The 70360-nt window shown below is 52.4% G+C and overlaps 6 protein-coding genes; 4 read left to right on the plus strand and 2 right to left on the minus strand.

The window, feature by feature from the left end:
• Positions 1-19318: 19318 nt before the first annotated feature.
• CHC_T00003396001 (hypothetical protein) lies at positions 19319-19948 on the plus strand. The gene has a single exon (XM_005714437.1). The coding sequence runs from the start codon at positions 19319-19321 to the stop codon at positions 19946-19948; it is 630 nt and encodes a 209-aa protein (XP_005714494.1).
• Positions 19949-25497: 5549 nt separating this feature from the next.
• Positions 25498-28401, plus strand: CHC_T00008525001 (Sulfite reductase [ferredoxin] SIR). XM_005714438.1 is given in 4 exon segments: positions 25498-25641; positions 26066-27901; positions 28148-28345; positions 28346-28401. The coding sequence occupies 3 exon segments, from the start codon at positions 25498-25500 to the stop codon at positions 28343-28345; spliced, it is 2178 nt and encodes a 725-aa protein (XP_005714495.1). The 3' UTR covers positions 28346-28401.
• Positions 28402-31659: 3258 nt separating this feature from the next.
• On the minus strand, positions 31660-32567 carry CHC_T00003397001 (hypothetical protein). XM_005714439.1 is given in 4 exon segments: positions 31660-31845; positions 31846-31892; positions 32010-32133; positions 32265-32567. The coding sequence occupies 3 exon segments, from the start codon at positions 32565-32567 to the stop codon at positions 31846-31848; spliced, it is 474 nt and encodes a 157-aa protein (XP_005714496.1). The 3' UTR covers positions 31660-31845.
• Positions 32568-36267: 3700 nt separating this feature from the next.
• Positions 36268-37458, plus strand: CHC_T00003398001 (hypothetical protein). The gene has a single exon (XM_005714440.1). It carries the CDS (start codon positions 36268-36270, stop codon positions 37456-37458), a length of 1191 nt encoding a protein of 396 aa, XP_005714497.1.
• A 769-nt stretch (positions 37459-38227) lies between these two features.
• Positions 38228-39331, plus strand: CHC_T00003399001 (hypothetical protein). The gene has a single exon (XM_005714441.1). The coding sequence runs from the start codon at positions 38228-38230 to the stop codon at positions 39329-39331; it is 1104 nt and encodes a 367-aa protein (XP_005714498.1).
• A 46-nt stretch (positions 39332-39377) lies between these two features.
• On the minus strand, positions 39378-40552 carry CHC_T00008284001 (Serine/threonine protein kinase). Its single transcript, XM_005714442.1, has 3 exons — positions 40376-40552; positions 39586-40273; positions 39378-39391 (listed from the first exon to the last, which is right to left on the minus strand). Exons 1-3 carry the CDS (start codon positions 40550-40552, stop codon positions 39378-39380), a joined length of 879 nt encoding a protein of 292 aa, XP_005714499.1.
• Between the last annotated feature and the right edge of the window lie 29808 nt (positions 40553-70360).

The following is a 70360-nucleotide window of genomic DNA, read 5'->3' on the forward strand; positions in this document are numbered from 1 at the left end:
TTCGTTCAACCTGCACACTTCTCGATGACGGAATCGGACCTCGAATGCCTTGAACCATCTGCGCTACTGGCGCGACCTGAACGCATACACAACTTTTTACTTCAGGGGCGACACAGTGCAGCAGCTAGTTCGTATTGGCAAAACCCCCTGTGGGAGTCCTTCCCCAACCCTGGTGATCACAGTGCAGCCTTACTACAGAAACGAGTACGCTACAACTCCCTGCTTGCCCCAGGGGCCACCAGGTTTCTCACTGCACACCCGGCCGCCACCTCTCGGGTCCACAACGCAACTTAGTCTACGATGTTACGTCAGCAGCTTGACGCCCCTGTTATCAACGATTCCATATCGCCGTTGCGATGTGCTCATTGCTCCAAGCCTATGGATGCTGGCGGGGATCACACGACCATTGTCAGCCACGGATTTGGTACATTTCACCGGCATAGCACCGTCAGGAACGTCCTCGCTAGGCAATTATTCCGAGTCGCTGGCCTCGCCTACTCGCGTGAAGTACCCTTTCTGATTCCCTACACCGCCACCCGTCCCGCAGATATTCTCGTCTAACCACCTCCTCCAGTTCCTGGGCAACCTCCTGACAAACCCACAGCCTATGATGTCACGATTTGTAGCCCTTTTCGCCGCGGAATGTTATACCATGCCGCCCGTCATCGCGGCGGAGCCGCCGACGCCGCATCTGTAAAGATTAGCAAAGCCCCCGAACGCACTATCCGCCACGCTCTCCATATTGAGGACGACAATCGTCCGCCGCCTCTTGACTGGCACTTTTAACCGCTTTCCTTCGACGCACTGGGAGCCCCCTCTCAGTCTACTGTACACGTTATTGAAGATCACGCTAAGCTCATGGGACTCCACAACTCGTGCACAATTACAACTGCTAAATCGCGCATCCAACCACGTCTCAGCTTTGCTATATGGTCCAGTGTTGCCGCTACTATCCTTTCTCGCATACCGACACACGCCGCGGACATCTCCGACCCGATAGAAGTATAATTCATCCTCATATCCGCTAGTGTCTCTGTAAGCGCACCCCTCATGCAATGATAAAATTACCTCCCAAAAAAGAAATTTTATTTAAAAGATAATTTAAACGGCCCCCTTGATTAGTGAAAATTAAATTTTTTTAGGGCAGGGATGGAGGGCGGCGAGGGCAGTGCGTGTGGTTTTCCCTGTAGATCTGCTAGCGGCTCGGCGACGCCACTGCGCTGACCCCATCCGCCGCTGCATCAGCCGTGACATGCGCATGCCATCCGACGCCCAGTACAGCAGAGCGATGCGTTCCCTGATGGACAAGCCGCTAGCAGACCTACAGGATCAAACCACACGCACTGCCCTCGCCGCCCTCCATCCCTGCCCTCAGGCCCCCACACAAGCGCTCAACCTAACAGACTTTCTCCCAGCCCCTGAAATCACCGAGGGACAAGTCCTGCCCGCCGTCCGCTCCCTTAACCCATCGTCCGCAGCAGGACCAGACCGCCTTTCCCCCCGCCTACTGCACTTTCTCGCACGCACGACTGTCTCCCCCGAGGCGGGAATTACGGGACTCTCAGTCCTTACCCGCCTCGTCCAACGCCCTGCTCGGGGCGATGTCCCCGATTGCACCGACCCGCTCCTCGCAGCGTCAAACCTGATTCCCCTGCGGCCCCGTCCCGGAAAGATGCGGCCAATTGCCGTTGGTCAAGCCCTCTGCCGCCTTGTCACCGAAGTACTACTGCCCGCCGCGATTGACGACACTCGAGACCTTCTTGCCCCCGAACAGATGGCCAATGGAGTCCCCTCGGGAATGGACGCCATTGCCCACGACAGCCGCATGCTTCTCACGCGGCATGTTCGGGATCCCAAACATGTTCTCGTCTTGGTCGACGCCAAAAATGCGCTCAAAACCTTCAGTAGACAGTGCATGCTCGCTCGGATGAAGATGCAAACAACCAGCCTCGCTCATTTCCTCAACCTTGTGTACGGGCGCACTGTACCAGATCTTGTGTTGCCATCCTCTCCTCGGGTCCTCCTTAAAAGCCGCGAAGGAACACAACAGGGAGACCCTTCTGGAATGCTCCTGTTTTCCCTCGCGCTCCAGCCCTGCGTACGCCGCATCACCCAACAATGCAGTCTGTTCCTCAACCGGTGGTATGAAAACGAGGGGCCACTCATCGGGACAATACAAGAGGTTACCAAAGCCCTCAAAATCATCCAAATGTCCAGGCCCGGCCTGGGCTTCCATACGAACATTGCCAAGTGTCGGGCCTTCTGACCGACAACAAAGCCGCCTCTCATAGAATCTCTAGCCAAGTCCTTTCCCTTACAAGTTCATACGAGGGAGGAATTGCTCTTCCAGGCGCCCGCTGGGCACAGACGCATATGTCAAATCATACCTAGAGGCCAAAATCGACTCGGTGGCGGATTCTCTGAAATTGGTCAACAGTATCCCTGACGCACGAATACGCTTCCATTTTCATCGTGTGTCGGGCTCCGTGTGCCGCGTGGAACATGTGTTCCGCATAACACCGCCCCGCTTATCGCTCTCGACGGCCATTCGCTTTGATCAGGATCAACTAGCGGCATGTTCCCGCTTCAATAATGTTGCCCTTTCCCCCTCGAGATCTTCACAAATTGGTCTACCATTTCTCCTAGGCGGGCATGTACTTACGCCTCTGTCTCCATTTGTGCACGCATCTCACGCTTCTAGTGTAATAGAGGATGCCACAGTGCGCATTAACGGCCCGCCAAACCCCACTGTTGCCTTCTATCTACGCATGGCACGAAAGCATCTGGTGCACTAACTAAGATCTCTGAGCTCTGAGGTCCAACCTAGAGGTATTCTATCTACTGATGCCAACCTTGGCCCATTTGAATCGCAAGCCCTTCTGGACCGACCTGAGCGCGTACATTTTATTCTATTTCAGGCGCTCCATGGAGCCTTTGCCAGGATGTACTGGGAAAACAGAGAGTGGGACTGACAGCCCAACCCGACCGATCACCATGCAGCTTCCATCCGCCGCCGTGCCCGGTACAACTCCCTCCTCGCCCCCGCAGCAACTTCCTTCCTCTGCGCTCACCCTTCGCTAACCTCCAGAGTATCTAGCGCAGTATGGTCCGTTATGGTCGGCCAACACCTGGACGCTCCGGGTTACGACGATTCCGGCGTGCCCTTAAGATGCTCCCACTGTGACCGTGCGATGGACGCTCGTGGTGACCCCGCCGCCAACTGCAAACACGGATACGGTGCCGTGCAACGTCATAACATTGTCAGAAGCACGTTGGCTCGCCAAGCATTTCGAGCAGCAAGCCTCGCATGAGATTGTGAGGTCCCATGTCTCATAGCTGGCACAGCGCACCGCCCCGCTGACCTGCTAGTGCAACCAGCCCCGCCACCCGCCGGCGCACTCCCCGACCACCCGACCGCCTACGATGTCACGGTTTGCAACCTGTACACGGCTGCCAACCTACTGTCATCCGCTTGGTCCATCGCTGGTGCCGCTGAAGCGGCACATACGAGGAAATTTCGCGCCCACGACTGCATTCTACGCGCCGCTCTACATCTACAGTCCAATTCTCCGATACCACCGCTCGACTGGCATTTCGTGCCGCTTGCCTACGACACACTAGGTGCATGGAGCGCCCAAACCACCGCTTTCCTTGAGCATGTAGCCAAAAAGATTGCCATTCGATCTGGCTCCACCATCGGCATCGCGAAAACCCGACTGGCACAGCGCCTGAGCAATGCTATTTGGTCCAGTGTCGCCTCGGCGACTATTGCTCGTATGCCGTGTCATGAGTCGGCCCCATCCTGTCCACCACAAGAGTGATCCCTTGACGTCCTCCTTACAATACAGTATCAGTCCCTTAGAATTTAGTTAAATTCACCCCCAGCAAAAATTCATTTAAACGGCCCCCCTTGATTAGTGAAAGTAAAAAAATTATTTGAGCAATAAATGCACGCAAAAAACTTATATTTTATGACTTTCACATAGTACTGGCCCGGCACGGCAGAGACCCGAATTATATCTTAGTTTCAGTGTATGCCCGCAACCCGTTCAAAACGTTTTCTCGTCAGCAAATGCTTAACCGCATGACACTACAGACGCCAAGTTTGGCCCACTTCCTGAACCTGATTTATGGACGCATCATTCCAGACTTCGTTTTACCATCTACTGCTCCGCTCCTCATGCAAAGCCGTGAGGGCAGGCAACAAGGAGACCCAGCCAGTATGCTTCTATTTTCATTGGCTGTGCAGCCACTTATACGGCGCATAAGTAGCGAATGTAATCGTTCGCTTAACCGATGGTACTCCGATAATGGCACCCTGATAGGACCCATACCAGAAGTCGCAAAAGCGTTGAGAATCCTTACACAAAGAGGCCCTCACATCGAATTTTCAATTGATGTCGCAAAATGCCGCTCCATTTGGACCAGCACCTCCCGCGAAAATCTCATGCTCCCAAAGTCCTTTCCCATGAACTTTTCGCAAGGCGGCGGTATTGCCTTGCTGGGCGCTGCTTTAGGAATGGACGAGTTTATGAAGGCCTTCCTGGATATAAAAATTAAAGCATGTTCCGATTCACTGACCCTCCTTCATGATATACCAGATTCTTGCATCCGGATTCATCTACATCGAGTTACTGGATCTGTCTGCCGCGTTGAATATGTTTTCGACTCACTCCTCCTTGCGTTTCCATCGCTCCAGCTATCCGCTGCGACGAGATGCAGCGTGCTGCATATCCTCGATTTAATGTTTTGCTCTTTCTCCGTCGATTTCTACACAGATCGGCCTCCCATTCCCACTCGTTGGTCACGGCTTCACGCCTGTTTCCCATTCTTACATGCCTCCCATTCCGCTAATCAAATTGAGTCCGCTCCCATGCGTGTTACTGGTCCATTTAATCCGACATTATCATTCTATTGCCGTATGGCCCGCAGGCATTTGGTCCATGTTCTTGGCTCGCTCAACCCGGAGGTTTGCACGCGCGGCATTCTCACCATGGCTTCCTCTCTCGGACCGTTTGAGCCTAACGCCTTGCTGGAAAGACCTGAACGCGTACATGCAACCCTATCTCAGGCTATCCACGGCGCTGCATATCGTCGCTATTGGGAGACTACTTCTTGGACCCAAAATCCCCGCCCGCCGATCATTCTGCCGCATCTTCTCGTCGTCACGCCCGGTTTAACTCTTCCATGCTCCCGGCGCGGCCTCGTTTCTCTGCGCCCATCTCGCGCTAACCTCTCGCGGATCTAGCTCCGTTTGGTATTGCATGCTCCGCCGACACTTAGATACTCCCTTGTGTGATGATTCCATTGGCCCCTCTGTACGCACTCTCACCGACCCATGAACGCCTGAGGTGACCATGCCGCTGTCTGCTGCCACGGGTTTGGCGCTAATCATCGCCACAACATCGCCTGTCGCGCCGCTGGTCTCTATTGCGACTTGGAAGTTCCTTTCTGCTGCCGGACAAAGCTCGCCGCCCTGCTGACCTCCTCGTGCAACCCCCCGCTCTTCCCGCCGGCGCACCTCCTGATCGCCTTACTGCGTCTGATGTCACAATTCGCTCTCCCTACCGCTCTGGGGCTCTCTCTTCCGCTTCTCGCAACCTTGCCGGCGCAGCGGAAGCTGGAGATACTGAAAAGCTCCGCTCTCACGCTCGGCGCTGTGCGCGATGCCTACCACTCGCTATCGGACGCACCGCCGCGGTGCGAAGTAAGTACCATTCAAGCGGAGGGAGCCGCTCCCTCCGCTTGAATGGTACTTCGTTCCGCTCGCGTTTGACACGCTGGGTGCCCCTAACGAGCGCACCACCGGTGTGCTGGAGACCCTCGCCCACTACATAGCGCGCCGCACGCCGACTACATATGCGGCCCCCAAGTTCCGCCTCCAACAACGCCTCCGTTTCGCAATCTGGTGAATTGTCGCCTTCGCTACCCTCGCCCACCTGTCCTATCACAGCGCAGCCCTTTCTCATCCAGCCCAAGTGTGAGCCCTTGATGCCTGCCTTGTGATACAGCATCGGCTCTCTCCTAGAATTTGAATAAATTTGATGAGAGATGAAAAAATGTTTTAGAGAAATAAATGCACTCAAAAAAATCGTAACTAAGGTGCTCCTGCCTCCCGCAATAGAGGACACTCGCGATAGGCTCCTCCCGGAGCAGCTCGCCAACGCCGTCCCATCCGGCATGGATGCCATAGTGCATGATTGCGGAATGCTCGTGCACCGCCACGGTCGGAATTCCAATTATGTCATGCTCTCCGTCGACGGACGTAATGCTTTTAATTATTTTTCTCGGCAGTCCTTGGTCGATCGCCTTCAAATCCAGACATCCAGCCAGCTCGCTTGCTGTCAAAATTTCATATACTGTTGTACGGGACCAGACCTTGAAGGTCGACCTTGAAGGTCTGGCACCGTACGACCGTATAGGTAACCGGGGGAGGAGGGTAACACAACTTGTGTTGCCCTCCTCCCCCGATTTCTAATGCAGAGCCACGAGGGCACGCAACAGGGTGACTCTGCCAGCATTCTCCTAGTCTCGTTGACCCTACGGCAGCTTGTTCGCCGTATCAGCCGCCACTGCTGTCTCGCCCTGAATACATGGTATGCTGATGATGGCATACTGGTAGAACCCATCGACGAAGTGGTCAAGGCTTTAAAACTTCTTCGTGACGAGGAACCGGCGTCTGGATTTTACGTCAACATTGCCCACAACCACGCCTGCTCACTTCTCCCGTCTGCTCAACATTTTCCCCCTCACTGTGTGCAATGAAGGTGGCTTTGTTCTACTAGGCGCACCGCTCGGAACTGATCCATATATTCGCCACCACCTCCTCAAAAAGGCGCATCCGTTCCAAGAGTCGCTCAGCTTACTACATGAAATTCCCAATGCACACATTCGTTTCCATCTTCACCGTGTCACGGGCTCTGTCTGCAAAGTTGAACACGTTTTTGGCATTACACCGCCTTCACTATCCCTCCCAGCCGCCTTTCATTTTGATGAGCTGCAAATGGCTGCTTATTCTAGGCTTAATGATGTCCCTGTGTCATCATCTATGGCTACACAGATTCATCTCCCACTCAGCTCGGGCGGGCATGGATTCACTGCTCTGTCTCCGTTCGTCTACGCCGCCTAAGCTTCTAGTCTCATCGATTCTGCCCGTGTACGTGTAAAATGCCGCAACAACCCCTCCGAGACTTTTTACCGCCTGATGGCCCGGCGGTTTCCCCTCCACTTAGTTGGTGCGTTGAACCCTGAGGTTCGAACGCGCGGTGTTTTTGGAACGCAATCCTCCCTTGGTTCGTTTAAGCCCGACGCCCTGCTATCAAGGCCTGAACGTGTACACAAAACTATATTGCAGGCTGTGCATGGCGCCAAATCCCGCCTCGACTGGTAACAAAGCTCTTGGGACCGGAGCCCCGGACCTGGTGATCATACTGCCTTCTGTCCGCCGCCGTTCAAGATGCAACTCTCTAATGCTCCCTGGAGCGTCGTCATTTTTATGCACTCACCCTTCGCTCACGTCACGAGTGTCCAGCGCGATGTGTTCCTGTATGCTATGTAGACATCTGGACACTCCTGTCTACCCTGACTCCATCCGCCCGCTCAATTGCCCCCACTGTCGCAAGCCCATGGACGCTCGTGGAGACCATGCCGCCATATTCTGTAATGGATTTGGGGTCGTCCACCGCCAAAACACCGTCCGCAACCTACTATGTCGCTATACGATCCACGCTGCTGGCCTTGCCCAGACCTCGAAGTCCAATTTCTCTTACCCGGCACAGCGCACTGCCCTGCTGATATACTCGTGCAAACACCGCCGCCGCCCGCCGCCGCCCTCCCGAGCGCCCGATCGCGTACGATGTCCCCATCCGCTCTCCGTATCGCCGCGTTTCGCTCCCCCTCGGTGCGCGGGACCTCGCTGGCCTAACGGAGGCCGCTCACGGCGACAAGCTCCGCGACCATGCCCGCATCGTGCGGGATGCCTTTCACCTCCCATGTGATGCCTCGCTCCATCCCCTCCGACCGGCCTTCGCCCTCCTCGCCTTTAACAGCCCCGGTGTGGCCAGTGCTCGCATCATAGCTGTCATAGAGACCCTGTCGCACCACATTGCAACCCGAACCTGCCCTTTCTACGGCACAGCCAAGCTGCGTCTTCTACAGCGCATTAGTTTCGCCATCTGGTCAAGTGTAGCCTCTGCCACCCTTGCCCGTATGCCTTATAACGGCGTGGCCCTATCCAGACTCGCCCAAGTGTGATTCCTTGACGCCTGCCCCGTGATATTGCATCGGCCCCTCTCATTGTTAGAGAAATAAATGGACTCAAAAAAATTTAATCCCCGCCGGCCCTGACCGCATCTCTCCGCGACTCCTACAGATCCTGGCCTGCACCACCCTCAGCCCGGAGGCCGGTGTGACTGGTCTGTCTGCCATGACGCGCCTTGTTCAACGCCACGCTCTCTGGGACGTTCCGGATCAAACTGCGCCCCTTCCTGCCGCTTCCACACTAATCCCGCTCCAACCCCGCCCGGACAAGATGCAGCCAACCGCTGTGGGTCAAGCCCTCCGTCGCCTTGTCACCAAGGTCCACCTACCTTCCGCCATAGAGGACAACCGCGATAGGCCCCTCCCCGAGGAGCTGGCCAATGCAGTCCCTTCCGGCATGGATGCCATAGTGCACGACTGCCGAATGCTCATGATCCGCTACGGTCGGGAATCTAATTATGTCATGGTCTCGGTCGACGCGCGCAATGCCTTTAATTCCTTTTCTCGCCAGTCCCTGCTCGACCGCCTTCCACTCCGGACACCAAGTCTAACTCGCTTTCTCAACGTCATATACGGCAGCACAGTGCCTGACCTCATCTTACCCTCCAATCGGCGGTTTCTCATGCAGAGCAAAGAGGGCACCCAGCAGGGTGAACCTGCCTGCATGCTGCTCTTCTCTCGGGCCATCCATCCTCTTGTCCGTCGTCTCAGCCGCCACTGCTGTCTCGCCCTCAACAGATAGTATGCCGACGACGGTACTCTCGTCGGCCCAATCGACGAAGTTGTAAAGGCCCTCACAATTCTCCGCGACGAGGGACCAGCGTCTTGGTTTCACATAAATATTGCCAAGTGCCGCGCCCACTGGCGCACCACCACGCCTGCCAACCTCTCCCGCCTACTCAACACATTTCTTCTCAACGTCTCCCGCGATGATGGCCTGGTTCTGCTCGGTGCCTCGCTAGGCACCGATGCTTATATTCGCCAACGCCTCGTCAATAAGGTACATTCCTGCTAGGCGTCGCTGAGCCCACTAGATGACATTCCCGATGCACGCATCCGTTTCCATCTTCACCGGGTCACAGCCTCTGTCTGCAAAGTCTGACACGTTTTCCGCCTTACACCGCCTTCTCTTTCCCTTCCAGCCGCTTTTCCTTTCGACGGACTGCAAATGGCAGCCCATGCCAGGCTAAATGATGTCCCAGTGTCCTCCTCCATGGCTACACAGATTCACTTCCCGCTCAGCCTGGGTGGACACGGATTCACCGCTCTATCTCCGTTTGTCTACGCCGCCTATGCTTTCAGGCTCATAGAGTCTGCCCTTGTCCGTGTGAAAGGCCCCAACAACCCCTCCGAGATTTTCTACCGCAAGATGCCTCGTCGGTTTCTCGTCCACGTCATTGGTGACTTCCACCCTGAGGTCCGAACACACGGCGTGTTTGGAACGCTCTCCTCTCTCCGTCCCTTGGAACCAGACCCTGCTATCTAGACCTGAACTCGTACACGAAACTCTATTTCAGGCTATGCATGGCGCCACATCCCGACTGTACTGGGAAAACAGCTCATGGGACTGCAACTCCCGACCTCGCGACCATAATGTTTTTTCCGTGCGCTGCTGTGCAAGATAAAATTCCATCAGAGCCCCTGGAGCGTCTTCGTTTTTATGCGCTCGCCCCTCGCTTACCTCACGAGTTTCTAGTGCGATGTGGTCGTGCATGCTACGTAGACATCTGGGCACTGCTGTCTACCCTGACTCCATCTGCCCCCTCATTTGCCCACATTGTCGCAAGCCGTTGGACGCTCGCGCTGAGCATGCCGCCATATCCCTAGCGTTTGTATGGTTCCATATATGGAACCTAAGGCTTTTTCAGAAAATCGCCCAAATGCCCTATGGTTCCATATATGGACCCTGACGACCATATCGAGGGCTCCCTTTGGGTACAGATTGAGCATATAATGCCTTCTCAGATAGGGGTTTTCACAATTCGAGGTTGTTGCTGACAGTGAGCTGATTCAGATGAATCTTACACCTCTTAAATCGGACGCTTCCAACCCATGTTGAGACTCCCATCTCTCCCACCGTGCACAAAACTCAGGAAAACATGTCTACTGTCGTTCCAGAAATTCCGGAACCTGCTGATGGTAGCGGCGTGACCGTAGCACTATCCAGGAGACGCGGTAGAGGACGTGGGAGGGGTCGCGGCAGTGCTGGAAGAGGTCGAGGCCGCGCAAGGGAGCAGAGAACGGCAAGGGCAACCATTAACGGGCGAGATACAACGCAAGGTTGGCGCACTTCGCAGGTAATCGGACAACGTCTCATGCTTGAGGACGACTTTGTGTCTGAGGTGATTGGTGAGGGCGCAAGACTGTTTTGTTCGTCTGCCATGGACCGCTCGGAGATTGAAAGGGTGGTTCCGCAGCTGGAGCCGACAAGGGCAGGGAATATGGTGCTGTTTATGGATGAGTTACTGCACACATGTATGAATTGGCTCAATGAATACATTGATCTACAACGACGTAGTATGAAACCGCTAACAATTTACGACTTGTATCGTTATGTTGCAATATTGCTGATGTCGCACTGTACAGGACTCAATTTCGAGAAGACCATTGACATTATGCAACGAGAAGGGTGTAAAACTCCAAGTCCGGAGGAAATGAAGTTTATTAGTAACCACATCTTAGCTTTTTCACCGACGGCAAGGCGACAAGACAGCGGTCGGACTTGATTAGCTCAGAGAGACCAAACGCAAAGCCTCACACAGTTCGAGAACACCGCATTTCGCGTTTCGTGTAAAATGTTTTTCTCTCCCATTCACACACTGGCAACTCTTGACGACGACTTCTACGGAACGAGAGCCACCGATAACCAATTCAAGACGTTGAGTAACCGCAAGTCTGACCGAGAAGGCCATACTGTAGTGCAATGCGCCTGTCAGGCAGAGACTAAGGTCTGACGGTCCTACACAAACAACAACAACAAAAACAACAACTGCCAACGGCACAGCGCTATGGAGTGTTCGAAGCTCCCTGTCCTCTTGAAGCGGGTTTGCGGCCCGCAGTAGCTCGGATCCCTGATAGGGGGGCAAAGAGAAGGGCCCAGCCCGGGATCGGTAAATGGTGGTAGAGTTTTGTAAAGGCAACTGCTCGACGGGTTCGGAGGGGTGTCAAGGTAAACCTGGTCCAATGGGTCGTAAATCCAATGCTCGTAGATCGCCTTGTACACTTTATACCCTCGATAAGGGGTTTTCGACGGGGACGTCGCACCGTAGCCCGTCGGGAAGAAGAAAACGTAGCAGCGCTACACCGTCGTACTGCCCGATGGCAAAGTACCAACACCGGATCGGTCGCAACCAGATACCGATGGAACCAACTCTGAGAAAAGCACCCCTGGTGCACCAACACAGAAGCCCGATGGCTAATGACGTCATGTTGCGGATCGCAATCCTACAAGGTGGGACCAACTCAAGATTAAGGGAAGTTAGGATAGGGAAATAAAGGAAAATTGATAAGGAAAAAGGAGACCTCCGAGCGCAAAGGACACCGTAGGCTAGAGTAGAAGGGAATGTCTTGTAGAAGACGGACTTCGACCAAGGCAATATCAAACTCTGGCAACTCGGGTTACCTTTACTGACTTGGTGGTCAGCGGGCTAAGGTATATATCGCCCAGCCGGAGCCACTAAAGTAGCTCGCGGCGCTAGATCCTAGATCTAATCTAATGTCAGCAAAATTAATGCCAACTAATTAACTAAATAAATTAAATAATTAAAAATTAAAACTGTGCAATTATTCGCACGTGTGTCCTCCACCCCGCACTACTTGTCATATCCAATTATTTTCCTTTCACTTCACCCCCCTGTAGAGCCCTGTATTGCACTACAGGCCGCTAGGTCCGGGATAGGATCTCGTTGTCCCTCCATCGTCAGGGGATCGGGGAACGGGATCCCGGCGGCCGTGAGAGCCGATTTCGTGACGTCGGCGAACACTATATTTTCCTCCAACGGTTGTAACGCATGTAACTGCGGGTTAGATCTTGGCTTCGACGTGGTCGACTCGTCTTGTATACCGGGGGCGGGTCGTGTTTGCGCCGATTCCAAAGCGAGGTTACGCCGACGGAGGTCGTGGACTTCCTGCGTCAGGCGATCTACTTCCTCCCGTAGAGGAAGGAGCGTCTCGCCGACGGTGGACCCGATGTCCTTCTGCCACGCTCGAGTGCGAACGCGTTCTCGCGCGGCGAGGCGATCACGTCCCTGTTCGGACTGTACCTCCTGAGCGGCGATCTTACCAGCAACTAGGCTGGCCATCATCTCGCGTATCTTGGCCGTGTGCGAGTTGAGTTTCTCCTCGATTAAGTTGAGAGAGAACCTCTCGGCTTCACGGAGGCCTTCGCGGCGGTTCCGCGTGGTCCACGCCCGGACGGGCGCTGGGACGTCTCTCGGACGAGTGTCATGGGACGACTCGGAGCCGGTCACCATGGCGAATACACCTAACGGTCGGTGCGTGAGGGAAAGGCGCAGGGAGGAGAGATTGAAAGGGAAAGTAGGTCAGGGAAGAGGACACTCGGATGCACGAGAGTATCGACTGTTTCTAGGTCGGGAGACCAAAATGTCGTGCACTACAGCCACGTGTGGCGGCTGTAGGCAGAGCTACGCGCGTTCGGACGGGTAAGGCGATAACGGGAGACCACCCGGTGGATGACCGGAACCGGGATCCGGCCGTGGCTTGCGCGGTAGAGAAGTAGAACTAGAGTCAGCGAAAAAGAGGAAGAATTAAAGGAAAAACAGAGCTGATGGAGCGGACAGCACAGTAGTTAACGTAGGGCTCGCGCGGGTGGGTCGACGCGCGCGGGGAAGGCAGTGGGGATTCTAGGGGTGTAGATGGCTCGGTCGGTATGGGCGAGCCAGTACCGAGTCGAGGCTACAACCTAGAATCCAGAAATCAAGGTAAAAGACCCGAGGCTTCGTGCCTCTTTACTTTGATTATCGGGTTGACTATATAGTCCCCGTCGCCGAAATGGCGAAGCTAAATTACACTATAAATTAGAATAACTAGAATATACGGGTGTAGCCCCGGGGTGTCGCAGAGGGATTACACGTGTACACCGGTGGGGAGCCAGCCGAGGGACAGGGGGAGTCCACGTGTACCTGGGGTACACGTGGTGGCGGTGCAGCGTGATTTTGGCGGGTAGGGACAGCTGTCCCGCTATAGTGTACAGTGCACTACACATCGGGTGACACGTTGGTGGAGCGCTGCTACTTTGACTTAATTTCCGACGGAGACTGTTGCGACGACGTCTCTCTCGAAGGGCTTTACGTGTATACAAGTCAGTGTTGGTGCCATCGGCCCCGGTTGCGACCGAACCGGTGAAGGTGTTTCCAGCCATCGGGCGCCACATTGGTGTAGCGCTGCTACTTTCATTTCGTTCCGTCGGGCTGCGTTGTGACGCCCCCGTCGAAAGCCTTGTTGCGTTAAAAGGTGTCGAAGACGCTCAACGAGCATTGGCCTTACAACCCAGTGGAACCGGGGGTACTCTACGTACACGCCACTCCCCACCCTCGCCGAGCAATTCTCTTCGCAATTCTCTACCACACCGATCCCGGGCCGGGTATTTTCTCTGTGTCCCCCTTTCAGGGATCTGAGAAACTACGAGTCTCAAGCTCGTTTAAACAGGGAAGGAAGAGTCGGACGCTCCGTAGCGCTGTGCCGTCGGCAGCTGTTCTTTTTGTTGTTTTTGTTGTTGTTGGACCGTCGGACCTCAGTATCTGCCTGACAGGCGCATTGCACTACAGTACCCGTTTCGGGAGAGCATCGTTCGCGAATAGGCATTGCATATACGGGACAAAACGATGTCCCAGTTGACAGAATGAGCCGCTCAGGTTGACGACGCGGGAAACAGGGATCGAATTCTTGCTGATGCAAGGCAGTTGCAAACGTTTGGTGCAATCCGCGGTTGGTACACTAGCTACGCTCATCGCAATGGGTTTCTAATCCGCAAGGGAGCAGGAGAAGGGAACTCAGTGCACTTTGACCACGAATTTGCGGCGAAATCCCGTCATGAAATGAAAAGGAGGCAGCTCACTACCTTCTCTCATGCATTCTGAACATTGATGGGGTGGTGCTGTACAGATCTCTGCCAAGTCGGGCAATTTCGCAGGATGGGACTCCTTTTGAGCGGATAAAGGATCGCAGTACAGCAGTTCTTAATGTATTTGCTGATGGCTCGAAGGCCCCCTTACCATAATTGGAAAGCCACATCGCCCCAGAAGCTTTTCAAGACACTTCAACGGGCCCTGGGATCTGAACATCTACTACGTGTCCCAATCTAATGCTTGGAACACAAAAACAATTTGGAAGAATATCGTGCAGGGGTTCAAATTTGCCCAATTCCAAGGCAAAACATATATTGACATTGTCGATAACCGTTCAGCACACAACATAGACTGCGGTGGTTTTGCACATTTCAAATGTTCTCTTCTTCCTCCGAATATGACTTCCTATTTGCAGCCCATGGATGCTGCGGCTGGTCGTTCATTCAAGTGCTATTTTCGGCGGCTTCTCGTCCGTCATATATTGAACTCGATTGAAGGTCAATTGTCGATAGAACCTTCCGCTCGCGAATCTTTTAATATTCGCAAAAGTTGTTACCGTTTATGATGGCGTTGTTTTTAATGTCCAGAGCATGGGATCTGGTTCCTGAGAGTGTGGTGTTGAACTTCTGGATTAAGACGGACATACTTCCGCCGTTTTTAATAGAAAATATAATAAGGCCCAAGAAGATGGGCAAGGATACGTGAAAGCAACACTGCGAGCTCCTACAGCATCAGCGTCCAGACCATGTCGGGAGGAGTGAGAAGAAGAGGCTGAAATGGCTCGATATCGAGGCGAATTATTGTAGTATAACCCCCCCTGGGGCTTTTTTTAGTTAGATTAGATCAACAACGGGATCCCATACTGTAGAGCTCGACGCTCTACAGTACAACCGCGCGTGTCCACGTGTACACAACGGGGACAAGGGACACGCTTATACACGTGCACACGTGTACCACGCGCGAACAAATCGCGCACGCACCACGGGTAATACGTGTACTGTCAGCCTCGACATAGCTGACAGTATTACAGTGCAGGCCGACCTGCACTACAGTAGTCCACTACAGTACCGAGGTACTGTAGTGTTATGATAGATTGATTTGTATATTAAATTTGGAGCGGACCGACGGCGACAGGAGGGGGACAAGCACGGACTTGTCCTCAACCGACCGCCAAGGTCAGTCCACCCAGCTTATTCTAACTACGCGCCTTCGCCTTCGCGCGCGTTAGGAGGAAGGGAGCGGGTAGGGGACACACGCGTGCGCGAGCGAGCCTAGATTCGCCTCCGCCCGTCAGCGCTGGTACGTTCCCCAGCGCTGCTCCGGGGCGTCGAGGCGTAAATCGGCCCGCGCGTACGCTCGTCCCGGACCTTCCCGCTCTACCACACCGCTACCAGGGCCCGCTTCCCTGCCTCGTTAGCTGGTGCTTCACCCGTCTTCCCGTTCGAACGGGGTCTACGTCGGACTGCCCGTACACCCTCAGTCGTCTGGGGGTGTTTATGCTACAATTATACGTCTTTGCAGAGCCGTACTGTACAGGAGGCATAAATAATTACGGGGCTAATGATGGCGTTACTGTAGAGGAAGAGGACGATGATGTAGGTTTTATAACTGAGGAACTGAGGGAGCTGGTTTTTAGTGGGGTGGTTGGCAAAGTCGATATTGATAGCGTCGATCGCTTGATGGATGATGCAAGTAGTCTTCCAGTGGCAGAAACTGTTACAGAACAGACGCCGTCTGTTCTGTAAGAGCTGTCGGCTCTTTGTCAAGCAATCCATCTTGGATAGGGGAATTTTAGGGCATTTAACGGTACAAAATACGATCAAGTTCATGGTGATACAGCCTCGGACGACGATGCCTCTACAGTTCTAGCGGAAGGACAAACTGGACGCAAACCCTCCCTAGTTCGGTACGGCGTAGCATTGGAAGCTCTTTCAAAATAACTCCATTGCATAATGACAATTGTGTAGCATATTGGCAAAGTAGATTTAGGGTTAGATTATGCGATGTAAGGCACGACCGTTGCCACGTGCCCGAGCGCGCACACACGTGTACTGTCAGCCCGGATGGCTGATAGTGCCACAGTGGCTGAGTACAGTAGCTTGGCACTGTAGCACGCTACAGTATAGTACGGACTGTACTGTAGCCCTGTATGATTGACGCGATTGGTTGTATATTAAAACCACAGGGAGCCCACGGCGGAGGGGAAGGACAAGCACGGGCTTGGTACCAGATCCTCCGCCCAAGGTCTAACCCCGTCTGCATATTCTACACGCCTTATCTTTACGCGAGCGCGGTAACCAGAAACTAACGCTGGTAGCGTTCGCGAACGTACGCGAGCGAGCTGGATCCGCCTCCGCCCGTCGGTGCTAGAACGCTTACTAGCGCCGCCCCGTGGCGTCGAGCGCTTCGATTCGCTCAAACGGGTACTTTGTTCGCGTCCGCTCCCCACCGCTCAACCACGCTACCACAGCCCGCGTTCTTTTCTGGTGTGTGTGTTATGTGCTTTTTCTCGCGTCACAAGTCTTCGAAGAACCATAGCTAGACCCGCAATGCGACGCGGGGTTTATGCTACATTTGTCTCCCGACCTAGACGGCCACGCGATTATCGCGAGAAAATTATCGTTCGACTCCGCGTCTGTACGCGACGAGATGGAAGAAGGTTCCGCGCCCACGATTCAATCCGAGGCGGCGAACATGACGTCGACCTCGTTCAGCGTTCAAGTGGGCCACGGTGCCGCAGGTCTTCGTGACCGCGACCCGGCGCCCGAATTTTAAGAAGAACGCGCCCGCGCGATGTACTACCGAATCGCGAAATACATGGAGGAGGTCCGGAAGTCGCTTCGAATTGACGTATCGGACGCAATATATACGGGCTGTATGGAATAACTACAATCCCTTCGCAAAGGGAGGTTTCAACGCGTCTCAGTCTCTGGAGAACCTCCGAGCACTAGTCGACCAACTATAGTGTCGACTGGTGCTCGTCGAGGATTTACGTCCCGTCTCTCTCGAAGCGTTCGGGGAAGGCCATTCCGAGAGGCCAGCCTCCGCTAGACGCTCGGACGCGGGAACTTTTCCTTCCGCGGAGCAGATGGGCGGGTTATGGTTTCAATGATGTCGACCACACCCCTGGCAGAGCACGGCAGTACGACACCAGCAGATGCCAACTTCGACTGCAAGCCTCGCCCTACGAGCAGTGATCGAATTTGTGAAATGCTACTCTCGACAGTGCCAGGATGGCCACCTAGAGGAGTCGTTGAAGACGGTTCGCGTGCCTCTACCGGCACTGATGCAGTGCTGGTAGAGGCACCCCAACCGTCTGCTCGGCTATGGTGTCCCACACCCCGGCGATTCCTTTTCACCCGCCTGTCGTCAAAGCCTGAATTCTCACGAACGCGCTCCCATGGTTCCAGGACCGGATCTGGCACGCAGTGGTTAAGGGACCCGGTATGCAGCACACTTGTAGATGGCATTTGTTCTCATGGACGTCCGTCATATTCTTCTTCAATGTACATCTCATTCGGCATTTTTGTTGCCCATCGCTACCCTTTGAACTCGACATAATCATCAGAGCTGTGTACCGGGGTACCCTAATGGTTATACTTTGGAAAATTTCCCTTACACCGCCACACGCATTTCCATCGAATGACTTCCATTTCGTAAAGGAGTGCTTCCGATTCGACCACGTGGTCATCGTGACCAAAACAAATGGCAACAACGCCAACTCTTCGAAATGCCGCAATTGACGGAGTCGAAAACCGCGGCATGCGGCCGTGTCGGTCCACATGGATGGCCTCCGTTGCAGCGACCCAGGTAAAATCAGTGTAGAAAAATTTCCCGAGGCAATCGTCAATGCTTGCATTTGCAAAGTCAACTCCCAATTGGGAGGTATTTGAATACGTCACGACAAGTGGCGTGCCAACCGGAATCCATAGAGGAACCTCCAACCTCTCCAAACCTCTCGGGACTCGTGGCCATCGCTTCCTCACAACCTCCGGTCGCAGACCAAAAATTTCTCGATGCTGCACAGCTGAGGGAGATCGGGTACCAACCGGTGTCGGTAAACTTAACGACCTGGAGGGAGATCCTGTAGGGGTGATCAGACGATACTGGAAAGGCAGGGGACAACTCAGCTTGTACACGGGGTGCATGTACCGCCACGGGTGACAGGTGGCGGCGGAATGGCCACGTGTACCGCCGTACGTATTACGTCCCGATAGGGTAGAGTAGACTTGGAGGTCCTACTGTAGGGGCGTAGAAATTAGTGTAATAGGAGAGTCAGCCGGGGGAGTCCCAGCTAGCACACGTGGTGCGCGCTCAGCCACGAGTACAGGTGGCAGGAGCACAGCCACGTGTGCCGCTATGCGGATTACTCCCCGGTGGAGTACAGTAGAGGTACTCCACTGTAGTGATCCAAAGTAGAAGTGGATCACTACTGTACTGCTCGGCCGCCGGAGGTCGACGTACTTAGGGGCTGAGGCAGGACGCCCTCAGAGTAAAGGGGGGGGGGGGGCAGCGACCCTTTTGGCCAGAACTGAGGAAAAATTGGAAGAAGCAGATCGTCCCGTGCAGGTTATTCTTGAGGGCCGCAAGCACACGCTCCCCAGTTTTGTCGTTCCTTCCACTTTAATACTGTACGCTACAGTGCTGGCAAAAACTATAAGGCACCTGGTACTTTTGCATATTCCTAGAAAAGTTTTTATGCTATCATAAAACCCTTTGCCTTATTGAAGGCCAATGAGGCGCTGATACTGCCCATGCAGTTATTGTTTAAAATAATCTATGGTGGTGGACGCTATGGCGTCTTATTCCCCAAACGCGTGGCAAAAACTATAAATACAGTTGCATACACGTGCAACAAAAGACCCCTCAAAGAGCTCCTTTCGCGCCATAAAGCTTTACACAGTGCAAACTATCTCTTCTTCATCGCTACGAGCCACTGCGGTTCCCCAAGCTAAAACAAAACACGCACAATCATGCCTCGAAACACAAGGCTCACAACTTTTGAAAAAGGACAAATCCTTGTCCATCACTCCAACTGTATCTCCCTATCTGCTATTGCCCGCGAGCTGGGACGATCCCGCACAGTTGTCACAAACTTTTTGCGCGATCAAAAGCGGTACAATCGCAAAAATGCGGGAGGAAGGCCGCCAAAATTAACGGAGGCTGATAAGCGAAGAATTTTACGGGAAGGCTCCAAAGGAGATTTGGGGTCAGCAGGGATTGTGAAAGCATTGCAACTGAGTGTCAAAGCTCGCCGTGTACGCCAGGTTATCGCTGCAGCCGAGCATTTGCGATACAAGCAAATTGCACGGACACCAGCGATGCGGGAGCGTCATGAAAAATCTCGGCTCAAGTGGGCGATGACACGAATGGTGTGGAGCAATGCAAAATGGTCCCAAATCGTCTGGTCCGATGAAAAGAAGTTCAACTTGGATAGAACAGGCGGTTTGGCGTATAAATGGCATGACTTGAGAAAGGAGAAGGAGTGGTTTTCAAAGAGACAAATTGGGGGTTCGAGTGTTATGGTTTGGGCATGCTTTGCCGGTTCAAGGATATCAGAGCTTGTTTTTTGGAAGGAAAGCAGGATGGAGCGAAGTACGTGACAACTCTAGAGAACCATCTGCTACCATTTGCGGAGGATCTACCAATTACTTGGACGTTTATGGCGCACCTTGCCATCGTTCACTGCTGGCGAAACAATGGCTCTCGGACAACGGTATATCGCTGCTAGAGTGGCCTGCGTACTCGCCAGACCTGAATCCATTCGAGAATCTGTGGGGTATACTCGTGAGGTCCGTTTATGCGCAACAGAGGCAATTTGAAGATATTGAGTCTCTTACTGAGTGTATCATGGAAGCTTGGGCAAATATTGCACCCAATACGCTCCGAAAACTTACTGAATCTATGCAGAAGCGGTGCGTTGATGTTGTGTACGCCAAGGGGAAGAAGATATGCTATTAAACACTGTTCCTTGTCTAGTTCCGAGCGCATTAGACCTCTGTGTATGCAACTGTATTTATAGTTTTTGCCACGCGTTTGGGGAATAAGACGCGATAGCGTCCACCACCATAGATTATTTTAAACAATAACTGCATGGGCAGTATCAGCGCCTCATTGGCCTTTAATAAGGCAAAGGGTTTTATGATAGCATAAAAACTTTTCTAGGAATATGCAAAAGTACCAGGTGCCTTATAGTTTTTGCCAGCACTGTACTATGCAATGCACTGTACTGTGCTATTACTACTCTACCACGTCATATACAACCACTGGGATGTAATGTATGCAGGTTGTCGGTTTGCAATGTTCGCGTTTGTGTACACGGAGTGTATGCTGGTGAAGAATTATCAAAGGATAGCGAGCTGGTGTAATTTCTGTCAGCATGCCGAGCGTTGCCGCTGCGAATCTCCGCGTTGCACTTAAGAGAGCTCCCGCGGTATCCTTCGCAACCCCCGCCGTCCCCGGCATGTCTATTTCTCTTCCCACCCACCCGCCCTGCTCGCCATCCTTGCTCTCTCACATGTCTATCTCTCTGATGGTTGTTTTTTATCTTTGATTATTTGTTTTGTTCTTTGTTTGTTATTGTTTTTCTGTTGGGTTTTATTGTTTCATAGTTCCGGTTGTTTACTGACCCGCTTTGCGGATGTCCTAGGACTGATAGTCACACTAAACCAGAACTCTTCACGTGTAGTTCGTCCGTCTGTATCGCACACGTGTAGTCCGTCCGCCTTTAAGGCTCACGTATAGGCGCTCGCCTGTAATGAACCCACGGCGTCGGGTGCTGTACAAATTACAAATCTTGGGTGGGATACCACACGGCCCCCCGCCCAAACAAACCGAGTACTGTAGTCGTACTTGACTTCTGACTTGGCGCCAGAAAGAACTTTGTGAGAATTGCTTGTTCTTCCTGGTTGTTTTTAGATATAGATATGTCTGGAAAAGAAGCTTTTTTAAATCACCAAACCGCATGTAAAATAACTTCAAAACCAAAAAAGCCAGTTTAAAAAGGCAATTTTGGTACTCAACCTGCATGATATTCTTATATTCAAAGCTTTCATCCCAGTGTTCTACAAGATACTATTGCTGAAAGCAAGCACGTTAAGGAAATAGTGCTCAAGGTAGCTGTTTGAATGTTCAATTTAATTTATATATATTTTGCAAAAAAGAGCTGTCCTCGCATGAGAACGTGCCCCGCTCGGATAGACACTAAACCTCAGGGCGATGAAGAAGTAGAGTATAGTTTACTGGGGGAACCCAAAACCGTAGCACTCTATCCGATACCACCCTGGACCAGCAGCCTTTGTTGCAATTCATGTTGCATCAATGACTAGTGCGCAATCCTGGTTTTGTCTCGCCAATCCATTGGGTACGTCCACAACTGAATCTGAAGAACGCCCAGAGCAAACATTATAATGGATAAGTATTTTGGGGCAGCTGCGCAAAAGTGTAGTGCTCAGAAGAAGACCTGAGGTCGTATTTTCTTTGATGGGTTTCGGACTTGATGCAACTTCGCACTCACATGAAATGTTCTATTACGATTGGCTGGTTTGAGGCAAACATCAACACACAAGGTGCATGGCCGGGTCCCAGACACATTTCTGCTCCACGTCATCTCTCAACACCCTCATATTACAAGCGTGTGCGTGCTGAACAAAAGCGGAAAAGAGCCGTGTGCAGCAACACCGTGAAGCTATGCTGAGGGAAGTGTGCACTCTTCGATTAATCGGTATTGCGAACGTCAGGTGAGTCAATCAAAAGTACATGCAACCGGGGTCGTCCAGGTAATTTTTTACCGAAGCCTAGTTGCTTCGAAGTGCGTACGACCTCGAACAAAGCAGTCTAGTTCTTTCTTATCGCTTCTTGCCAGGCATGCCTATGGAGCGAACATGACCAGTTTCCTATCACATACATAAGTGACCGGCGCTGGAAACCGCCGAATACTGCATTCTGCCTTCCAAATGTTACCGCGATTCCATCTCACTATTATTCAGTCCCGCTTCCATCCAAGTGCTTCGGCCCGTCCTCCATACTTGATTCATGATGGAGTCTTCATTTATGCTTCTCATCTTCATTGTGACCAACGTCACAATATGTCAGTCAGCCACGATGCGTATAGTCAAAGCGAGCCTTGCAGAATCTTATCAGATTTATGGAAGACAACTATCCGGTAACGTGACGTGTTGTCCGACAGCCCAATTTCAACAGTTTACAATTGAGTGTGTCCCAGATTCTTCCACGTCGGCTTCTATCGTGTCCGCTTCTTTTTATTTGAATGGAACCTTGTATCATCGCGAGTTCGTTAGACCGTTCACAATCAGGGGGCAGATGAGACCCTGGGATCCATATCCACGAAAGCCCGCAGTCATTACGTGTGTCCTTAGTGATGGGGATGAAACATCGGCTAGGGTGATTTTCAAGTGTCCCGTCGCGGTATCCCTCTCTCTAGACACACTTGTATCTTCTCCTTCGCCATGCATGACTCCCGAGCCAGATGCAGCTGCAGTTTACGGAACAGAAGTTGGCAAACCTCCTGACATGAGTGATGGCGTGAGACCTTCTGGGCCATCTAACGCTCTTAATGCTGTAATAGTCTCTGAATCACCTGATGCTGCTGATAGTACGGAAGTAATTGCGCCTCACGTATGGCCTCTTGATATATATATCGATATTTAGATTCAGATCTTCTTCAAAGTTTCTGTGATATTCGATTATGTGTAGATCGACGTAGAGCCTGGCCACCACTCATATTGTAGTAAAATTGATCAACAGGGGGAGGTTTGCCCTTCTGATTGTAGTTCGATATGAAATTTACTAATTATGGGACTGAAGCGTTTTCCTCCCGATTGCGATATTGTCACGTAAAAGGGTGATTATATTCTATGAACAGATTGGCTACTCGGGTTATCGGGCGCACCTGGAGCTGCACCTATGAAGATAGCTCATGACAGAACAGTAAAGTAAACTTTATAGAGGGTATAAAAATCGCTCCTCCTGTGGTGCTGCTCTTCGAAATGGAATAGTGATAGTACTCATGAAAGAGGGGGTGCAGCCGCTGACATGAGCGGGGTTCGACCAGCACGTCAACATGGGATAAACTTGAAGAGCCGTATGAAGAGGATATAACGGACTTGGTAGGCTTTTGTGCCCTAACTTTCTCGTTATGTGACGACGCGAGCGAAGGTTACACCTCAAAAAGACATCAGCGCAACTACCGACTCAATCTTTTAGGAAAGCACAAAAGCAAGTCATCCACGAGGTAGGGAGGGAAATCTTGGATGGCAATGAAGCGATGGCATTTCGAGAAGGGGGCCTCTCAGGTTTTTAGTTCACAGTTTTTCCACTTTTACATTACATTACATTGGATTTTGAAGGATACGTATATATTTATGGGGAACAAAGTGAGATGTGGACAAGAAGTCACGGGTTAAAATGTGAACTGATATGGTTGCATTTTGGAGAGCGCATATAGCTAGGAGATGTATAATAAACATATGACACGCAACTATTATTCCATGGCATATACGGTATTCAGAAGCATATGATCACGCTTGGTGGCGGTATTTAGTTATCCAGGGCAAGACAGAATGAGAAAGAGAGTTATGAAAAGAATAAAAAGTAAGGAGTTCTGTGGCGGTCGTTTTTAAAAGCACGAGTCGGCGTCCACCGCGAACACAACTTTGTCACGGTTGGCATAGCGGTTGCGAAGTGAAGTCTCGAGGTTGCCAATGGTTGAAGGATTCGAGCAATAAATCGAGACGGTCGTCCGAACTTGAATGATATGACGGGGAACCGCGAATGTTTGTTTAATTCAGACCACAAACGTTGAATGGGAGGGGCATGCGGAAGTCTTTTTCGCAAGTGCAGGAACGAATTTGTGCGCATCTGTTTGAAATTGAATAAAATTGGTCGTGGTAGTCAAGAGAGTGGAAAGTCGGCGGCGGTGGTGGGACAATTTACATGAGTGGCGCGCAACGTTGGATGTGCGGCAAAAAGTTGCCCCGTCTCATTTCAAAAATGCGAACCTTACTTTAAACTGATCTGATGTGCTTGGGAGAAGGCCAGGGGACGGAATGGAAATAATACTTTTGCTCAGGTGTTGATGGATGAAATAAATAACTGCAGCAGAGCATTGCATCCCGACATGCGTGGATATCTCAGTGTCGCAGTGCATTAAAACGGAAAGAAAAGTCATACAGGGTATTGCAAAAATGCCTTGGAACTGAAAAGTCTTAAATGTGAACAATCCAGCGACAAGTCAGAGAATTAGAAGTCATGAGGTATTTGTTCCTACAGAAAATAATGACCACTGGTGCGGTCGTGTGAAGTGGGGCGGTCGTGTGAAGAGGTGCGGAGTTCCTTGTCGTCCGAAATCATACATATAGACGTGTACGACGTGGAAACGTGAACTTGGATGGATTGTGCCTGTTACACGACTGTCTACGTGTAGTGAAAGTAGAAATGGTTTCGGATGTGGGTGCCGGAGCAATCCACACAGCGACCGCCAATTGGCCGAATGCGTCAGGACAGCTGTGCCTGAGGAGTTCTGATCTTGCACACGTGTGAGTGGCGAAGATATTCGTTACCACATTCTGACCAATTGCGGCTAATGTGAGAGGAACAATTTGAGCTCCGCCAACGAGGCAAATTCAGGCCTCGAGAATTAACCGCTAATTAATGCTGATGCTTAGGGCGGCCCATGTGCCCGCACCAGTGGCCTCACGAACATCCTCTCAATCAACGTCTAAAATTTATCCATAATTTAGAATAAAAAAACGCATGGGACGCTGAGCCAGCTCACACAAGGGAAACCCTAATTTTCTTTTCTTTTCCCCATTTTTGCATTTCTTGCAAGGATCGCTGTCTAAATCTCCCCATCTGCACCTTCCTGACGGGCCCTTGCCTACTCCTCTCTACCTACATAAAATCCTTGCTTTCTCCCCAAAACGCGGCGCTGCGCAGACGGATCATTCTCAGGATCCGAATCAACTCTCCCGTCGCCGTCGCCGTCACCGCCGCCGTCGCCCTTGCTGCTGCCGCCGCCGCCGCCGCCAACGGTTCCGTGGCCCTCCGTTCCTCCCCACGCAACAACCTCGAGGCTCTTCTCCTTTTCTAGTATAAAAGCCCGGCCCACCAACCCACGCTCAAGCAATTAGCAATGCGCGGGCAGGCAGCCTTCATCCCCCTGGGAGCAACCTCCACCGCTTTCAACGGACGTGGCGTTCACACGCGGCCATCTTCCTGTCTCCCACTCCCCTCCCTCCCCGTCCCAGCCTTCCCATATGTCCCGTCCGTCATCACCGTAAGTCTGCACATCACTCTTCTCTTTGTACACGCCCCTTGCATGCGCGCGCTTTTCCTCAAATTGATCAGTCTGGGTTGTGTGCTTGACGAGGCGCCGATGCTGGGTTGAGACGTTCGACGTTTCCTCACGTCGGGCCGTCCTCGTCCTGCATTTGCTTATCCCATTCGCTCTCTGGGCACGTTATATCAATGGCGTACATGCCCGTGCGTGAGACTGTAGAGCGACTTCCTGCCGTATATTCTATGACTTGGTTGCAGCGGCTTAGTCTCGCAATTCCGGCTCGAGTAAAACCATACCGCGGACAAATAGACTTCTTTTCCTTCCTTTCGCATTGGACTTCGACTTGGGTTGCACCTTGCTAACATGTTTTTTTGTCGCACTTGTCGCCACTTTTGGCCATGTCTTCCGCAAAATACAATAGGCAGTTGCCGCGAAGCCGCGTGCAGATTCCTCTCCTCCCAAAAAGTTGTCCAAGGTCGAAGGATTGAAAGTTTCTTCAAACCAGTTGCGCTTCCCCCTGGCGGAGCAGCTACAAAATGACGAAATTTTCATCACCGAAAATGCCGTTCAGATTATGAAGTTTCACGGTTCATACCAGCAAGACGATCGCGACAAACGTGCATCCGGCCAGCAGAAGAAGTATCAGTTTATGCTTCGTCTCAAAATGCCCGCTGGCGAATTTCCCGCCGCATTATACCAGGCTCTAGACGACATCTCAACGAAATATGGCAACAATACTCTTCGCGCCACTACTCGATGTGCCTGGCAAATCCATGGCGTTCTAAAGAGTGACCTGAAGCCTGTATTCTCCGCTATCATGAACGCAGGGGGGTCTTGTATTGGTGCTTGCGGAGATTTATCTCGAAACGTAATGTGCACGCCAGCTCCTCTCACCAGCGAGCTGTATAAAAATGCCCGTTTTGTTTCCGCTATGCTTGGAGAACTGTTTGCGCCACAGACAGGAGCCTTCTCGGAGATTTGGTTAGATGGGGAGAAGGCTGCCAGCCTGGAATTCTGGAAGAAGGATCTTGACATGAATTCTGTGCAAGAGATCATGCGTTTTGATAACGGCAACGGTGTCGTCTATAATGGCAAGGAAGAACCCATTTACGGTGAAACCTACCTACCAAGAAAGTTCAAGATTGGGGTCACTGTTCCCGGTGACAATTCCATCGACATTTACACCCAGGATATCGGAATTGTTTGCATACCGGATGCTGCTGGAAAAGTAGTTGGCTATAACATCATCGTTGGAGGCGGTATGGGTCGAACTCATCGCAAGGCCACCACATTTGCTCGCACTGGTGATCACCTAGGATATGTCCCGGCGGATAAATTGTGGGAAGCGTGTAAGGCTATTGTCGCCGCTCAGCGGGACCACGGCAATCGAAGCGTCCGGGCCAACGCCAGAATGAAGTACCTTGTGGACAAGCTAGGTATAGATTCGTTCCGCACCCTGGTCGAAACGTACTTCGGTGAGCCATTCGAGTCTTTCCGAGAAATTCAGCCTTGGAGATACATGGACTGGTTGGGCTGGCATGAGCAAGGAGACGGGAACCTATTTCTCGGCCTATTTATCGAAAACGGTCGTATCAAGGACGAAGCTGATTTCAAGCTGAGGACTGCCCTCCGCCGCATCATCGATGCTTATGAATTTGACATGGTGGTTTCGCCGAACCAGAACATCATCCTAAAGAACATTACTCCTAATCAGAAGAACGGCATTGAAGCCATTTTGAAAGAACACAACGTCAGAACTGCGGATGAATATCTCATCAACAAACGACTTTCTATGGCTTGTCCGGCGATGCCTTTGTGTGGGTTGGCAATAACTGAAGCAGAACGTGTCATGCCGGACATGGTTGCTCGGATGGATACGTTATTCAAGAAGAATGGGCTTGATGTGCCCGTCACTATAAGGATGACGGGGTGCCCTAACGGCTGTGCCCGACCCTACATGGCAGAGCTCGGGTTGGTCGGTTCGGGCCAGAAGTCATATCAATTATGGCTCGGAGGATGTCCGCATCAGACAAGATTAGCTTGGCCGTACCTGGATAGAGTGAAGGATGTGGATCTGGAAGGCACATTGACACCAGTTCTGACCATGTATCAGCAGAAGTCTACAACGGGAGAAGCCTTTGGCGATTTCTGTCATCGCATGGGCAAGTCCGATATTGCTACGTTTGCTGAGCATTTCAATTCTGCGCCGATTCAGGTGAACGGAGCGCCTCCCACATTGACTTACGAAGCACCCGTTGTAATACCGAAGAAGCGCGTCACAGTGGCACGAGGTGCCGCCAAAATCACTGTCCTTGGTGATTCTGAATTCGTAGAGGCACGCCCGGAGCGGAAGGAAGAAGCGAAGGTTGTCGTCCTCTCACCTCCAGACGCCACGACGACGGTGTCGGCACCCAACACCGAAACATCCGCCGACGCGTCTTCGAATGAAGTCTCCGAGCCCCTTGGGTCCTCTACTACCGAGAAGGTGACTTCCACTGCGGAGAAGGCGAGAACTGCGCGCAAGAAGTCTACTGCCAAGCCAAGGCCACGACTAACCGTCAGCGACGAAATCATGGAGCGTCTCAAAAACATCGCAGCTCTTCGCGACATGTCGGCTTCTAGAGTGGCTGATGAAATAATCTCTGCATATCTCTCTGGCGTTGAAGACGAGGACTTGCTCGGGGATGAGATGGTCATTTAGATTCTAGCGTGAAGATTGAATTTGAACAGTAAAGTTTCGGGGGGATTTCGCACTAACGATAGGTGCCCGCGCTTGCGTGAGCAGCTGCATGCACAGAAGCTCGCATAGGGCGGTTGCGGCTTTGTGAAGTGGCCTCAGATTGGGCCGTTTAAACCCATTCTGCGGGGCTTGCGTTTGCTCGAAATTGTCCGCAACGCAAGATTTGACTTCGGCGATCCGGCAAACGGCGACCTCATGCGAGTCAAAATGAAGATCCTTAACCCTGTGCTCCGGTTTGTGACGATTTAGGGCGTCACAAAAAGTGAGACGATTTGTGTGACGATTTGTGAGAGTTTTGCTCTTTTCGCCGCCGTCATCTCATTCGTCTCACTCCATCTTCTTATTCGTCACACATGGTTTGTGAATATTTATTGAATTGTAGCACTTTTTGAGAACGTTTTGTGATCATCACAAAAATCGTCTCAAACATCACACATTTTCGTGAATCTTTTGTGATGGTTTTGTGAGACGCATCTCAAAACTCTCAAACGTCAACCTTGAAATCAAAACTCTCACACTGACAGTGTGCATTTTGTGATGGCAGTGTGCATTTTGTGATGGCTTTGTGTGAGTTGTGTGAGGGCATCACGAAGATCACATATAAAAGGCTCTCTCCATCTCAAAAGGCAAACAAACTGAACAACGTCACACAAAAAAGATCTTCCTTTCCAGCCCTCTACGGCTAATTTCCAGAGACACTTCCCCTTCCCTTCGTGTTCGCAACTGCGTAGGTTGAACCGGAATTTACTGCACGAGAAGGTCAGTGGGACCCAAACCTACTGCGTACTCTGTAGTTGGGTCAAAAGAGGGACAAAAGACGGGCGACCCAAGACACTTAGAAAGGGCTCGCGCCAGGTGCAGTGGTGTTCTACATGTAGGCAAGCTATCTGCTGCAGCTGCCGGACGGTCTGGCATTCTCGCCCTACACTGAGGCGACATGGGCCCTCTCCTGTCCATGAGAGGGAGTTTGACTCTGAGCGACGCACTCCTCGACGAATAAGGCAGGCTTCACAAGCCCGAGAGTGAAGGCCGTAAAATGTCTGTAGAACAAGGCTATCAGCTATGCTTTTTAGATGGGTTTGTGATGGTTTGTTGGTGTTGGAGATGATTGTGAGACAATGGTGTGAGAGTCATAAAACAATTTGTGTGTGAATCACAAAACAGTCAACAGAAGAGCACTTCGAGATGTTGACGTCACAAAAATAAAGTGAGATTCATAAAAACAAAGCGAGATTCACAAAACTTGTGAGAATTTTGAGACGTTTGTGTGCATTTTGTGAAGTTTATGCCCCGATCACAAAATAGGACCACCCCACACTTTTCGGGAGGACACTACTCGAAAAGTACGGGTCTCCTGGAGACAAAACGTATATCTTCTTAACGACAACACAATTCTGCGTTCAACGAACCTACTCTCGGGACGTAGCGCTCAACAAGACCGAAGCAGGAGGAAAATAACCCGACTGGGGCAAAAAATAGCCGTCACAAAAAAGGAGCACAGGGTTAAGACAGTGGTGATGCCCATGAGAGGAATGCCCGCGTCCAGCGAAATCCACTCCCGTGTCAGAGTGCGAGCCTTTCTGAACTCCCACGAAGCTTCGGTTCGCAATGTTCATACTAGGTCTAATCCGCGTAAAAGGTCAAGCATATCGGAATGCTTTACATTTCAAACTAATTCATATGCTCCAGTTTAGTTGTAGAGTACCTACCGTATGTAGCACGAAGAGATGACCACCCTTCGTCACCAAAAGCACTACTGACCGAAACGTGAGAAACCACCATTTCGCTGATGTGCGTAACCACCGGTTGGTTAGAGACGTTCGAAAGGCGTCAAAGGTTGTGCTTGTCCCAACACGAACAACAACTTCTGGCACCGCTTCACGAAAGGCAGTACAGTATGTACAGTAAAGTCTTCCATTGAAGGATCATTTTAATTTTAATATCAATACAGTAGACATTACAGAAGGACGTACGATACAGTTCAGTATATGACGTTCAAAATTGATAAATTTTGAACGTCGCCAGGCTGCGAGGGGAATTCCCGTTCGTCATCGCTGTTCAAGAGTATTCGCTTTGCTCTGGAGTCTATAAGGAGGTTTTATCTCTAATCACACTCCCACTGCTGTAGCGGATCGCGCACCCGTGAACGGATTAGATTTCACTGCCGCGTCCTCCAAAACTTGAGTCTAGCCCTGCGTGCTGGTGCAGTTTTAACAAATTGGGAATTGGACACACTCATTTCTCGATTTTCATTTGGAATCACTTCAAGACGTTTACTCCATTTCGATTTAGGGTGTTGAAGAAGCCCTCTCAAGAGCGCAACCCCGCTCTCCCTACGCCTCTGCTTTGGTCAACTTACTAAATCTGCATCCACTCAAGAGATTTGTGCTATTCCCGGTCGAGAACCCTCGCTTGAAGCAAAATGCCGTACGGTCGACTACCCTCTCTGGTGGTCAAGGAGACGCCAAAGGAGAGATCTCGTTTTGAAATGAAGTTTGACCTATCGGATACAGACGTCTCAATGGCGAATGCAATCCGGCGTGTGATGATAGCGGAGGTACCTACCATGGCGATTGAGCAGGTCACTGTTATTGAAAACTCATCACCTCTTCACGATGAGTATATCACGCATCGTCTAGGCCTCATTCCGTTATATTCTTCGCGGGTGGACGAAATAGAGTACAGCCGTGACTGTGAAGAGTGTGAGGACTATTGTCTCAACTGCTCAGTTTCTTTCGAGCTCAAGGTTACCGCGCCATTGGACAGTACGGTAACAAATGTGACATCACGCCACGTGAAGTGCACGGACGTAGAGGGTCCAGGTCCGGCTCATTCAATGTTGCCGGTCCACGACTCTGGGGATGACAGCGATCATCGAAGGGGTGAGAAAGAGAGTGAGATTCTGATCGCCAAGCTGTCGCGAGGACAAAAGCTAAACATGACGATGATAGCACGCAAGGGCTTGGGTAAGGATCATGCAAAATGGTCGCCGATGTGCACGGTGGCATACCGGATAGTTCCACCAGCCGTAGAACTTGTACTGGAACGGATCAACGCCTTGTTTACGACAGAACAAAAGGCAGAGCTACTTGAGGCGTCTCAAGGGCTGCTGAAAATGGATGAAAGCGTAGGATGGCTTGAGTATGAAACTCCGTTCAAGTTAGGAAGAATTGCGATTACACCCGATACGACACGGAAAGCAGGAGAGCTTGCGTTGAAGGCGGGAGGCACGGCCAGTGAGGTTGTGAAATACAACCCCGAACCAGAACGTTTCGAGTTCGTGGCGGAGACTACTGGGGCCTTGTCGCCGCGAAAAGCACTGATGACAGCGCTGGACATTTTATCAAAGAAAATCGATACGTTGGCTGCGAATCAAAGATAAAAGCCAAGGGAACGGGATGATTGAAAGCTACTGGAGATGGTCGAAGCAGTCTGACACGTTGAGCTTCGGGTGCTTGTTCTCAGCGTGTTGGCGGAGCGAGACTTCCGACATGGTGCACATAAATCCCTGTAGGGTGAGTGTTGGAAAGAGAGAAAAGGTTTTAGATGATGACATAAGGTGAGCGAGCGAGTGGGTGGGTGGGTAGGTGAGCAAGTGAGGTGTAAAGATATGAAATGTACATACAGTACGACAAACTTTGCAGACGATGGTCATAGCCTTTTCGTTTGTTAGCTTTTGGGAGCCCTTTGCACCTTTCCCAGCCTTGGCCGCGTTGCGCACGCGCTTGGTTGCGGACTTGGCTCCGTTTCTGTGGAGGAAGGGATTGGAAGAAGGGATTGGAAGAAGGGTGTGAAGTGTCGCTTGTTAGTTGCACGGGGATGGGATGCGTTCCATTTCTGGGAAGAGGTGGGGAGACATATAAACGGCGGAAAGACGTACCCTCCTCCCATGCTTTCTGCGGGGTTTTGGCAAAGATACAATGAATAAAGACGAGGTTGCTTGAAACGTTGAGCAGCACGAGTGGTAGTTTGTCAGGCCAGACGGAGGCGACAGAAGGAGAAGGGGGACTGTGCGGTGGGATGCAGTGCGCGAGGCGGAGCGCAGCAGACCTGCGTGCCATTCGCTGCGAATCGGGATGCCACCACGTGTAGGCTGGATCACGGACGGATATGACGTAAGAAAATTGGGTGATCTGCAGCTAGGCGCTTCCCGGCCGCCCCAGGGCGCCAAGACTGCCCACATTGCCGTTGAGCCTGTCCGTTCCCTCCCAAATCTTTTTTTCGTCCTTCTCCTTCCTCCTCCTCCTTCCTTCCTCCCTTCGTCCTCCGCCCTCCTCCCTCAGCCCATTGTCCTCCTTCTTCCGCACTCCTCCCATCGGCATTCTATCCACTGGGTTCCCTACTCACCCGGCGATCCCGCCCCCTGTCTCCACCTCCAACCATGTCCTCTACTCCACACCTCAAGTCCCCCTCCTCCTTCGACCTCTTCGAGGACGACTTCGCAGAGGCCTCCATCGAAGCCATCTCTTTTGCCGCAATGCGCAATATTCCCTCCAAACCTCCCCATCCTGCTGATGACCACTCCTTTCCCACCCCCTCCCCGTCCCTCCCCTCCCGCGCTACGGCCTTCCGACGCGCTCTCTCCTCCCTTTCCTCCCACCCGAACTCCACTTCCTCCCGCCGCCCAAGACCTTCGGACCTGGGCCTAAACACTACCCACTCCCTTCCCCGCCCTTCTCTTTCTCCGTCGCCGACGCTCTCGACCTCTTCCCCGCGCTTGTCACCTCCTGTTAACCTCAAGCTAGCTCCCTTCCCATCTACATGGTATTTCGACGTTCTCGCTCTTCCGCACAACGCACTCCGCGCAGAGCTCGCCGATCTTACCGCCATGCTCGCTTCGCTCTCTTCCACTGCCCCGCACCTACTCCTGCGCATGCGCGCGCTAGCTGACTGGTGGCCCAAGTTTGACGCCTTACTAGCAGACTATTTTGCCTTCGAAAGTACAGTCCTGATGCCGTGGATCTACCGCGGTGGGGCCGCCCACGATCTCCAGGATCTCCGCCAGAAAATGGCCAGTCACGCAGCCTACATCAACGATATGTTCCTCGAGGTTCACAACGTTCTTGCACTCTTCAACGCTAACCCGGATACAGACGTCCTTCCGCTTCTCATCAGGACCGTCCGCGAATTTGTGCCAAGTCTATTGCAGTATTTCGATGTCGAGGAGCGCTACCTTCCGTCAGTTATTCAAGCCGGGCATACGGAGACAGACGCTTTCAACGTCACTAGACTTATGACTAGGAAGCTTGATGCCGTTCTGCTCACTAGGTGGATTCCGAGTAGGAAGGAGAGGAACGCAATCCGCAGAATGTATATGACGCCCTCCGCCTGCATCAAGTACTTTGCTAAACGTCGGAAGGCCTACGTCACGCATCTAGATCTTGTTCATGTCGTTCGGGATACTGTTCTGGTATAGCGTTTGATTTCTTTGTTGATATCAAATCGATCAGGTTTCGTTACGGTCCCATTGGCATGCTCCGGAGACCATTGCTACCTGAAAAGGCTGGCTGGTGCTCGAAGCTAGTTGGTACAATCCGCTCACGCCTACAGACAACATGCGACCAAGCCAGGCTGGCCCAGATTGCGTTGGAGCAAAGATACAATTTTGAAGGAGTACACAACTTCTTCACATGAATGAAGTTGAAAACGCTGCCCTACCGTCCTCTAGCATAGACTGTACGACATTTTCATTCACGACTATGGCAACATCTAATCGATGCTACCATACTGGTTGGTTGCGGACGTCGGGTTCCCTGGTCCACAGACCGCTTGTCTCTATCGCAAAGAACCTCATGTTGCGTTTTGCTGCCCAAGATCGTCCTTGTCCTCTCCCATGTACATATGGACTTGACGCTATTTTGTATTCATAGCATACAGGAGTCTTCTCTTGGTTTTTTGCGCCCAGCTTCGATCACAAGGTTTACCAGTTTTATTGACCGTTTCCTTGCGGCGTCCATACGGTCATATAGCACGGGGGCGTCAAAAGCTGCATCTGCCATCAAAGTAGAGAATTTGGGATTAAACATGTCCAAGTCGCTAGCGAACAGTATCCAGAAATTATTAAGAATCTGACCGACCTTCTGTTGCATTCACCCTTTATTTTTATTGCTTTGCTCCGCTCAGTTCACTCTTTCCAAGAAAAGAAGCGCGCTAAATGCTAACGTTGCGTGTTTGCTTTAGAGCCAACAAATGCTTTTTTTTGTCTCGAGCTTTCAATGTATTGCAATATTTTGGCAGAGTCGTGCACTGCCCATCCCCCGGCTTCGCTTATACCACTGCACTTTCGCAGAGTCGTGCCCTGGAAGTGACTGACTCCGCCTGTGTCGGTATAGTTCGCATCCGAACGTTTAGTGATTTCCTTTCGACATAGACGCCGCCTATACACATAATACTGGCCCGCCAAGAGCCCAATACTGGGCGTGAGAATGCTTGACGGGCAGTGATCCCAATTCGGCATGAACAACAGGCAAGGGACGACAGCTTCCCGAGATGTGGCTTTGGGTAATCGGTCGATACCTTTGGACGCCGCAGCGAAGGAGAGACAACGCAGCCGAGGGATAGCTGTGAGTCCAGAAACACTGGAAATTGAGTACGAGTATGGAAATGGTGACCTGAGTCTCTCAGATAATGAAAGAGATACTCATTCGGATATTGCGCCAAGCGGTCGAAAACTTATCATGGTATATGACGAAGATGGTAACGCTACTCCTATGCCCATGGGAAGATTCTACTATGACAGCGTGCAAAGTGATAACCGAGATGAGGTCAAGGAAGCGGATGGGACTCCAGCTCAAGTTGAGGGAGCACAGCTTCCGGTCAACTCGAATCCCTCATGTACACCCACCGTCGCGCCGGCTTTCGGCAGAAAAGGAGCTGAAGCAGTTGCTTCACAAACAAGTGGCCATGTGTCAAGAGAACCTCATGTATCTACATACGAGGGTGCTTACGTTGAGGACGCAGATGATCACGAATATGAAGATGATGATGAAATCGTTGCAAGTGATCCTTTCAAGAACCAATTTATGCGCATTTCGATACCAGCGGCGCAGCTAATGGATGTTTCTCGCGTCAAAAAAGACCTCGATCACAACAAGGTGCAGCAAAGAAGAGGTTTGAGAGTGGGGCTTCAAAGAGCTGTCAGTACAGTAAAGATAGCAGACGGAGGACGGTCTAGGACCAACGAGAGCGTCCCTATGGTCTCGAAACAGAGTTCTGGGGCGAGATTATCTGCACGAAAGCTAACGAGGAGCATGTCTTTTACAAAAGAGAAGAAGGCCAACCCCGACGTCCACTTCGAAACTGTAAAAAAGGTATCTGAGCCGGAGAAGGCACTTATGCTTGAACGTTCTCGAGACAGTACAGCTACGAGGCCTGCAAAAAGGCAGGGTCTAAGCGCAGCTGGTCGGTTAATGTCTATGAACAAGAACAAGGGTGTCGCCGGGGAAAAGTCAGATACTTCACAAGGGGCAAAGAATGCAGATCGCGATAGAACTACAGGGCTGGGCTCAAAACCGTCATCACGAGCTGCATCACAGACTTTCACATCAACGACCGGCAAGACTGCGACGAGGTCTGGCTTGGCACAAGTAGGGCGCCTGTTGTCTCGGAATAGGAAGAAAACCTATCAGGCCTCGACTTCTCCGGTTACCCCTACGACGGAAGTCGACCGCCAACTCGAATCGGAGTCCATGGTTTCTGATCGATCGGTTGATCGAGAAAGACCAGAAGGCAAGAGCGAGAAGCAGAGTAACGCACCGGGCAGGATGAGTCTTGCAAAAATGGGCAGGATAATGTCTCTTCGTTCGAGGAGAAATATATCTCAGCAACAAAGTGATGCTGCTGGAGAGAGGCACGGTGGAAAGGATGTCAGCAAAAAGGCCCACATGTCTCCGTTGAGCTCGAGTACACTCTCAAGTAATCCACTAGAGGGTTCAGCCTCTGAATCTGATAGGCAGGGGCAGGGACAGGAAGGTGAGCGAACAAGGTCTTCAGGAAACAATTTGCGCAAGGAAGCGACAAGAATGAATTTGAGGGCTGCAGGGAGACTGTTGTCCTTTTCCAGAAAGCCGCCAGCCTCAGGGGATGGGCAGAAGGTGCCAACTTTCCCATCGCGGAAGGACGTGTCTGTCGAACATGTGGATAATGCAAAAGGATCGCACCTGGGATTGCGAGGTAGTGAGCCGGAAAGCAACGCTAGAAAGTTGGACGGCAGAGCAAACAAATTCTTCTACTCTGAAATCAGTTCTGAGCGCATTCGAGCGAGCAAGACACTCAGGTCTGAAACGCACATTAGAGTCCCTGTGATCGCTATGGCAGAGTATTCCGGCCCAGTGTCTCGAACAAAATGGTACATTGACGGTTTTACTCTACCTCATAATGCTGTTCGACGGGAATGCATCGATTTGTACGAGATTCTGACGTCGATGGCAAGATGTAAGGGAACTGGCGATATTACCAGGGATGACATCAACGATATTGAGGACTGGTGGCAAACGGCAAGCTCGTTCTTCAACTGCTACTTTGAGATGGAGAGAACGATTCTGTTTCCGTGGGTGGATGCGGCAGGGACAAGCGACGAAGAGGTGCAGCTTGCGCTTTCAAAAATGCGAAGCTTGAAAGATCGATTGCAAGAACACCTTGTAAAGGTTGATAACGTGTGGAATGAGAAGCCGTTGAGCAGTCCCGAAGAAATGTTTGCTCTATTGTACAAGGCGGTTGATTTGTTTGTTCCTCGGCTCATGAACTACTTCGCCGATCAAGAAGTGCTCCTTCCCACAATAGTTAGGGGCTTCTACAAGCTTGAAGATCGAACAAAAATGGACAAAGAAATGGTGAATGTGTTCATGGGCGGACCGCTGACTCGAAAGTCGAAGGAAGAGCAACACCATAATCTTATTTTACTAATCCGATGGATTGGAAACCCCAGACAGCTTCGGGCATGGATCGGGAAGAACCTGAACAGTAATGCCCGTGCTCAATACGGCAACTGGTACAATCAATACCAGGAGCATCACTATCGTTTCGTCAAAACGCTGAGGAACAGAAGCAAAGTAATGCTTTCTATAGCACCGTAGTTCCGCGTGAATTAGGATATTGTGAACTAAATCGTAGCGCACATCTGACCGGGTTTAAGAAACCATGATAGTACTACAGTATCCTCAAACGGAAAGACGTCGACAGAAAATGATAAGATTTGTAAATGTGACGGTAGCTTTACGTCGCTCGTTTCGTCGAGAACGGGCTCATCGTACATGTCAGGAGGACGATCCTCTGATGCGAAAACAGGCAGTGATTAAAAAGTGATTAATTCGGACAAACTCAGTCGAGCCAGCTATCCGCAGGGAGACGCTGAAGACGGCGGCAAGTCGTGAAAGCCATACAGTTGGGCATTTTATTTTTCGCGTTGAGTTACGGAAACGAAGAACGCGTGTTGGAACAAGCAAGTCTTCGCAATGCGAAGCAATTGCAATGCGAAGACTTGCTTGTTCCAACACGCGTTCTTCGCGTTCTCACTATCTCCTGGGATATGCGAACTTCGCATATCCCAGGAGATAGTGCCAGTTGTTGGATGGCCCACTGGGCCTCGCGTGAGGTCCCCGGGTGCATCAATCGAAAGCACAATCGACACGACTCACACGTGTGATTCTGGATTCTTTCAGAGCACACTACTTGCATTACAGGTCAATAACAGCAACTGTCTTTTTGGAGGGAAAGTCACCCAATGTGCGGCTCACGGTTCGCTGCGGGCAGATAGCCGCGGGAGGGGTCGGCATATGTTTGTATAAGGTCTGCAGTTCCGGCAGTGTCAAGGCCGAACAGCCCGCGTTCCATATACGGGATAGAATGGCGTCTGACAGTCTGCTTTGGGTAGACAAGTACCGCCCATCGTCATTTGATGAGCTATCTTTCCACGAGGATCTCACAAAACGACTTCGAAACCTCTGCTCGTCTAACGATATCCCACACCTCTTATTTTATGGACCCTCAGGAGCTGGGAAGCGGACGAGAGCGGGGTGTGTTCTAAAAGCCCTTTTCGGACCGAGGGCAGACAAGAAAAAAGTCGTTCATCGCGTTTTCAAGGTTGGTGAGTCATCCAAGCAAGTCGAAGTTACAACAGTTGCGTCATCCCATCATGTTGAGTTTAATCCGTCGGAGTCTGGAAATAACGACAGATTAGTGGTTCAAGAGCTAATCAAGGATATGGCATCGTTTGCACCAATAGACATGACATCCTCGAATGTATCCATCAAGAAGTCTCTTAAGGTAATCGTGCTTCATGAAGTCGATCAAATGAGTAGGTTGGCACAACAGGCCTTACGTAGGACCATGGAGAAGTATTCTAGAACATGCCGTATCATTATGATCGCCGAAAGTGTGACAAGGGTGTTGGAGCCCTTGCGCTCTCGATGCTTAGGAATCAGGGTTGGACTTCCTACAGAAGGCCATATCCAGTCTGTCCTTAGCGGAATTGCTAAAAGGGAGGGTGTTTCTCTTCCAGAACCACTCAGTAAGAGACTTGCCCAGCAATCATCTCGAAATCTCCGTCGCGCCATTCTGCAATTTGAAGCAACTCGTGTTTCTGTCGGTGGTCTAGATTTACCTCCAGGGGCACCTATCATGCGCGGAGACTGGGAATATGCATGCAATGATGCCGCCATCCTCATGACACGATCTCAATCTGCTCAACAGCTTGTGCATGTTCGGAAACGCCTGCAAGAGCTCCTCGCCCACGCCATCCCGCCTGATGTTATCTTGCGGCGATTAGTGGAAAACATTCTCAATATCGCGGACGATGAAATTTGCCCGGAAATATGCCAGCTGTCTGCGAAGTTCGACCGCAACCTAACCAATGGTACGAAGCCCATATTTCACCTTGAAGCCTTTGCCGCAAGATTCATGCAGGTTTACGCTCAGTTCCTCAGATCCCAAGCAGTAATGTTAGATTGATGAAAGTAACACACATACAGGAGTACCTTCCTTGTTGGAACTGTTTTCATGCAGTGTGTGCTTACGCACAGTTTGTGTTCAGCAGAGGTCAGTAGACCCGTTCGATTGGCAAGGATGCCTCAACTCCCTTCAAGCTGAGGTGGCTGTAATGTGTCGAATGCCAGCCTTTGGAAGCACGCGAAATCTTACAAAGCTACAGCAGCGGGCGCTTCAGTGCTACTTTGCCGTTCCGGAACAAGACCCCAGAATTCCACCTCTTGCCTCATGTAGTGTCTTGAGAAGTTCTGGTTTAGCGAGAGCCTTGCCGCTCGTCCAGGGATGTAGCATAGCCTGCGTGAGATTAATTCGACAGTTAGGGTCCCTTCTCAAGAGGCCCTCAACAAGGTCACATGCCGCAGCAGAAACTGTGGCAGGTACATCGAATTCACATCTGTTGACTTTCGCTAAGATGAGATCCACAGAAGAATCATGAAATGGCTGGGCCCCAACCAACATGCAATAGAGAATCACCCCACACGAGAAAGCGTCCGCCTTACTGCCGTCGTATCCCCCCTTCCTCTCATTATTCCAAACTTCAGGTGCACAGTAGTGAGGACTTCCGCAGTTGGTTCGCAGTAGAGGATGAACATCATAATGCTTGTCAATGACGGCAGCAAATCCGAAGTCCGCAACTTCCAGTGTTCGGTATTCGTCAGTAAGCAAAATGTTTTCTGGCTTTAAGTCGCGGTGGTAGACTCCTCGGGAATGGCAGTACGTAACCGCATCTGCAAGCTGACTGAAATAGGATCGTGCCCTCCACTCCGGGAGGGGTCCGCAGTTAGCGACGAAGCTAAATAAGTCACCATTAGCAGCAAGATCCATTATGATGAAGATATGCTCTTCTCCGACGCAAACATCGTGAAACCTGATGATATTTGGATGGTCCATTGCCATCAGAATAGACTGCAGAGTTTTAGAAAAGTTCATGTTAGCGCGAGAGGATTTCATTGATTCATGCCACTATGATAGCTCCTTTCAAATTGTAGTTCGCAACTTGAGCCTTACCATTTCTCTGCGAATGTCCATGCCGAAGTGTCGTGAGGCGATGAACTCGCGACGAACAATTTTGACAGCGTAGCACTTCTCCGTGCGCAGGTGTCTGGCACGTCTAACTTCTCCGTAATTCCCTTGTCCAAGCAAGTCTTGAATCTCGTAGTTTCCCACTACCTTCGGTAATCTCATTCTATTCTCACTATATACTTTTTCTCCTTGCCTTTCGTGAACTTTAATTGAGGGACCGCAGAGGTTAAGGCTTCCTGGTCTAAGACAAGCCCTCACTCTGGTGCCCAAAACATTTCATGCTTATGGCCGCTTTATTAATATATCCGTGAACTTGAATATGATTTCCCCCAGGAGATCTTGAAGAGTTCTCGAACTTCCACCGCAGACTATCAATACACAACTCAGATTTTCATCCCAGTAGACGAGCTCGGCGCCATGAACAAGCGGTGAAAATAATCGACACTATGATTAATGATTCTGCAGCTGATTTTGGATTGCCATACACTGTCACTCGTTGATTCGTGTCAGCCTACTGAACAAACACTTGAAATGAGTAATCTTGTTCATGACATCACTCGGAACTACAAAACGTGAGAACGCTGAAAGTCAATATAGGGTTTACGCAGCTGGATTTCGCTAATTGCAATTTAAGCTTTTCAGGAATAGAAGCATTTACAAGTCTTAGAGCAAGTCTAGCAGTTGGGTAAAATATACACCACATTTGAAAATATGGACCACGATTTAGAAACTATCACTGGCATCCCCAGCAGTTTCGGTGAAACCTACTGTAACAGTATCTCGTACTCGGGGTACAGCTTGGAGAGTGTCCAGAATCCATGGTGAGGAGTGGGACAATTGGGCGGGAAGTAGAGCTGTGAATACACCTGACACTTCATTGGATGAATCAATCTAGTTTTAAAATAAAATTGGGGACTTGTTGGTGTATTTCAATGTGTATTTGTGTCGGTGGATAACAGAAATTATACACCAAAATGTGTGGTATACACCAAATACATTAAGACATACTGCACTGCTAGACTTGCCATTGCCCCATGGCTAAAATTTAGCCAAATATTGAGATTTACACCATGCTTGACTTGCTCTTACACGTTGCGGAAACTCTGTTGCTGCATGTGACAATTGATTCTGAAATGTGGTCAAATAGTGAAATCGTTTATTTTTTCAGAACTCAGCTCCCACACAGAAGGCACACGTGGGTATGATTTGGCGCGAATGGAACACACTGCAACGCCTACTGCACCACGTCTAACTACACCCGGTAACAGGATTTAGTCTGTCGGAAAAATTAGTGGAGAAAATTGCATAGTACGAAATTAGAATGGCCTACTATGGTAGGCGGGAGTGCACAAGGATGTTAGTAGCACTGCTGGAATGCGGTCGCGCGTAGCGGCGGAGGATAACAGGGGAAGAGGAAGGCGAACGTTGGGGATTTCGCCGACGGGGAAAGATCGTCACGAGATGGTCCTCGAGAGGATTGGCCGGCGAGAGGAGAATGGGTAGCGGATACCCCCGGGGAATCAGATGGACCCCGGACTTGAGCCCTCTATTTATTCGCCGCCGCACCAGCGGCGACCACAGTACAGCCACATTAAATTTAGATGTTTTTCGGGGCTACCCGCCGTCGGCAGACTGTCCCCTCCAACACACCCCCTGTTGGCCCGAGAAACAACTGTGATTTTTGCTGCCGCCACGCTGACTTCCGCCGCGCCGACGGCGGCGGGCGTACGTAATGTCGATGCCGGCGACTTTCGCATCTAACTGCGAGCTCAGCGCGGGGTTTCGTATATCCCATCGGTGCTGAAACTTCCTTCTATGCCTTCACATCCCGCTCTATCCAAATTATCCACCTCATTGCCCATTTTCCCCAACCCCTCTCTTATATCCCTCATCTATTTCGATCCCTCGCTTGACAACCCTTCAGCGTGCGCGAGCATCATTGCAGACCCCCGTGTCGCCCTTGAACCTACAGAGCGCCGGAAGGCCCGGGATCGGGCGGCACATTCGGGTCAGCGATGAAGCTCGTCGTTCGCATGCCGGGTTCGCGGAGGAGATCCGAAGCCGATGCTGTCACGTTCATGACCACAAAGTGGAAGTCGACGGAGGTTCGCGTGCGCTACGGATTGGAGGAGTCGCACATGAGCGTGCAGATGTTCGAGTTGGCTCTGTCGGTGAGTCCGAGCAGGATTTCAGATCTTGTCCAGTGGCTGCGTGCTCACGTAGACCATGAGTTCGCTGTCGGTTTGCTGGGACGTTGGGGATTGCTTGCCAGTGGGAAGACGGAGCACGGAGACCGGAGGTGGGATGTTAAGAGGCTTGTCTGGAGTTCGGGAAACCGGGAAGGATTCCAACGCAATAAGTTCTATGCCTCGCATAGAACTTCAGGGGGGAGGAGGACGTTCTGGCAGATGGATTTTTGGACGTTGGAGGCTCAAGACGTTTTCTTGGGAGGAGAACTGGGCAGCCCGATATGCAGCGACATCGAGGAAGCCCCATCTGGATCGCATTCTCCGTCTTTCTCGTTGGTGTTTAGCAAGGAGAAAAGGCTCGAGTACATGTTATGGCTTGACACTTTCTGTAGAGAGAATCCAGATGCGTTTGTTTGCCTTGGTGGTCCCGGGATGCGGACTTTTTCTACAGCAACCATACAGTATCGAATGTCGGGGGTTCCAGTCTTCTGCCATTCGAGGAGCGGAGAATGCGTCAGGGCTTCGATCGCCAATGCCCTTCACGCCGCAGGCCACGACGATTCAGCTGAAGCAGTGTTGCTGAGAGGCAAGATTGTGGTGCGTAGTCTCGGAGAAGCACAGAAGTGCCTTGAAAGGAACCTGGGGAGATTCAGACTTTGTAAGGTTCAACATTCGATGCTGAAAAGCACTGATAAATGGTTGGAAGAGAGCAGAGAAGGAATCTTCCTTGTTCGGCTGAAAGGTTCGGATAGTGGAGGTGCGGGGATTGATCATGTTGTGGCAGTAGACGCCAACCGGTCTATTGTCCTAGACTGCGTAGAGAAGCTCGTCTTGAGGCTTCAACCTGGAGTTCTGGCTGCCTGCGTTGGAGACCGGAACCATTTCGACGAAGTTGCCGAGGTAAGGAGATTGGAAGTCCAGAAATCCGGCAAAGGGAAAAACAACCGCCGCAAGTCCAGACCGAAGCGTCGCGAAGAGAAGAAAAGGGAAGTGGAACGTGTTGTACGAAAGGCTGTATGTAGAAGGAAGAAGAGGGCTATTGAGTGTGAAGACGAAGAATAAATATCCAATTCTCACGTAGATGGATTGTCCTTCGACATACGTCGGGCATTGCGTAACAGCTCTTCGTGTACAACTCCACCCTTCATCAACGTGTTCAAGAGGCGAAACATGACGACGTTTCGCTTAGTTAATGCGTCTGCTGGATTCTGCTGTCCACCAATCCACTGCATGACGGCGATTTCTTCATTTTCAAATGAGTCTCTCAACCTTGCCACCGTTGGACGAAGGCGATAATCGGCACCTTCGTGTAATGTGGTGATGGTTGAGTAGAGCCCTCGCGAATCCACTGTTAAGACAAATGGCAGGCATTTTGTAGCACCATTGAGGATGCTTATGCTCTGAGCCATGAGTGATCCTCGATCTGCCGAAGATGCTGCAGCCAGGATCTCTGCGCCCATTGATGAAAACGCGACACGCTTTTGCTTGCAGCTGAGCCAGTCTAGAGTATGAAATACATTCGCACCCCCTGCGGGCAGGAAAATCCCTGAGATGTATCCTGTCTGCCCATATGACGATGTCCCTTGACTGGCATCAGAGAAGGCCAAATAGCAAGGTTGTTCGAGAGATTTGGGGCTTTTGAAGGTCAGAGTTGGCGCAAGTGTTTTCAGTTCGGAAAGTAGCTGGTTGGCGACGATCAGGTTGGAAACTTTGAGACGTCCGACGGCCTGTTGAAGATAGCTTGCTGCGAAGGCAGCTTGGGGAAGGATTCCATGACCTAGGAAGTTTAAGCTACCAGCTAAACCTTGATAAGCGGTAAGCTCTTCGAGAGTGGCTCTGTGTGAGCTCTGCCGCCTGCGTTCCCTTGTAAATGGCAGAGGATTGATACTGTCAACATATTCCTGCATGCCAAGGACGAGCGACCCATCTCCACATTTGTGAATGTGAAGCCTGTTGAAGACCAAGTCTTTGTTCATCACGAAACTCCCGACGACAAATCGTTGAGAGATCGAGTCATGAAACTGCTGAATATGGCGTGCACAGCCGGCGATAAGGAAGTCATCGACGACTTTGGCCACCAATACCTCGATAGTTCCTCTGTTGGAGTAACGGACAAATAGCTGCAGGAGACCAGGTATTGGGAGGAACCCATTACTGGAGAGCCAGTCCTCGGCAACTAGTTGCCATAATCGTCCAGACTCCACTATGCCGTAAGCGGGCTTGAGAAGTTTCCATAGCATTTGTGGAGATGATGCCCAGCCTGAAGGTGGACGAACGTATATATCGCGAGGGAGATTTCCTGCCTGGAGGTAAGCACCCTTTATGTCGATGGAGGCGACCGATAGGGACAGAATGGTTGCCAAGGAGAGAAGCAGGCGGATGATCGGAAATTGGGCTGTTGCGGAGTCTTTTCGCACAGAGTCTTTCTCTCTGTCCCGGTTTCCATGAGGAACCAAGCGGCATTTCAGACGGAGCCGTCCTTCCTCTGCATGGTTCTTGATCTGGAAGAAGTGATGCGAGGTGATCACGTTTGCACCTTTTGGAATTTCTCTAAAATGTAACTCCTTGTACGCTCCTGCGTCATGGTAGTTACTCTTTTCGTCAGCAATAGCTTTGTCTATGATCCACCGAGGCGCGAACTGGAGCTTGAACTCAGAGACTGGACCGTCTCCGATAACTCGCTTCATGTCATGGAGCACCACTTGCTCCGACGATTGCAAGGAATGAGGAAGTTGAGGTGGAGACACTAGCGCAGTATCACCAATGTCTTTTTCCGGTTCTGGCGGTTCATGTGTGCGGGTAATGTTGACTTGAGAGTTTTCCTTGGATGTTAGATATTCTGTACCAAACAATGCATTGCAGCGCTCTACTGCGTACAGACTGACGTCCTGAAGCGGTTTGTTACTGCGATGGGGCTTTTTAACTGAAGACCCCGTGGCGGAAGGCGACTGTGCGACCCAGTTAGACCATTCCTTGTCAATATCCAGATGGTCATTGCCTGCTCCTGGAGCGGGAATGTCCGGAAGCAACTGCGATTGGCAGGACTTCCGTGTTGTCAATGGAGGGGTGCTATTTGAGGCATTATTCGCAAGTTCTGGATATATTTCCGGTAGATCAGCAGTGATAGGTATTTCACTATCCTCATAATCCTCGTCAACCACGGAATATGACCTGGGGAAGATGAAGTCAATGCGGTCGAGCTCTTGAAGAAGAGGGGAGCTCGGGGCCTTCCGTATATCTTCATAGGCGGCCCGGATGGGCTTTCCGGCATGATCTTGCTTTCTGGAAAGAACTGCGAAGTGAGGATGGCAGTCTCGAATGTACGCGCTTTCCCAGAGACCAAATTTCGCGCTGCGTTTGAAGAAATAGACTGCGTCATTCTTCGCCAGATCTTCAGCCGTTAGTGTAACAGGCACGCGTGACTTTTGGAACAGGCTGAGAGCTCTCCTGGCCATCTACTCATTGTAGGCGAGAAGGAGTTTGGAAGGAACCTTGGCTTGAGGAAGACTAACAAGGGCGGGGGTGTAACCGCGGGCGAGCTCAAAGCTGCTCATCGACCGACTTCCGTACAGGATGTTGCTGAGATAAACAGCTCGTGAGAGTATATCCTCTTGCTCCGGCTTCCTATCTCGACTTGGATCGAAGTAGTCAGCGTCCTTGAGGAGCCGCTGGATAAGTGTGCGAACGACAGAGTTCTTGCGTTCAACGACCCCGAGCTTATTGTGACGGCGGGCCGGTCTTGGTTGGAATTGAATGTCGAAGTACCTTAAGGCTTCCGCGAACCTCGAGTTAAAGAACTCAGGGTCTGCCGACACGACCGCGGGGGAACCATGGAGATTGATCCAATTAACTTCCAAAGCGCGTGCAGAAAGGGTCATTTCCCTGGACGGCATGAGGTGAGCGGCGGAGAGGCCAGTATGAACATCGACGATGTGAAGGATTGGGATATTGTCAAACTCTTTCGCGAAGAAGAAGTCGAGCTGGACGTGCTTGTTGAACGATCCCAATATCCTTGAAAATGATATTTTTCTGGAGTTTGCCGGTCTTCCAGTTTGCTTACAACTTGAACAGCGGCTAGCTGCTTTCCGAAGCGCTTGTTCAAGCACTGGCGTCAATACGTCACCACGCTGGCAAAGCGTCTTCATATCTTCGAAAGATAAATGCGAGTACCCATGAAGCTTGGAGGCAAATCTGCCCGCGATTTTGCCATAGGTAAATCGTTTCTTCATGTGGTCTGTTCTGCTCTCAGTTGATGATGCGAAGGAAGACACAGACGTGAAGAAAGTTCGAAAGGATGAAGTTTTCGAAGGGACAACCAAGAGATACGTCCTGACAGCATCCCGATCGGACGAAGAAGTGGGCTCAATGTATGTTTGAAAGCACAGTTCCTTCGCTGACAGGCTTCGGACATTTGCGGGAATAACTAGGAGGTTCTTGGGTCCGAGTTGATATGACTGATGGAGGATTTCATTTCCTACGAGCAGCATTCCATTTCCTTTTGTCACATAGAATGGAACTCGGACATGGATGCCGGACAAATCGATGAGGGGTAGATCCCAGACTCCTATGGTGAGTTGAGCGTCGCTACAGTTCTCGCCGTAACCATGAGGAAAAGGCTCACAGTCTAGCGGTCGGAGATGCAATGGCATATCCAGTGCCGTGCAGAGTGCTGCAACTGAAATGATGCCACCTACGCTTCGTGGACATCCCGGATCAATAATGGGATTAGGGTCCATGAAGGCAGGTTGTACATCTGAGGGGGCTCCGGGTTGCGAAATTAGGCTGATCTGCCTTGACCCATCCCGGAGCCTTTCCGAAAAAAACCTGGTCCGTTTGATCCAGTAGGAGGGCGGTCGGCGGTATTCTCCGACTGGCGAAGCTTCTTTTTTCGAGTGAAAGCACTTGGCTCTCTACAAATATCGTCGCCACGATAGTGACCAGTCTCACCGCAGTCGTAACAAGTAGCGCTGTTGCCTTGAGCTCCATTCCAAGACCGCTTCTGTCTGTTGTGAAGAGAGCTCCCGTTTCCTTTCTTGGATCTGCGTTGATAGGGGGGGCCTCCTGATGTCCTTGACGGGTTGATGCCACCCAAACGAGACAACACTGGTGCCGTAGAGGTATTGGACTGCGAGGTAAGGAACGATCTGACCTTTCTGTCAACCATGGCCTGAACATCCTTCATTGAAAACTGGGGGGAGTCCATAGTCGACGTTTGGGTCAAATTGCGGAGGACGATAACCGCATCGTCTAAATGTAGACGGCAAGACTTGTTCTGAGACAAGAAACGATCGGCAACATTTGTTCTGACCGAAGCGGCTTGGGTGTTGACCTTCATCTGCTTCACGACCTTGTTCAGTTGGCGGCAAATCCTGACGTTCTTCGAGCGGTAGTCCATGAGTGCTTTCTTAAAGTCTGCAGACGACATGTCGGATTCACGAATTGGAGCATCAAGACTATGAAGCTGTTCGTTCAGCTTTTGAAGTTCCAACAGACCTTCCTTAGGAACTGACTCGATAGAAGCAGCATCTTTTTTCTTCTCCTTGGAACGTGCTTCGGCGTGCGAAATTAGCTGGAGCTTTGCGTTTGTCAGTGTTCCTTCCCCCAGATTGGCATTATTGAGCAAAGTTATGGCTAAAACTTCCCCTATTTGGGACGAGGAGGATGCATTGGAGTGTAAAAGATGCTTCGCAGCGAGGCCTCGAAATCTTGATACGAAGGTAGAGAGCTTTTCACTTCGATCTCTCCTACAGGAAGTCACCTTTTGGTATGAGGATATAAGGCGGGTGACCATTGAGATGGGAGGATCTACAGCCACAAGTTTGACAATTTGTAAAGCTGCTTCAACTGGATCTTCCATCTGCAAGTAGTCCACTTGCCCTTTCGATTGAGCTTCATCAACGATGGCTTTTTGCGCATCGGGAAGACCGCGATCGTAGAGTGTTCGCCCCAAGAGCTTGAAGATAGTTTGGAAGGTCCTATCAGTGCCTTCGTCATGCGCAACTTTGAGAGAGTCCGCCCATTGACCAACTCTCTTGCGCCATGACTCTAGGTCCCCATCCGGTGAGAAGACAGGTGGATCGAAGAAACCGGATAATTTTCCTGACTTTCCTCCTGGGCCCATAACTATGGTAGGCGGGAGTGCACAAGGATGTTAGTAGCACTGCTGGAATGCGGTCGCGCGTAGCGGCGGAGGATAACAGGGGAAGAGGAAGGCGAACGTTGGGGATTTCGCCGACGGGGAAAGATCGTCACGAGATGGTCCTCGAGAGGATTGGCCGGCGAGAGGAGAATGGGTAGCGGATACCCCCGGGGAATCAGATGGACCCCGGACTTGAGCCCTCTATTTATTCGCCGCCGCACCAGCGGCGACCACAGTACAGCCACATTAAATTTAGATGTTTTTCGGGGCTACCCGCCGTCGGCAGACTGTCCCCTCCAACACACCCCCTGTTGGCCCGAGAAACAACTGTGATTTTTGCTGCCGCCACGCTGACTTCCGCCGCGCCGACGGCGGCTTTTGCCGAAATATGGGCCAATCTATTTTCCCCTGACTGTATATAGTGGTGTACCCAAATTAGAGTAGGACACGCTAATTTATGTTCGAAGGTGCCGAAATAGGCCTGTAAATTAGTCCAGACCATACTAAATCCTGTTATCGGTGTACCGTATAGAGTTTACGATACCCTTCTCATTCAGTGATCATTGTTGTGCCAAGATCAGACGGATGCTTCCGATCCCGGAAGGTATGTCGGAGCGACGGCGGTTTAATTTGCGTAGGAAATAGAGGCGCCTTGTTAGTTATGCCCTATCTACGGTTGCTGCCTTGTCTGGGTGTAATCACCTTCTGTTCAGGATTCCGGGCAGGTCGCGCGTCGTGATGTTTTCGTGGTGTAACGACACTCCCCCAGACGCGCGTGCTGTCTGTGCAGGTTGTTAGTAGGGGTGGGGGTTGGTGGTGCTTGGAATCGTTTGTTGGTATTGCGTTTGGCGTACAGTACGTTCTTAAGTGGTTTTATAAATATTTCTGCTTTCATTTCTGTCGCTTGTATACCGAGTACCTTGATTTTTCCAGTTCGGACGGTTCTGTGTAGGAAGTGGTATGTGGTGTCGACACATTTTCGTCTTCGTGTAGCGCCTTTGGTTTGCGACGTTCTCGCTGCAGCATTGTTGTCTATGTGCAATTTGGGTTGGTGTGTTAGAATGGTGATTTCTCGCATCATTATGTTCGGAGTCTAAACGCGTTTGCTGAACTGTTAAGGGACAGAAGGTGGCAAAATCAGAACGGGACCAAGGTGGTCCACCCATCTCACAGCCATGAGAGTTGTAAGTTTTTTATATAGAGGAATAGAACCTGCCTCTCCTGATAATTGTAGTTGCAGCGCCTCATCAGAAGAGCGTATTCGAAACTTGACTCTGGACAACGCCATATTCTGCTGAAATTTAATCCTTGACAACACCGCAGTTTTCTCTGCGTGGAGAGCAATGTGAGTGCCACGCAATTCTGTGAGTGAAAGTTGCAGGCGGGCGGAAAAGCGTGCGCCCTGCAGGATGCATGCATCCTCGAGCATCGTATGCTGAAACTCTTCGATATCAAACCACGAAACAGGGTGGAGATCTAATATCCGTGAACACCTCCCTATTCCGAAATACACAGCCTTGTTAAAACCCTACAACTCTCATCGCAGTGAAAGGGGTGCACCATCTTGGTCCCCGTTCTGTGTTTTTGCCGCCTTCTTCTCTTACCAGTTCAGCAAACGCGTGTAGACTCCGAACAAGCGCTTTTACGTAAGAAGAGCATTCTTCCGCGTTTATTGTACGGAAGTTGGAAGAGATGCCGGGTACAGTGGGAGTTTCTACCGACACACCGCCCGAACTCAATTCTGCTTGTGGTGAGAAGATTATTAGGTTCGATCTAACCTATCAACGCTATCTACAGCAGCTCCGCACAATCAATCTCAACCGAACGGCCTCGCGGAAGATCAAGCCTTGTGGAATCAATTCATGCGTATCTGCTGAGCTCTTGCTGTCGTTGACAATTCCAAAGACTTTTCCAGGTTTCTCTACCGTCCCGGAAGTAACCGACAAGCAAGTTCAAGAATGGATTGAATCTCGCACAAGATGTTCCGCTCAATATATGGCCACGCACGTGTCAAACGCCATTAGACGTATCAGAATCAGGCCAGATCGACTTGATCCGCATGGAGCAGCATGCCAAGTTTTCACAGACGTGATCACCACTCTCCGTTTAAAGCGAGTGGAGCACGCAATCACGGAGGCATCTAAGGCAGTAATGTCGCAGTTAAATCCGAAGTTCGAATCAAAATTTGTACGTGAGACTATATGAAACTCTATGGGTTTCTTGTCGAAGGAGAAAATATGACTTCCACCACTTCATGTCCAAAGTGATGGAAACCTCGATCGAGTCTGCCAAGTATATCATGAAGCGCGAACGTGACCACCCATCTGGAACTTCAGGCCCAGCTGAGCGACCTACCAAAAAGTTCAAACCCGACCAGGCACTTTCTGCTCCCGCAAACAAACCCAACGTGTATCAACCCAAATCGCGAAAGGGGAAGGGAAAGGACAGAAAGGGCGAGCCATGGGCAGATCCATTCCTCAATCCTAAATGCAATAGAATTCATCCTGTAAAGGACTGTCAAAATACTACAGCAGATGAAAGGAAGGCATTGTTAAAGAAATACTAGAATGACAAGAACGTGAAAAGGTATATACCTTTCACGAGAATATTCTCGGGTTTTCGGCCCACTGTCACGTGATGGCCGATGGTCTAGTCGGGTTGAAAACAAGCTCGACACCGTCGCGATCGGAGATATTGGTGCAGACCAAAGTGCAATCTCGCGTACGATCATTAGCTACCAATTTGCAAACCGCCGGTATCAAAGTTGCTGTGATCAAACAGTTTGAAGAACCCCTCCAACTCGATGCAGCTATCCAGCTACCCGGAGATGTTCGTTTTACTGCATCCTCTGTCGTCAACTTATGCATTACAATTTCTCTCTCTTGTGAACCCCTTCGCTTACGCGATGCCGAGTTCCTCGTTTTCGATCAACAAATGGAGGAAATTCCTTTAGGCCGACCGCTACTCAAATGTCTATGCTTCAATCTAGATTGGCACAAGCAGAAGACTCAACCCAGAATGGATAAGGCAGATAATATCTGCGTTATCCATTCTGGTTTGAGTCTTGTCAGACATGAGGCTGGATATATTATATTCAGCCTCATGTCTGACTCCATGAACACCGACAATGCAGGCAATGCACTTAACGCTGCTAATAGGACTTCGACACATGGGCGTTTCGTACGGAAGGAGACCGTGGATATGTCGCCAATCTGCGGCGTATCTTGGACACCTTGCCGGAACGCGTCGAGGAGCCGGCGGTGGGGTATCTGGCTTGGGACAAGCCTATTCTTCCTCTCCATTTTGAGGAGTATGTCGAACGGGAAAGTAACCCGGGTTATTACGACAAGCTCAAGTTTGAGCGTCGGATGCGGAACGCTCTCGGGATCTTTGTAGCCTATGAATGGATCGAGGCTACGACCTTTAAGCCACACTCTCAGTATGAGCGATACCCACAAATCCAGCACTGGTTCTCCCAGTACGAGGTTCCTGCGGACTTCCTCGCCGAGATTCCACCTTGTTTGGTGTATTTCGGCTTGAGCCTCAACGACTCGTCGCGGTCGCCTCGCTGGATGATTTTCCTTAGCGAGTGGATCGCAATAGTTGCGAAACGGTTCATATGGTCGTCCTTGGACGGGCGACTATATGTGTTACCGACCATGATAATCAAATGGCTACACAAGTTAAACTTGGATGAGGTTTTAGGCGGACCTTGGGTGTCCTCTCCGCTGACGACGCTGTTGGGGGTCCACGACTTGGTGGATTGGCCGCGCGTGCCGTACGGTCAGGGGCATCACTATGACCGTACGGATCGGGCAAATGTTTCGCCAGAGAGGCGTGAGGATGCGGGAGGGCCGGGATCCGGCAATTGGATTAGATTTGACCCAACCACGTTTACCAGTCTGCAACCAGAGCTCACGAAAGAGCGTACAGAACCCGTGGTGTTGGCGACAGGGGCGTTGCCTGTGAGTGACGCTGGTGGTGACCCTGCAGAGGGCCGGGGGGCGACGGAACTGGCAGGATTTACTCACCCCGAGTCCGCGACACCGGGAGGTGTGGTGTCGGCACGGCGGAGGTTATTTGCCGATTTGGGCGTCTCAGAGGACGAATTACTACAGCTAGTAGACAACGCCGACTTTGTGGCGGGGTTGAAACGCTTGAGGACAGCGGCGTGGCCGGCTACGTCTGAGCCGTTGACGAATACCCCTATGGTGTTGGGGGACTCGGCGGCGGTCGCGGCAGAGGGGGACTCCGATGTGGACTCTGTTCCCTCTGACGCTCCGGTCGCGCCGGTAGCTGGGGTGGAAAATGACCGTGCCGATTATGAGGAATCGAATTAAATCACGGGTGTGCATCCTCGTACAGGAGCACCCCGAGACGACGCGTAAGGCGCCTGTTGACCAATGGAAGAAGTGGTACGGTAGACAGTAAACGAGTCCTCTTCTTCATATCGATCGCCTTACACCGGCGACTTTGGTTGAGCGGGGCCGCGCGCGGGGGTCACTTGCGAGGAGCGGTAAGGTACTTTCCTGGTGATGACCTCCGGTGACGGCGGGGTCGCGGGTCCAACCCGGGTTAGCGACCGCGGCATTCGCGGCGAAGCGAGAACACGGGTATGACAGGTCATGGCCGAGGGCGACACGGAGCGGCACCCGGTGGCTGCTGGCCGGAGGTGGCCGAGGTCGTGGCTGTAAGTAGATAGGGGCTAACGAAGGCCGCAAAGGGGCCCTCTCCTCGTGTCAGTCGATTGACCCGGGCGCCTTCTGTCGCACGCGCGCTCCGCGTAGAGCTTTGGCGGGTGGCCAAGCCCCTTCGCGAGTAACGCACTTGGGGGGCGTTGACAGGGGGACGAGGTAGGGCGCAGTCGAGTGACCAGAGACCCTTTTCTCGAATTAATCGCCTCACTTAGGCGTTGGGTGAGAGCGCCGCACGGCGCGCTGTGGTCCCTTGGGCGGCGCCGCGCGACGGTACTGCCGCCGTCGGTCGTGACGGACGGGGCCGACCAGAAGGTCACCCCGGCGACGGCGTGTCGCTGTCGGGGCTTCCCAAGGCTATGGACAGGGCCGGGGACCAAGGTCTTCTAGTTCTCCCGGTTCCCTACTTGAATCACGACCCGCTTCTGGCGTACACCCTCTCCGGTTGGAGCTGCGAACGGGAGGGGGATCGGCGCGCGAGAAAGCGGTGGATAGCTCACGGGGTCGTACAACCTTGTGCTGCGAGAACGGGACGTTGTGCTGACCGACGGGGGTTTTCTGACACGGTGGGGGTGTTACCCCCAGCACAGGAGAGGCTCATCGCGTACTCCCGCGCGGTACGGGTACTCCGATTAGGGGAGGAACCAGCGAGTAGCCGGGGGATTCTCTCACGCCTTCTACAGTCGGCGGGGTCCTCCCCTTTGGCCAGAGGCGATAGTCGCGCCCCTTGGACGGTAGTGGTCAGCGAGTGGTGCCTTGTCATGCGAGAGGAGGCTGAAAAGAGCGTTCCCTTCGGGAAGAACGGTCCCGGATCGACTCGGGAGGCCAAACAGCGTCCGTTTGCGGGGTCGGGTCAGCTAGACAGCGGAGGGAGGTATCCCTCGGACAGGTCCGAGGGAGTAGGCGACCGGACAGGGGGCCGTACGACAGTTCGCCGGGTGACGGGCGTTAGTTGGATGCGGCTTTACCGCCGACGACACTTCGGGTGTTTTGTCTATCGAGGGTCGTAGATGCCGTCACGGGGGTCGCAGGCAGGGGACCGCCGCAGGTTTCTCCGAAGAGGTGGAGAGGACGTTAGTTGTCGACCCCCACACTGTCCGGGTTCGACCACAGCTGAAGTGTTGGTACGGGGATGCGCTTGCGTTTGCAGTACCGTGCGACCGTGTTGTAATCGATGAAATTAGCGGGTTCCCAGGTAGCGTCGTCTGCTGAGTATCCGTACCACCGCACGCGGAATAACGGCATCCCCTCTGTCCCCGATTTGTGGCCAGTTAGGGCCTCGACCACATAGGTCTTGGAGTCCTCCATCGTCAAAGGGGGTCGGTCCGTCGCCTTCGAGGGCGTGTTTGACGCGTGTCGAGATGAAGCATCAACCGCGAGTGCCGGGGGCGGAGGACGTCTCGGAGAAATGAGGAGAGGTTGACCGAAGGTACACATAGACGCTAATTTCGTGACGTGTCCTCCGGCGATCTCCTCTGTACCCGGCGGCGTCTCATTTGGGCAGCAAGGGGAGTCCCTGATCCCCGCCCGTGTGGCGGGCTTGGTTGGGGAGATTTTCTTTTGATTTTTCTCCGGGTCCCGTCTCCACGTGTCAAGTGGCTTGTCGGTGAAGGTACGCGTTCGTCCGTTCGACGACGTATCGCGGCTTGGGGCGTCGGTCGCTCGCCGAGGACGGGTGGCGGTAAGTCTCGTCTCCATGGTCCGCGAGTCTCGGCGACGCGGCGGCTCTAACTCGAACGGTAGTCGTGGCGGGGGGTGTCCCTCTTTAGACACGGGTTCTTCGTGTACAGTGGCGGATCTCCTATTCAATTGGGAAATGATCCGTGCGTGCGCACCGCCTCGGAGAGCGTCCATTAGTCCCGATACCGGGGGGCCCCTTTGGCCCGGGTGTTATATTTCGACCTCGTCGGTCGCAGTATTTCCGCGCCACGCGTCGCGTTTTCAATCTCGATTTTATCGCGAGTAGTGTCTTGGTCCTCAGGATCTGTTGACTTTGCGGGAGCTATATCCGGGTTACCTGGGTCGAGGTCGGCTCTCAGCGGCCGGGGGGTTACCCCGGCGGGGAGGAAGGTAGAAGCGTCGCCGTCGGCCGGCGTGGGTGACGAGTGTTCGGCGTCGGCGGGTATGGTTCGTAGAGGGGGAGCCTTCACAATGGGGGTCTCTGGAGACTCTATCTTTCAGGCCTGTAGTCCGGACAATGGTCACTGTATGCTCGTTGAGCGCCACCACCGCGAACAGGCCTTCCGTCCGTGGGGCTAACTTGTTATTGACCCGGTCCTTATCCGTTTTCCCATCCACTCGCAGGGATGTCTCTCGCTCGATGAGGACTTGATCACCAACCGAATATTGTGGTGTCGGCGTCCGTAATCTCCTATCGAAATCGCGTTTATATCGGTCCTGACCAGCGAGTAGCGTGTCACGGGCTGTTGACATTAGCCCGCGTAGCCACGTTAAGAAACGGAGCTTATACTGCGTCCGCGAGACATCCTGTTCCAGTGTAGGGGTTTGTTGGATGGACAGCGGCGACGGTGTCCGGGATAACTCAAGATCAAACGGCTTCATGTCGATCATGCGATTCACGGTACAATTGTAACCGTAGGTTAGCGCGTCCGTGAACTGGTCCCAATCGCGTTAGTTGTCGGCTAAGTAGTGCCGTAGGGAGGACACCAGGGTGCGGTTGAACCTCTCCACTTCTTCATTAACTTGTGGGTGATAAGCTGTGGTGAACACGCTTTCAACGCGAAGGATTTTGCACACGGCAAGGAAGAACCTTGACGTGAATTGACTCCCATTGTCGGAGAGTAGCTTCACTGGGGCTCCGTATACGAAGACCCAGTGTGTGACGAACGCCTGAGCAACGGTCTCGGCGGTAATTTTCTTAAGCGGCACAGTTCGGGTCAGCTTTGAGTAACGATCAGATATTACCAAGAGGTATCGATTGCCTCTTGGTGTTCTGGGGAGTTCGCCTAGGATGTCAATAGCGATAAACTCCAAGGGTCCCATCGCAGGGAACGTTTTCAACTTCGCGTTGTGCTTACGCAATTTAATGCGAGCTTTCGCACAGTCGGAGCACCTTCTGACTGTGGCGTATGCGTCGACGGACATATTCGGCCAGTAGTACCGTTGTTTCAATGTGTAGAACAGACGCCTGCCTCCGGGATGTCCCGAGGCGGCGGGGTAATGCGCCATATACAACACTCGATCGCGCAGAGTGGTTGGTACGACGATTTGCTCAACACCGTCAAGGTGCGCTTTCCGACAAAGTACCCCTTCCTTGTTCATGAAAAACTTGGATGGGCGAATTTGGGCCACACCCTCCCCCTTCTTGAGATGGGAAGCGATCTCCTTACAGAACGGGTCGGAGCCTTGAGCGAGTACAATCTCGTCGTGTGTAATTTCGGCCTTGGAAGCCGGGGGGGCGAGGGCGAAGCATCCGTCGTGAATGTCGTCGTCCCACTTCTCGGATTCCACTTCCGGGTTGTCTTCGTGAAACTCCAAAACGGAGAAGCATGGTATTTCTACGTCGATGGGGACGGTTGTGCCCCCTGTAGACGGTATTCGACTGAGGGCGTCGGCGAGACAATTCTTGATGCCCTTCACGTACGTGACGTCGAAGTCAAACTCGGCTAGGCGCAAGCACCACCGTACTACACGCCCGCTTGCGTCGGCGAGATTCATTAACCAGCGAAAGGAATGATGGTCGGTGTTAACCGTGAATCGCTCGCGTTCCAAGTAAGGACGCAGCGTCTGAATGGCCCATACAATGGCCAAACATTCTTTCTCCGTTGTGGAGTAATTCCTTTCCGCCGACGAGAGAGTTCGCGACCAGAACCCGACAGGGTATCTGTTACCATCCTCGTGTTGCTGTAATAACGTGCAACCGAGTTGGGCGTCGGATGCATCCGTGTCGAGGGAATACGGTAGCCCCAGCCGCGGTAGTCGCAATACCGGTGGGGAAATCAGGCAAGTCTTCAGAGCTTCGAAGGCAGACCTGCGGTCTTCGTCCAGTTCGGGGAGCCGATCGGGCTCCCCCTTCTTGAGCATGGACGTCAACGACGCCGCAATCTTGGCGAAGTGGTCGACGAAACGTCGGTACACGTTACACATACCCAGAAACGAGCGAAGCTGAGTCTGGATTCGTGGCGGCTTGGCCCCGGCTAGAGCCGAGACATTCTTCGGGTGGACATGAAGTTCCCCGGGTCGAATGATGTGGCCCAGGTACTCCACGGAGTCCTGAAAGAATTTACACCTGTTCAATTTCAGTGATGACCCCTCTTGTTGTAACGCAGAGAGAATAATCTTGACATCCTTAAGGTGCGTTTCATAATCCTTCGAGAATATGATAATGTCATCCAAGTAGATGAGGCAGCTCTTCCATCGGTATCCGGAGAGGAGAATGTCCAACATCCGTTGGAACGTGGCGGGCGCGTTCATTGGCCCGAACGGCATTCGGTTAAATTGATAAGTACCGGCATGACACGTGAACGTGGTTTTCGGACGGTCTTCTTCCGCAACGGGGATTTGCCAATAACCCGAGTTACAATCTAGAGTTGTGAACTCGGTTGCTTCGCCGAGCGAGTCCAGACACTCGTCCATGCGAGGAATGGGGTAAGTGTCCCGTACTGTCATCGCGTTCAAACGTCTGTAATCGGCGCAGAAACGGAGGGATCCATCCGGTTTGGGGATGAGAACCACCGGGGACGCCCACTCTGATTGTGATCGGGAGATGACCCCGCTTGAGATCATCCCATCCACGGCGTCTTGTTCGGCTTGTCGAGACCGTGGTCCAGCCAGATATGGCTGACATCGAAACGGCTTCGAGCCGGGGTTGAATTCGATCCGGTGCTGCGTAGCCCGGACTTCCCCGAGATCGCCACTCCACATACGGGAGTACGGCGTAAGCATGTCATGTACTCGCGTGCGGACATGCGACGGCAGATGTTGGAGGGAGCCAGCGTCAACCTCTTGGGGTTCTTCCTTCGACGAAGCCGGGGGGAGCTTCTCCCCCTTCTCAGATTGGGGCTTGTCCCCTTCTGTAAATTCCGCCGCTAGGAGGGCTTCGAGAGGCATCGCGGTGCGTACCATGGCACGCGGATGAGGGGTAACGTATCCCAGCACCTGGTTCTTCGAGAGGCGCTTGGGGGCCGAGGCGAAGTTGGCTACCAAGACCTTGAGCTCTCGAGGTGCGGTGATGTGCGCGACCCCATTCGACAGGGAGACGCGGTGTTTCGCATATAGCTGCGGGTTGGGTTCCCATACGGAAAGACCCGTACGACCGTTGGTCACATGCACCCAGACTTGCGTCCCGGGTTGTATGATAACCGGACGAGAAACCTTGAGTTTGGTGGAAACTCGACCCGGGTCGTTTTCATACTCCTGCTCCGAGGGAAGCGGAGGTGCTTCGGCTCGACGAGTTGCCGGTTTTCTCACGATGGGGACTTTCGTCCCATCATCGAGCTCGACCACCTTCCGACGTGGATAGCTGGCCTCGACAAACTTGTCGTTAAAGTCACAGCCCAGGATGACGGGGGCTACCAGGCACTCGCACACGATGAACTTGCATTTCATGGTGCGAGTTGCTAGTAGAACCACGAGGGTGATGGACCCGCTTGTTCGTAACGGCCGCCCCTTCGCGTCGTCGATATTCGGGACTTCCCTCGGTTCGATTATGCTCTCCCATCCTTTGGGCAGGGTGTCGGCGCGGACAAAATTGGAGCCGGCACCCGTGTCCAGGATGGTGAGTTGACGCGCCATGATGGAGGTGGTGAGCCCAAGGTCTGCGTAGACCTTGTAATTACGTCGAGACAGTGCATAAACTGGCTCGACGGCCTTGTCATCGGGGAGTGCCTCCCGTTGTTAAGACGCCACGGTCGGCGAAGCGTCCCCATGCCCGTCGGATCGGGGTTGAAGGGACTCGCTTGGCAAGCGTGTCTCCGTCCCAAGACGCGGATCGCCGACTTCGGGGGCGGGGGTGACGCGGTATCCCGCGAGGGAATGTCAGCGATTTTCAGCTGTGGGTCTCCTAGTTTTTCGGAGGTGCGGTCTGGCCGTACGAAGGGCTTGACTTCTCCGAAGCGGAGGGAGACTTCGACGGCAAGACGGGTGCGATCAGCCGATTCGCCTCGAAACTGAGGAGGGCTACAGCGCGCAAGTACGCGTCTGCCGGAACACGGGCCTTCTGTGCCGTCGTGAGCTTCTCAAAATTATAAGGGACGAGCGACACACGCGCACCTTCATGCTACAGTCGGGGTTAATATGATCCCGGACTTTGTAGCAGGTGTAGCAGATGGTTTGCGGGGTAGGTGTCTTCATGTCCCGGGGTCCTTCTCGACCGGCAAAACCGGGAGACTTCCCGCGCGGTCTCGGAAGCCGAGGCGAGTACTTGTAGGCCGGCCGCCGCTCTCCGTAGAACAACGAATCCTTGTCGTTGAATGAGGATCCCTCGGTGGGAAATGACGGTGACTCAGCCGCAGCGGTGAACGGCTCGTCATTCGCGAGGAAATTCTCCGCGTCCAGGCCGGTATGATAGCTCGGGGTCAGACCCGCGGTTGTCGATGAGGGCATACTGTCTGCCATCGCCAACACTTGCTTGGCGGCGGGTCTCGCGAAGTCAACGCGTCTTCTCGCCCCAGCCGTCTGCGCGCGGTAGGCCGCCCCTTGAGCGCGGGCTTCGGCCACCGTGTCTTCGAATGAGGATCGGGGCCGATTCTCCCTTGCTTGGAGCACCAACGGCTTGATCGCCGGAAGGAGGCCCTCTATGAACAAGGTAGTGCGTTCATAGGGGGAATGGATGTCCCCAAACCGCGCGAGGGCGGTTAACATACGAGTCGCATACTCGGTCTCAACTTCGCCGGGTTTTTGGCGTAAATCCCGGATTACAGAGAGCGCTTGCTAGATCTGAATATTCGTAGCATACGTACGAAGCAACCAGTTCACTTCTGCTGGCCACGACGCAATCCCTTGATTGCGTCGGAAATATCCTCGATGGGATTCATACGCCTCCTTCGCCGGCGGGTTGAGGAGATGCGGCAAGGCCATGAGAGCCATTGCCTCCGACATTTCGGCGTTGTCGAAATTCTCCTTACATCTAGTCAAAAAGCTGATGACTTTGATCGGGTCGGACCCGTTAAACTTGTACTCTCCCATTACGACGAGGAGATATTGCACGCGCTCACGCGTCGTGGCGTACACCTTTGCATCGACGGTGGGGTCGGTATTCACGAGACGGTAAGCTCGATAATGACACGCGCCTCGGAAGCGCTGGTTGGTCGGTTTCCACACCGTGACACCCTTCGCCTTAGGGCCGAAGGTCGGTTGTGGTACCGTGAATGCCTCGGCTTCGGAGTCCGAATCGGAGTCGGATTCTGAAGCTGAGGGCGGGGATCTCCCCGAGTAACCAGAGAAATCCTCCGGTCCAGGTCGGCTTCCGTGGCCGGGCTTGTGTCGGTGGCCTTCGGTCTTGACCTTCTTGTCGCGGGACGATCTTGGCGACGGGCCTCGGGCGGCCGCTAGGTCCGGGATAGGATCCCGTTGTCCCTCCATCGTCAGGGGATCGGGGAGCGGAATCCCGGCGGCCGTGAGAGCCGATTTGGTGACGTCGGCGAACAGTAGATTTTCGTCCAACGGTTGTAACGCATGTAACTGCGGGTTAGATCTTGGCTTCGACGCGGTCGACTCGTCTTGTCTAGCGGGGACGGGTCGTATTTGCGCCGATTCAAGGGCGAGGTTACGCCGACGGCGGTCGTTGACTTCCTGCGTCAGGCGATCTACTTCCTCCCGTAGAGGAAGGAGCGTCTTGTCGACGGTGGACCCGATGTCCTTCTGCCACGCTCGCGTGAGAACGCCTTCTAGTGCGGCGAGGCAACCACGTCCCTGTTGGGACTGTACCTCCTCCTGAGCGGCGATCTTACCAGCAACAAGGCTGTCCAATATCTCGCGTATCTTGGCGGTGTGCGAGTTGAGTTTCTCCACGATTAAGTTGAGAGAGAACCTCTCGGCTTCACGGAGGCCTTCGCGGCGGTTCCGCGTGATCCACGCCGCGACGGGCGCTGGGACGTCTCTCGGGCGGGTGTCGTGGGACGACTCGGAGCCGGTCACCATGGCGAATACCCTTAACGGTCGGTGCGTGAGGGAAAGGCGCAGGGAGGAGAGATAGAAAGGGAAAGTAGGTCAGGGAAGAAAGAGGACACTCGGATGCACGAGAGTATCGACTGTTTCTAGGTCGGGAGACCAAAATGTCGTGGACTACAGCCACGTGTGGCGGCTGTAGGCAGAGCGACGCGCGTTCGTACGCGTAAGGGAATTCGGGAGACCACCCCGTGGATGACCGGAACCGGGATCCGGGCGCGGACTGCGCGGTAGAAAGGTAGAACTAGAGTCAGCAATAAAGCGGAAGAATTAAAGGGAAAAACAGGACTAACAGAGCGGACAGCACAGTAGTTAACGTAGCGCTCGCGCGGTTGGGTCGACGCGCGCGGGGAAGGCAGTTGGGATTCCAGGGGTGTAGATGGCTCGGTCGGTATGGGCGAGCCAGTACCGAGTCGAGGCTACAACCTGGAATCCAGAAACCAAGATAAAAGACCCGAGGCTTCGTGCCTCTTTACTTTGATTACCGGGTTGACTATATAGTCCCCCATCGCCGTAATGGCGAAGCTAAATTATACTGTAAATTAGAATAACTAGGAAATAACGGGTGTAGCCCCGAGGGGACCAAGTTCAGCCCCCATAGGCCCTATGGGTTGCGGAGGGATTACACGTGTCCACGGGGAGGTCCGGTAGAGCGGCAGGGGAGTCCACGTGTACCCGTGGTACACGCGGTGGCGGCGAACGCGATTTTGGCGAGATTGGGACAGCTGTCCCGGTACCGAGTACAGTGCACTACACCTCTGGGGTGAATAACCTCAATCAGGCTAGAACAACGTATCCCTTTCCAAATGGAAGTACACAGCGACAGTACAGGCTTTCATTCTGGACTTCTTGTTTAAATGACGTAAGCATTTTTTCTAAACGAGAATTTTAAAAATGTGAGTTTGCCGCGCCACCTTCTGTAATGTTCTCAATATACTTACAGCTTCCAAGAGACCTACTCTCAACATCTTCAGGGTCTAAACTGCAGTATTGTTGGGGAACACCACTCTCATTAAAGCACCAGCAAATAATTCTGTATTGACTTCACTACTAATATACCAAAGCTTGTAAAGAGTATCGGGAGCTATCAAACTCGTCTGTGACTCATTACGAGAATACGTGCGAAGTAATTCACTTTCAAGTCAAGATAAAAACTGGTTACAGCTTTCTCCAGGCATTAAAGGTGCCTTTGAAGTGACTATAGTGCTGCAAAATATTTGTGGCTTTATCGTGGAAACCGAAGGGTTTAACCTGCTGTATCTGTTCCATAATCGAGAAGCAATTAAACATGTAAGTAAGAACACTTGAATCTTTGCCCGATTTTGGTTGTTGCCATGAACCCTGTAGTAACATTAGACGTCTTGTTTGCCTCTGAAGGGCACTTCAACCACTTCAACCTCATGAACTCTTCGAGGTTGCTAAAATGGCTTTTCGTCAGGCGGCATGCTTTGGGATTCGGATCGACACCCGAAGCCACCACATTCAAACTATTCTGCAACGCCCGTTCTCGGTAAAGGGCATCTTGTTTGATTTCCAAAGTTCAGTATGAAATCTGATACATTCATACCGGTTTAGCGGGTTCCAAACTGTGATGTGGGCTTTACTGCACATCTGTACTCGTAAATCAGTACAGTTGCAAGACGTTTTTCTTTTCCTGAAGACACCTCCATTCCTAAGCGTGTTACCACAAAACGAAACTTTAAGACAGTGTGGCTCAGACGTGAGGTCGCTAGGTATATCACCAAAGGCAAGGGTATCTCCTTCCCCCACATAACCGTTCATAATATCTCACACCAGCATGGCATCCGAGTAATACTTGTAACAATTGCCTAAATATTGGTTATATCTTTGAAACCCATCCAGGGCTAGAAATTACCCCTCTAATAGCGGTTTGCGGATGAATAATTCCAATTCAGCGACTGCTCAACGACTGCTCTGGGCGGCCTAATTCTACATGCATTTCAAAAAATCAGAGTTCTTCATATTTACCAATCACAGTGCGATTTTCCTGCCCGCGCGAGGGTCGAAAGACCTTGAAAATTCAAGAGGGGATCCGTTATAAAACCAGTACCGAGCACATTCAACGCAGTTTTGCGAAACGCATCAAACCCCCTGACACCGCCGTTTCAGTTCTCCGCAGCACGTAACTTCCATCTCCTTCGATACCCCTTGTTCCCGCTACACTACCCTGACATGCTACGGGGATATCATCTAAACGCCAGCCCAGAAATCGTATTGCCCTCAACCCCAATAACTCTCTGTAAAACAGGTATCATTACCCTTGTCGTCGTCGGGCGTGCATTGCACAATCAGAGCGCAAAGACTCTCTCGGCCGTTGTGTTTGGAGCACAAAACGCCATCTTCGCTCTCAATTGAGACATAATGTGTGTACTGTACCTGTAGATGCTGCACAGCAGCCTTCGTTGCAACTCTCAACACCCGCTCAGGCGGTGCGCAACCTCCCCTACCCCAACAGACCGACAGTAAAGACCAAACCCCCCGCCCAACGATCGACCAACCCAACTCCCCTCGGAACCTCGTCTTTCACTCGCCACCAAACCATTGCTGCACCAACTCACCGTACACCCCAATCGTCCCGCCCCCAGACAGCCGAAGAGCGCGATTATACAACTACGGAGAAGGAATGTCTAGCCATCGTTTGGGCTGTCCTCCTTTCGCGGCCTTATATGGAGAGGCAAAATTTTACCATTCGGATGGATCGCTACTAGCTTAGGTGGGTTCTGCACCTCGCCGATGCCATGGAGCGACTCGCCCGCTGGCGCCTTCGGTTATTGGAATACGACTTTGTCGTCGAACACTGTGCAGGGGTGAAACATAAAACGGCTGACGCTGTCTCGCGGCTTGAGACGACCACGTTAGATACCTCCACCCTGAGGGACAAAACAACTTGTTACCGGGCCCACGAAGACCACTAGGGAGTTACACTGTCCGCTGGGAACGAACGACCTCCTTATCAAGGCAATGCGGACGTCGTGACCTTGGCGCATACGAATGCTTAGATATTACCCGTGACGCAGGACGACCAAATCAGGGAGCAGAGGACAGATCCGTACTGCAAGGCCATGATGGAAGAGGTCCGTAAATCGGGAACACAGTTCGAAGTAAACTGCTATGGCCTACTATGCCGGAACGCACCCATAGATGGAGGCATACGGATCGTGGTCCCGGCGTCCAAGAGGGCGAGAATCTCCTTCCCGAGCCATTATCCGAGGAAACAGGGACATCCCGGCACGAGCCAGATATACGAGACAATGAGGTGCCTGTACTACTGCCCTCAGATGGCCTCTGAAACCCAACAGAAGTTCGCCGACTGCCGGTCGCGCGGCCGCGTGAGGTGAGCGCAACACCGTCAGCAGAAGCCTTTGGAATTCTTCGTCATGGACCTGTATAGCCCCTTGTCAAAAGCCCCACACGGGAACCGTCACATATTGGTCATCACGGACCGCTTTACGAATCTGTGCCGTGCTATACACCTCCGGACCACTCAAGCTCCCCAAGTTGCACAAGCATTGGTTGATGCGTGGGTATACTTGTATGGCCAATTCTTCGAAGCTATGTGTGGCCGTTTAGGGATCTCACGATGGCCTATCACCGGCGAACCAACGGTCAGGCCGAGAGATTCAATCAGACGCTGGCAACCCGAGTAAGGCATTACGTCTTCGAGCACCAACGGGACTGGGACGACTACGTACACCCCTAATGTACGCTTACAACATGCTGGTCCATAAGTAGACGGGCACAACCCCCCTCGATCTCATTCTGACGACGCACCCACCAGGGAGAAATCTCTGGTGGGTTCGGTCCAAGCCCCTTCTAGGCCATACCATCCCCGAATTGGAGTGAACCGACACAGGCGGAAATGAAGCGAATCACTATACAACGGGTGTGAAAGGTCCTCTTCCGCGCGGGTACCAAGTTGGCACACCCCAAAGTACAGTTGTAGTTCAATTGTAGTGCTATACAGGGCTCTACATGGGGGTGAACGGAAAGGAATTTTATAAGGTATGAAAAATAGTCCGGGTTGGGGGACACACGTGTGAATAATTGCACAGTTTTAATTTTTAATTATTTTATTTTGTTAACTAGTTACCATTAACTTGGCCGACATTAGATTAGATTTAGGATGTAGCGCCGCGAGCTACTGTAGTAGTTCCGGCGGGGCGATATGTACCCAATCCTCTTGACCACCAAGTCAGTAAAGGTAACCGAGTTGCCGAAAGTTGTATTTCGTCTTCGTCGAAGACCGCCTCCGTCTAGCGAAGCGCTTCTCTTCTACATCGCTAAAGTTTTCCTTTTACACTCGGGGTTCCCTTTCCTTTTCCGTTTTCCTTTATTTCTCTATCCTTTCCTATCTCTAATTCAATCTATTTCCGTTATCTTGTGTTGGTACCATCGGTATTGGGTGCGACCGAACCGGTGTTGGTGTCCTTGCCATCGGGCGATACGTTGGTGTAGCGCTGCTACTTCGTTCTCATTCCGACGGAGACTGTTGCGACGACGTCTGTGGTACCGCCAACCTTCCGGTATAGATCGGGACACATACCCGGGCTCGTCGACCGAGTCTCTCCTGGGAGACCAGTCCCGTCGAGGGACAACGCAGTGTAAACTGCAACAGCGTATACCGGGGACGCTGTGGTAGAGGAGGTGGAGATAGAAAGAGGAATTGAAATAGGAATAGCCGTAAGGATAGCGAACCGATAGAAACAATAAAGGAATTAGGAAACGCGAACGAGGTCGGCAGCATACACCCAAGATCGGGCGGAAGCAAACTAAGGAGGACAACCTGGCGAGGGTGCGTACCAGAGGCTAGTCGTGGTAGCTCCAGAGGTCCAAGGCGGCCGGGTAATGCTTGGTTTAGAAAAGGGGGAACAGTGCCGACCGGGGAGGTAAAGTACCGTCGGCGACACTGTACTGCCATTACAGTATGACTACTGTAGGGAAGGCTTACAGTCGTGCTCTAAGACTGGATCATAAGCTAAATTGGATCTGGAGTCAGATCCCCAACGGCCCACCTATACACGTGTGACACCCTAAAGCGGATCCGATCCACTGTATTACAACGTCTACCTCGAAGGGCTTATCGTGTGTATAAGTCAGCGTTGGTACAATCGGTATTGGTTGCGGCCGAGCCGGTGTAGGTGTTTCGAGCCATCGGGCGGCACGTTGGTGTAGCGCTGCCACTTTGATATAATTCCGTCGGGCTGCGTTGCGACGCCCCCGTCGAAAACCTTGTCGCGATTCAAGTCGTCGAAGACGCTCAACGAGCATTGGCCCTAAACCCAGTGGAACCGGGGTTTCCTACGTACATGCCCTACCCCACACTCTTCGAGCAACTATCTTCGCAAGTGTCTACCACGATGATCCCGGGCCGGGCGTTTTTCTCTCTGCCCCCCTTTTTGGGATCTGAGTCACCACGAATCGCAAGCTCGTTTAAAGGCAGAAGGGAGAGTCGGATGCCCCGTAGCGCTGTGCCGTTGGCAGTTGTTGCTTTTGTTGTTTTTTTGGACCATCGAACCTCGGTCTCTGCCTGACAGGCCCATTGCACTGCAATAGTACAAGAAGAACTTCGATAAATCCGGACGAACACTACCCTCCGTCGAGGTTGGACAGAAGGTCTTCCTCCACAGACCCCCGGGGTTTTCGCGACTCCACTTCAGAATGAGGACGGTCACAGGAAACTCCTTCCTAGAACGACGGCCCCCTATACAGACATCAAGGCGGCGCCGGACGGAGAAAATGTCATTATCGAACGCGACAGCCTCTCGGATACCGTATCCAACAACCGGGTGAAGAGAGCGCCACAACCTCTCGTTCAGACGGCCCCTCATGCGCAAGGTCAACACCCACGGCGACATCGCCCCCAATCCAAGCCCATCCACCCGAACAGATTCCCACATCGCGGACCACTACGGCCGTCTCCATCGACTTATACAGCGAGGTACCGGTCCACCAGGACTCCGCTGAACTGGAAGCTGATATGGAGCACGCCATAGACCGCATAGTCGCCCATGGCGAATCAGACGACGGCCGCCCACTACTTGGCGTCAGATGGTAGGGGGACAGTCCCGAAGAGGACACCTGGGAACGGGCGGAGAACCTCCCTGGAATCTTCATCCACCGATACCACGCTCGACACTGACTTCGACGACGTCCCCCACAGCGGCGACGGCCAATTGTGTCATTCCACCGCCTTCGTTCGCAGGCAAAACGGAGCTCGCAGAAGCCACCAGATCCGGGAAAGGAACACTCTGGTCATCATAAGAAACGGGTACTCTTTCATCGGGAGGTACTCGCCTTAGTATAGGGACGGTACGGCGGAAATAGTCTCGCGGCTATTCAGAGAAAAATGGGAACGGCGTCCGAAGCGACCTGGGACGAAAGCACTACTGAATGCATCCTTTCCCGCGAGGGTAATAATCTGAGACCTCCAATATAGGCCATGAAGGAAGACGAGACTCGGGAAGGACGACCAGAGTGGAATATTGCTTCGAGTCGTCGTGCCCACCAGGGTGGCGCGCCATAGAACCAATCTGTCTCATAGTCGTATCAAAGGAACCCAGGGCCCTCCGTCCAATCCGTTTCGGCTGCGTACTGCAAGAGCGTCTCCGTCACTTGAGGGTCGAACGCCGTTCCACCGAAAATATTCTGTACGCCAAGCTTGCGGACGTACGTAACAAGCCCAATAGGCAGGGGCATGAGTCGATGCCCCGGGAGAGGCAATACCACGATCTTGGAAAGGACGCCAGTCACAATTCTTCACGTTCATATGAATCCCGTGGCGGGCTGTGTAAAGGAAAGCCATGAGCGACGACACGGCCCACTCGACGGCGACGATTTGCCTATGCCACGCCCAGAAGCGACTCCCCTGAAGGTCCAAACTCCCGTAATACGCCAGGACGGCTGGCGTGGGCACGCACGGCGACGGAGGTACGTCTCAATAGAAGGGTTGAGGGGGAACGCGAATGTAGTGGTTCGGTCGGAGTCGGGAAGGCATGTCGAATAATTGCAGGTTATGCCACCCGTAGAAGAGCCACTGTGTATTCCGAACCCGGGACTCGCCGGAGCAGTTGTCTCTCAACCAGCGTCGGTCACGGGGCCAATACAACAGGTCATATGGAGGCTCAAGGGCAAGAAGCCCTACCACGCTCTGTACCGTAGGGAGAAAACTTCCGTCCGGGGCGACGTCCTCAGGTCGCGGGAGGTCTTGCAGATGGGAAAGGATTGACTGCAGACAGGATCTGATACTCCCGTTCGGGCCAGTAACGAATATGGCCTAGGTCGGCTCGTCCATGCGTACGATTCGGGTCGTTCGGTGTCAGCGGCAGATGGCGCCAACGAGCTGTCCACGCCGCCTCTCGGCTCCGACGGTACCCGTTCGGGAGGCTGATGCCTGCTTGCCAGACTGGGTGGAAGCCAAGGGCGTCGAAGTACAAGTGGGACCAACCGACGTACTGTTCGACTGGATACGGAACGGAAAAGAAAAAAGAGCAGTCTCGGCAGGGGTGCGGTGTTGACGATAGATCGTACTCCTTAGCGGCCTTGACCCGGCATGTCGCTGACCCAGGCGCGATAGGGGACATAGCTGAGGGCGCTAGTGGAGCGCGAGAGCGTTCCGAGACGAAAGACGTGGGGTCTAGAGGTGGACTTGCGGACCGCAAAGCGGGCGGCGCGTCCAATTTTATAGCCACCATTCGCGGAATCCGTCCAGAAGGCGGAGGGGCGCCCCAGCGCGTTTCGACCTGATTAACATCCGTGGTGGCACTGTGGGCAACCGTTGGCATAAAACGTGTCGCTCGGAAGCCCACGCCCCTTCGGCAGCAGGCATGCCTCCAAATCATCACGTGGACGAGCACAGTCCATTATTTGGATAGCGTCGCACGGGGCGAGGGAAGCGACACCACCACAGAACGAGCGTATGTGACAAGGACCCCTTGGTCACCTTCATGTCACGTCGGAGCGTTCGGCCCCCTTCAGGGACGGAAACCGGACCAAGGCTGGAGAAAGGGAACGGAGGGGCTGGGGAGGTCATAACGCTTTATGGCCGACTTCGGAGCGGTACCGCAAGAGCGAATACCACCGTGATGGCACATTGCACTCAGGCGCCACCTTGGAGCTCGCTGACGCGGCGCGGAAGGGACACGGTCCGGAGGTTGGAGGCGACGCTCGAGACGGGTGGGAGGCAAATTCAGAAGGGAGTTACGCCGCCGTTGTGGACCTCCGCCGGGAGAACAGACGCCGAATTGGAACCCAAAGGGATTTCACGCCGGCGCTACTCCGGCTAGCCCCTCTCCAGCCTCGTGGCGCCCGTGGTGTCCGCAAAACAGCCGCTTGGGAAGTATGAACGGATGCGGGTCAATAGTGGTACGACCGCCCCGAGGACGTGGCACACTCGAAGAAGATAGTTGTTTGGGAGAACGGATGCGGCCGGTGTCGGTAGGAACTAGACGACCCGAAGGGAGATTCTTCACAAGTGACAGAGCGATACTGTAGGACCAGGGAATAACTCGGCTAGTACACTTGGGGCACGCATTACCATGCAATCAGGTGGCGGCGGCGCAACCACGTGTACCACTGTACGGACTACGTCCTGATAGGGCACAGTCGAATAGGAAGAGCCACTGTAGAGGCGTAGACACTAGTGTGATAGGAGTTGTTGTCGTGCAGTGAGGGCACGTGTAACGTGACCATACGCAGAGCAAACCCTGGTTCGAACGAGGGGGTCTTCGGCAGACCACCTAATGCTAACCGGCACAGGGGTCCGAGCGCAGCGTGCGCGGTAAGTGGGTAGACTAGGATAGTC

Source organism: Chondrus crispus, genomic scaffold, assembly GCF_000350225.1.
Source record: "Chondrus crispus Stackhouse genomic scaffold, scaffold_189, whole genome shotgun sequence".
In the NCBI taxonomy this organism is placed as follows: Eukaryota; Rhodophyta; class Florideophyceae; order Gigartinales; family Gigartinaceae; genus Chondrus; species Chondrus crispus.

What these genes read in the sequence shown, in the direction of transcription:
- CHC_T00008284001 (XM_005714442.1), bottom strand. Translation starts at nt 40,552, where the DNA reads ATGAGATTACCGAAGGTAGTGGGAAACTACGAGATTCAAGACTTGCTT. An exon ending in TGGACATTCGCAGAGAAATG is followed by an intron (nt 40,274 to 40,375) that starts GTAAGGCTCAAG and finishes AAAACTCTGCAG; the next exon opens with TCTATTCTGATGGCAATGGA.
- CHC_T00003399001 (XM_005714441.1), top strand. Translation starts at nt 38,228, where the DNA reads ATGGCGTCTGACAGTCTGCTTTGGGTAGACAAGTACCGCCCATCGTCA.
- CHC_T00003397001 (XM_005714439.1), bottom strand. Translation starts at nt 32,567, where the DNA reads ATGTGGGCAGTCTTGGCGCCCTGGGGCGGCCGGGAAGCGCCTAGCTGC. An exon ending in GCAGAAAGCATGGGAGGAGG is followed by an intron (nt 32,134 to 32,264) that starts GTACGTCTTTCC and finishes CTTCCTCCACAG; the next exon opens with AAACGGAGCCAAGTCCGCAA. An exon ending in TCTGCAAAGTTTGTCGTACT is followed by an intron (nt 31,893 to 32,009) that starts GTATGTACATTT and finishes CTCACCCTACAG; the next exon opens with GGATTTATGTGCACCATGTC.
- CHC_T00003396001 (XM_005714437.1), top strand. Translation starts at nt 19,319, where the DNA reads ATGCCTCGAAACACAAGGCTCACAACTTTTGAAAAAGGACAAATCCTT.
- CHC_T00003398001 (XM_005714440.1), top strand. Translation starts at nt 36,268, where the DNA reads ATGTCTCCGTTGAGCTCGAGTACACTCTCAAGTAATCCACTAGAGGGT.
- CHC_T00008525001 (XM_005714438.1), top strand. Translation starts at nt 25,498, where the DNA reads ATGCGCGGGCAGGCAGCCTTCATCCCCCTGGGAGCAACCTCCACCGCT. An exon ending in ATGTCCCGTCCGTCATCACC is followed by an intron (nt 25,642 to 26,065) that starts GTAAGTCTGCAC and finishes AAAATACAATAG; the next exon opens with GCAGTTGCCGCGAAGCCGCG. An exon ending in TGACTTACGAAGCACCCGTT is followed by an intron (nt 27,902 to 28,147) that starts GTAATACCGAAG and finishes TCCACTGCGGAG; the next exon opens with AAGGCGAGAACTGCGCGCAA.